Source organism: Lipophrys pholis (genome assembly GCF_963383615.2).
Source record: "Lipophrys pholis genome assembly, chromosome: 20".
Taxonomy (NCBI): Eukaryota; Metazoa; Chordata; class Actinopteri; order Blenniiformes; family Blenniidae; genus Lipophrys; species Lipophrys pholis.
In genome coordinates, this window is record NC_137648.1 from 6,210,986 (window position 1) to 6,273,921 (window position 62,936).

At 40.9% G+C, this 62,936-nt stretch overlaps 1 protein-coding gene across 1 annotated transcript; it reads left to right on the forward strand.

Moving 5' to 3' along the window:
• Nucleotides 1-7,600: 7,600 nt before the first annotated feature.
• On the forward strand, nucleotides 7,601-60,641 carry dok6 (docking protein 6; the record flags this gene model as incomplete). The annotated part of the gene is made up of 9 exons (XM_080489940.1): nucleotides 7,601-7,880; nucleotides 36,462-36,569; nucleotides 41,540-41,654; nucleotides 47,221-47,340; nucleotides 50,539-50,728; nucleotides 51,137-51,275; nucleotides 52,423-52,622; nucleotides 54,324-54,463; nucleotides 60,484-60,641. Exons 1-9 carry the CDS (start codon nucleotides 7,815-7,817, stop codon nucleotides 60,639-60,641), a joined length of 1,236 nt encoding a protein of 411 aa, XP_080346066.1. The 5' UTR covers nucleotides 7,601-7,814.
• Nucleotides 60,642-62,936: the final 2,295 nt, after the last annotated feature.

Below are 62,936 nucleotides of genomic sequence, written 5' to 3' on the forward strand. Positions count from 1 at the left end.
AACTACGGAGATAAGCAGATGTAATTTAATTCTCAGAGGAGAAAGTCTTTTTCATCAAGAGTGTCTTAGAAGAAAAGATGATTAAAATGAATGAGGTATGCATGAAGCACCTAGTCAGTGATCCAAGACCATACTCTCCTTTAACTGAGAAAAAAGGGTGATGAACTCAGCCTCTGGTCTCCAAATTAGCTGTGCAGCACCAACCACAAAAGAAGGCAAAACAGACACGTCATCACTCTTGTGGGAGTGAATCGAGGCACCTATTTTTCTCCTCTTGCCTGTATAAGGAGCTGAGTATGATGAACTGGGGATTCAGCCTCCCCCGGTCGTTTCCTCGGAGAAACGCCGCCGCAGCAGCAGCAGCAGAATGACTGAGGCTCCAGAGATTCGGCTGGAGGTTCAGCTTCATTGTGACACAGGATGCTCTGCAATTTAGGACACAAAGAATGAGTCAAACCAGCAGGAGGTGTCTCTCTTTCCTGAAAGTGATCCATTCCTTTTCTATTTACGTGCACTTGCCTCACATCCCCCTATTTTTTATTTTTTTTTATTCTCTCTTTGGCTTCATCCACATCAGCTTGGATCCTTTGCCTCGCCACCATCTTTTTCTTAGTATTTTCATTCATCCTCAGCTTCCAACATAGTTATAATTATAAGAGCTCATCTTCAAAGTTCATTGTTTGACTAATCAACCCTTTCACAAATGCAAGTGCAATATAACATTTTTATGTGATAATTAGATTAATATATAAATGAAGATCTGTTATTTTCTAACCTTGGCCTCGATGAGCACACACAAGGCAACTAGTAAATAACCTTCCTGCTCAAGTTTATTGCTACACATGCATCTAATCCATGAAGCTCATGATGTATGGCTCATCACCTGGGTTAGATTTTTTTTTAAGTTATATCAAATTGGTTCAAATATTTATGGGATAATAGGTCATTTCAGTTCTGACATTCAAAGGGTTTTGAAGGTATTGGTCAACCATTTTAGAGCCTTAACATTAACAAACTACCAGTATGACAGCATTCAGAAATTGTGATTATCTGGTGTGAAGTTTTTTTAAATTATTGTTATTTCAGTGTTCATTTATAAATTAACTATACGTTTGAGTGGTTGTGTTATTCTCTCTCTCTCTCTCTCTCTCTCTGTCCCCCTTTACACCTTGAACAGACCACCGGTTCATTAGTCTGCCTTTTTCCCATCGTAACCTGGGATCAGCTCCCGCCCAACAAATGCAGCAAATCAAATCAAAGGATTTCGAAGCCCTCAAGGCTTTTGTTGCCGTTCAACCGTAAAAGAGAAACTGATTCCCTTTACTAAACAAGACTTTACCTGAGCACAAAACTATTCAAAACCAGTTTGCTGAATGTGGCGTTAAGGTGTTTGATTGCTTCGACAATTCCCCTAACCTGAACCTGACAGAGACTGTGGAGCAGCCAGAGTCAACAATTCAAATACTTGGAAAGCTGCTAATCAAAGCAACCTGGGCTTCCATAACTTCTCAGCAGTCCACTGGCTTATCGCCTCCATGTCATTGGTGCAATAATTCATGTAACAAGAGGCGTGATCCAAGTATTGAGTGCATAAATTACTCCACTTTTCACAGATTTTCTTGACTAATGAGTACTTTTTTCCATTTTCAGAACTAAATTTGGGGCTTTTTACTGAATTGCTTTATTGTCATTGCATGTAATAACATAAAAAATGTTTGTCCCAAGCATAATTGTTTCGATTAATAATAAAAGTAAAAGCAAAAGTTTCCATCCATCTTCTAAAAAGCTTCATTTAATGTTGCATCGCAGATAGACAAAGGCCTTTAACAGTCTGTTTCAGCAAAAATAGAGCCACACGCACGCACATTCCTTTGAGCAAATTCTACCTACCAATACACATAAAAGGGCCGGGGAGGACTTGCAAAACACAAAGTCTCCAAGCTTGAACTCGCACTGGCGATAATCCTGCTGTAAGGAAAGCGTGCTAGCCTCTACACCTCCATGTGGCCAAATGAGAAAGTCTCCATTATATTCATTAGTTGAAATAAAGGAAGAGGAACTTTAATCATTGGCCAAATTCAGACCAAGACGATCCACTACAAGGATATGTGAGACTGTTGCCAGTTAATTCAATATAAAGGACTAACTATAGCTCTCTAATGCTAATCGACATGCACGCATTTGATGTTTCACTTTAAAACAAACTAAATAATACAGCCTTGTTCAAACTAGTCATTTAATCTTTTTTTCAAAATTGGACAATGTACTGCAAAGTATCTGGCCATTGAGCTGTATTTGGTCTGCAGCCTGGCTGTTGTAAATGTCTGGTTTAGTTGACCTGTACTGCATGGAGAAATCACTGTGAACTGACATCTGAAAGACAGGAGACAGACTCCTCTTGAATGGCTAAGGGACTTATCGCATGGGTGTAAATACCATCGGCAGCGTGTCCCCAGTTTGATTCCTGGCCAATTAGACCTTCACTGAATGTCATTCCAGTTCTTATTTCTCTTTGATTTTCAGCCCCCCCCCCCCCCCCCCCCAATCCCATAATAATTGTACATATTTTGGCATTCAGCCTTTATTATTATGTGTGTATGTTAATATCCCGTTTTCTCAGAAGTAGATAGACATGCATTTGTAATCTTATCTTGAGCCCTTGTAATACACATTTTGCTTAATTTTGGACTCGGGCTTATTCACCCTTCTCATACTCTCATGTGTGACAGAAGCAAAAGACCCTCTTGACTTGCCCACACACCTGATTCACCTTCTCCAGAAGGACAGACGAGCCCTCCAACCACTTTTACCTCTAACCGTTAGAGAGTAAATCACAAACATGTCATGACCTGGTCCTCTGGGACTACACACAACCTTTTGCTGTCCTATACTGGTATGACTAACCAACGTCCTCCTTGCATGGCCAAGGACCCACTGAGCTAAGAACAACCCACATCTCTTATGCTGAGAAATTGGCTCTTTTTCCTTCTCTCCACCTCTCTTTCCACAGAAGCTTTTCTCCTCCAGGCATTGACATTTAATCAAACCTAAATCCCATTGTGCCTATTAACATATCAGGCTGATACGAGTTGCTGTAAAAAGCTTGAGTACAGGAACCCAGAGCAGAACATTACCATAATTCTGCCTGTGTGATCTCTATTTTCTCTCCTCCGCCTACACGTAAAAATGCTTACCTGGCAAACAACTGAGCACGAAGGAGCTTTTCTCTCTCTCTCTCCTCTTCTCCAACTCATTCACCCCTGCTTATCTTTTTAGAACATGTTAATTATTTAGCTGTTTGTGCTTGTGAATGTTTGCCAAATAGCACAGAGACAAACTAAGCATTTAAGCATTTAATGCATTGGCTGTTTTAATATTTCACCAGACCATCAAGCCCATCAGGGCTTCGTTTTTTTTTTGCCTCGGCAATGACTGTATAAACAATTCAGAGCAGTTTTTAGGATACTTAGTGCTTTAATGGATGCTGCAAGCAGTTCGGTCTTCCTTGTATTAATCATCAGGCGTGAAGGGACTTGGATGCATGATGCAACAAAGTGCATGAAAAATGGTGATGATTATTAGGTCGATACCTGATAAATTGCCACGTTGGACAAAGAGTTGTTTTCTCCAGCTCAGCAGATATTGGCTGCTTTCTTCGTGACCTTGATGAAAGTCTCTCTCGCTCTCTCTTCTCTTGAATGGGTCTCAACACATCTGACCCTGCTGGCAGCCGTTCATGTATGTCGGGGCCATATGTTGATTTGTGTGGCTACCTGAAACCAACACGAGGCCATGCTGGTTGTTGGTCTTGTATCGCGACATGCAATTACTTTTCCCCTCAAAACTGGGACAGTTCCTGCTGATGACAGCCACCACAGCACAATATTTAGGACCATGGAAAGAAAATGTGGCTGTCAGCATTGTTTTCTTAGAGAGAGGATGACAAGGCGGCGGAAATGGAATGGGGCCATGTTGTACAAAGAGGATTATGAAGACAAAACAACTTTGACAAGTCTGAAATTTGAGGACACATCCAGGGAGATATGAAGACTATCAAAGTCAAGCTGTTGTCGGAGGGGTGGCAGCTTGCTGTTGTGTGTGCTCTTGTGAATGGTGACGAACACAACGGGAAATACAGACATTGAGCCTTAGCTCTGGACTCAGGCGCTGACACTTGACAGAACAACACTTCTCAAAGTGGCAGTCATCAATGGCATGTCTGAACAAAGCTTTCCCTTGGTGGAGGATGTAAAAAAATAAAAAATATATATATACTGTATATTAAAAAGTTATATATATATATATATATATAGGATATATAGAATCGTTGGTGTTGAGCTACAAAAGACTGGCTGATTTGGAACATTTGTATCCTCATTTATGACATAAGATCGGTCCCATCTGTCTTCTCATTGTTAGACATGAAACAGACAATAGACACAATTAAATCTGACAAGATATATTCATCAATTCTTTCTTGACTGCTGGATTTCCTGCTGCTTTTCACAATGTAAAATATAATTGTTAACAGACATTGTATATATATATATATATATATATATATATATATATATATATATATATATATATATATATGCCTTGCAACCTTCACAACTGTTAGATGTAAATTATCTCCATTATATTTACAATATATTAAGATCTAAGACAACTGTTATCCTTCTGAAGGTCTCAGGCAGCCCAGGAGACTCACAGCTCATTTTCAAAATCACTAATACATAAAGTTTATGTAACCCTATTATATAAACCACTTATTTCATTTTCATATTTTAATCAAAACAAGTAATGGCAGCCCCCCCCCCCATGTCAATGTATTTGCCATCTGCAGTCTAATACCAAGGATTTCATTTTCTGTGGTTGCACAACCCGAACTACTCCTCCCACTACATCCTGATCAGGATTACAGGTTTGGCAGGGATCAAAATTTGCCTCTGCGATTTTTATTTTTGCTGCTTTTTGATTAACAATCTGCTGCTTTGTCTCCACTATGCACAAGCTGCGGGGAGTGGCTGTATGCTGAGTAGAATCTGGTTTGCTCACAATTCATTTGATCCTTCAATAGGACACTGGACCATCTAGTTTTATTATTCAGCAAATCAAACAACATCCATTCAGAGGCACCTAATAACGACAAAACACTGTGCTCGCGCACTGGCAATCTCCAAACAGTGTTTCCTTATTAGTGGACTGTCTGGTGGAAAAATATGGAAATGATATTCACGCTCAGACAGGTAATAACCAAAAGGCAAAGTACAAAGTGTATTGCAAATTAGTCACAACACTGGGCCAAAGCTCTGTTCTATATTTGCATATTTTCTTTGAACATATTGTGGAGGGGCGGAAAAGTGGAGGGCTGAATTTGAATAGGTGTTTCAGTTTTCTGAAGTTACCTCGAAATTCACTAAACGAGCAGCCTGATTAAGGACAATGAGTGTTAGCAAAGATCAAGGGGAGCGCCTTGATCTTGAACCAGAGCACCAGCTTATGTACAAATTTAGTTATCAAAAGGATGAATGAAGAAGGCATAAACTGGGCTAAACTAAAGAGTCTGGGTCCCTGAAGGCTGCAACCAAACAAGAAAATGTACTTTTCTGGTTCACATCAGGGACATTCGCCCGACAACACGATGTAACGTAAGGTGATTGTTGGTTCAGTCTTGAGATGTGACTACATCAATAAAGCTCAACTAAATAACTCGAGAAAAAAAATCAGGTTTGAAGGATACTTTCGATTTTCTCCAGAAAATGATATATTATGTTTATTCTTCAAAGATTCAGAAGTCAAAGTCAAAGAAAGAATTATTATGTTATTAGTAATATACAAGACAAATGGTAAGCAGCAAGTCCTAACATCGAGGAAGCTACAAAAACATATTTAAATAGATTAAAAGATTAACTCTTTCTTAATCTGAATTATAAAACGACATATATATACTAAGGGAAATATAATGATATAGTCTTTCTTCATCTTAAATCCTTTTGGTGTTGAAGCCAAAGTGAATCCAGATATTAGGGGTGAAAAACATAACAAAAGGAACATTTACATTAAAACCCATTTCTCAGAAGAGTAAAGAACAAAAAAAGCTAAATAAAATGTTTCTTTCTTTACATTATGTTCATTTCATTTGCTGGTTTACTCAGTAGTGACCAAATGATATAGGTGCATCTGAAATAATTACAATATAATAGAAAAGTGACATTTTCCAATGATTCTATTCAGTAAATAAACATAAAAATACCTATATACCTGTTATCTAGGACACTGAAATATATCAAGAATATTTCCTTCTCATGTCTGCACGTCCTTCCTCACTACATCCATGAAACTCCTCACTGATCGTCCTCGTCTGTATCGTCAGCACTGTTTTTCCTCCAGAACTATCATCTGTGCCACATAACCAAACCAAACCAGGTGTTCTTATGTACTCTCTCTTATTCTTGGATTACTCTCTCCAGTTCAAGCGAGTGCCAGTGTTTGCTGACCATACAACAGAGCTTCTCTTATTACTATCCTGTTGACCTTCCCCTTCAAAATAGCTTGGACGCTTTCATCAGAGATCAGTCGAGACACTAATTTTAGTTTATAACTTCTCAATATAAAGAATAGAGCATGTCGATATTCATCCAACTTCTATCGTACTTTAGAGTTTTAGAGCCCCAGAAATGCCCTCGACTTGAATCAGTCTGGAAATTTCTGGCTGTGAGATGAAAGTTTTAACCTCTGCACCACCATGCATATCTCAATGTATTAGCATATTTCATTACAACAAGTGCTTTTCATATTTTTCTCATTAAAGGCCATTATTATCACACATCATGCTTAAAATGTCTGATATTGTTCGATATGAATGTTGAAATAACTGACAGAAAACTGACCTTTTTAAATGCACATTCATCCAGCTTTAGCCACACACACACACGCACGCACACGCACACGCGCGCGCGCGCACACACACACACACACACACACACACACACACACACACACACACACACACACACACACACACACACACACACACACACACACACACACACCTTGAAATGAGTAAAATTACATTCTTTAAATAAATAAAAAAATAAAAAAATAAATACTCAGGAAAGTACAAGCATCCAAAAAATACCTGTGTTTGTGATGCATGTGATTACAGCAACACAAACACAATAGGTTATAATTACAGCGCTCGGTCAGAATACGAGTGACTAATAGAGTTAAAAATATCAGTTTCCAAAATGACTAATGCTATAATCCATCTCTCTACCTCTAGTTACAGTTTGCATTCAATCAATACAAATTGCTCTCATCACCAGCAGCATGATGTATAATAGTAATAGTAATTATAAAAGGGGGAAAGTGAGTGGGTTTTGGATTGAATCTGTAGATGAAAAAGAATAAATGAATGATGAATGAATGAATGAATGAATGAATGAATGAAAGCTTCCTTGCTCCCCCACCCCACCCCCCTCTGTTGAGGGGATGGTGTGGTCCAGGAAGCGCCGCTGCTCTCCGGTGAATCAGCTGATGAATGGTATCTCCCTCCTCTCCCTGAGCTCGCGGATGGATCGCGCCGCTGAAGCCGGCCAGCCTGAGCGCGAGCCCACACCGGAGCAGGTCGCTCGCTCTCCTCCTCGTCGGATGCGTAACGGACCCTCAGAGGGGCTTTTCTCCGCTCCAGACTTCTGCCACTTTTGCTTTTTAATATTTTCCACACTCTTCCTCGCTCTTTAGGACAGGGAGCTCGCGCGCTCCCCCTCCTCCACCTCCTCCTCCTCCTCCTCCTCCTCTTCCTCCTCACCATGGCTTCTAACTTCAACGACATAGTGAAGCAGGGATACGTGAGGATACGGAGTAAGAAACTGGGGGTGAGTACTGTTGCACTTGCTGTCGGGTGAGGAGGTGGAGGAGGAGGAGGAACGGGGGGGTCCAGTTGTTTTCAGTCAAGGGCAGCTGGATTAGGAAAGAGGCTTTAATTGCTCCATAGGCGGCCGTCCTGCTGCGAGCTCGTCAAGAGGAAAAACAGATTAGAGCAGCACGAGTTGCAGCCAAGTTTGTGCACGAATACTTGAGCACAAACATGCAGATTTACCAACATCTCAGACTGACAGCTGCTGTCAGCAATCGGACCCCCCCCCCCCTTGTTGTTCTTTCACTTTCTCTAGGTTGTAAAATTCTTCTCTTCATACAATGAAACTACCTTCATGACTGTTTAGTTAACAAAAATAATATAAACGTTGCTATTTCGGCACTTCTGACAGTGCATGTGCCTCTTCACTTTTGATTGACATGTCTGGCTGCTAATGGTTAGATAAATATTTATCTTCTCTCTTACAACAATCAAATGAGAAAATAAAAATAGATGTATATGTATTTACAAATAGAAATCAACGTTAAGCTCACTAATCATACTTCAGTTTCTATCTAATTTAGGAGCTGATTATTGGAAATGACTGGGCATTTCACCAGTCCATCACAGTGACATAGTCACATTTATATCTGCTCATTATTTAGAGTCAACATTTAACTGCATATTCATGTGTAATGGATATAAGGAGAAAACTGAACTATGTATTGGAAAATGGAAGAAAACAAATGACTGAATAATGAAATAAAACTTGAATGAATTAACCAAGTGTATTTTGTACACTAATAAAGCCAACATATACAATTAGAAACACAAATTAAGGTACACAAAGAATTGGGCACTATACTAGTGAGAAAAATAAAGAAGCGCTGGAGACCAAGCGCCAACATAATGTAATCTTACATTTATAATATGCAAATTACACAGACTGTAACACGGACTACACGATGGAAGTACTGTGAATGTCATTTATGCCATTAGGAGGATAATCAGTCAGCACAGTCTTACTGTACTGTGCTTCAGCCTCGATGACTGAATCCTGGAAATGAAAAATCTCATTCAAGTCCAGCTGATTCAGTGTGGTGGCAGCTCCTCAATGCCCTGGTAATGGATTTCCATTGAGGTACAGCAAGGAGGAAAAAAAAAAAAGGCTTGGCTGCTTAAAGTGAAAGTAATGATATATATTCAATTATGACCGCCTTATTGTCTGACTCATACAGCCATCTGCTTTTGTTCATACTTCCAGCTCATTACGCTAACAGAGCGGGCACACGCCCTCTCCTCTGATGAAGTGTGATGATGGGGGCTAATGATATCTGCCTCCTCACATCATCACCTGGCTTCATCAACACTATTCTGCTATTGTTTGCTGCTGTTGAAGATATCAGTCGTCCACTGAAAAGGGGGATGAACTTTTCAAATCTGTTTCAAGCGGACAAAACCTCAAAATCTGTCTCGTTGTTCACATGCAAAATGCAAAATTGGCTTTCTGGTACACAACTGACTACGAGTTGATTTATTCCTTGCATATGTTGTCGGCTTGACGCGTCCAGAAAAAAGTGGCCGGGCCCCTGACTTTGCAAAGCAAGTGAGGGCGCACGCTGTGCTGGCTGTGCTTGAGGTATGGATGCTATGTCGCTGCCAGCTCTGCATCTCATCCTGCTGTTTATGGAGGAAAAAAAATAAAAAAGGCAGTTTGTGTCCTGATCGCCCACTCCCTCAGCCTTCCACAGCTTGCTGCTGTTTCATCATTGAAAAGTCATGCTGCGATAGCCTCAGAGAACCCCAGTGTGGGTAGACAAATAGCATTTATCTGTCCATGCTAGGGTTAGTTATTCCAGGACAGAATCAAATAGAGTGGAGGAAAAAAACCCCAACAACAACCAATCAACAGGCGCTATTACAGATCTGTGATTATTAATCTATTTTGGGTAGAGGAATCATCATCATCAGTGCTACACGGGATGATTTCAAGTGTTTTCTTTCATGTAGTTTTTTGGAGATGAAAATCCAAAAGTGTGACAGGTGTGGGCTGACTGGAGAGATACACGTCTGGGTGGAGGGGAATGATTCATAGCTGGATAAAAGATAGAAAAATCAAAATAAGACTTGCTTTTTCAAGCCAATTGCAACATGACCCCAAACATCCCATTCATTATATTTTATTGCTATTCGAATGTTTTTATGTAATTATTTTTTTGATATAGGAATCAGTTGCTTGTTTGGGCTGTGGATTGTGAACTACGTACAGGAGTCTTCGTTCTGAAAATATGTTCAACAATTAGGACCATACGGCGAACAGAATACTATTAGCTTCTGTAACGTGGACAAAAGAGATGCACTTGATCTTTGTTCCTTTTAAGATCCTTCCTTTATAGAAATTCAGAGATGAATGTATAATGGATGTCTGTGCAGTGGTCCATTCTACCACTGGTTCGTTATTTCTATCTGATGCAACCTTGCTGAAGCAATACTTTTCTTCCCATTTTAGTTGGAAAAATGTACATTTCTCTTTCAAATTCTTACTTGTAAAATTCTACTTCAAAATCCAAATGAGAAAAAAACCTTTAAATTCCCCAGTGCGGCTTTACAGGGTAAGGCCCTATTTACAACTTTTTCCAGGGAAAACAGAAAACTTTCATTGCTTTTGGGAGGTTAGATTAAAAAGGGAAATGTACATCGTTTACAAGACGCTGCCGTGTCTAGGTTTAAGCTTATACAAGGAATCAAATACTCAATAATATACAGCTTACTGTCAGTTAAGAGCAAAGCAAATTGGTATTTTCCTCATGTCAGACAGTTGGGATCCAAGAGTTTGATCATAACTATGTGATGAAATATAAACGAGATCAGATCATAAAACGTGACAGACGTGTGATCCCAGGGTAAGATCGTGTTTGATGCTCCTTTCTTTCACACTTCTTGAGGTTTGATGTCCAGCTCAGCCTGTTGCAGCAGCTCATTTCTGTGTCAACTGTCTCTGCCCAGCAGGACGTTCAGGCCAGAAAGGTCCTTGGTGTTTTCCTTCTCATGTGATGGATATTTAATGTTTGTTTTGTTTTTTTCCCAGAGCTTTAAAGGTCCCTCAAATATCACATACCAAGAGTTTGCATCGCAGGGTGACCTTCTAATGCTCTCATATCACCCTCTATTGTAATGTTGTGCCATTTAAAATGTATTCTACATTATTTTTTATTGGAAAGTAGTACAGTCGAATGGTTCGCCTTATGTGATATGTATTAAATTGGCCACGGCAACACCGGCAGCTTTGGCTGAACTCATCAGCATCACTCACTATGATTGGCTCATTTCCAAACCCCGTCATGTGTGAAGGTTGAGGCCATGAGGTCAGGTCTGTTTTCTGCAGAGTGATCAAAATTACCAACTGAGGCACTTTTTCACCCTTTTTTTTTTTTTTTCGCCACTTTTTCTTCATTTTGACACGAACGTCAACAATTTTCTACATTAGCCAACTTCTTTGTATCTTTGTCAGCTGAAGAGACAACGGCGCCATGTCCCTGAATGCACAAGTAGTCGGTTTTCCCTCTCCTTTCTCACATTTCCCCTCCTTTCCCTCACCTCAAAACCCTTCTGTCACCTCTCATCCCCCTGCATCTCACCTGTACTCCCCACACGTATCAGTGTGGCTCTCACTTCTTTCTCTCTTTATCTCTCTTCTTCCCCTTTATCAGGCTATCTCCCTCATCCCCCTTTCTCCCTCACCTTTCTCTCCTTCACTGGTTAGTAGACAGCCGTGTGGGACAGAGCACAAAAGCATCCTATTCATCACCCCACGCAGCACCCTCCATAACCCCAATAGGCTATTCCCCCTGACACAATGCAACAACACACACACACACACACACACACACACACACACACACACACACACACACACACACACACACACACACACACACACACACACACACACACACACACACACACACACACACACACACACACACACACACACACACACACACACACACACACACACACACACACACACACACACACACACACACAGGCATGCTTCAACACTAAAGAATTGGCACACATGCAATCGACAAATAAGTAAACAATCTGCTGCCAGAGAACAGTGTGTGGATTCTCAATTAATTTTAATCCCGTGGCTTTGTACCATTTTTTTCCATCTTTTTTATTTTATTTTTTTTACTACATGAAGACAAACTGACTTGTTTTTGGCTCTTGTGAGCATTTAAATACCTCTGTGCAAAGAGGAGGTGATCCTGGCTCTGCCCAACAAACCGCCGCAGTGATATTGCCGTCATCTGTGCCGATTCTTTGTTAGCGTTCAGCAAAAACAACCGATGCTATCAGAGCGATGGACTCCATTTGAAAGGCTGAATAACATGACCTTTTGAGTAATTCGTGTGTCAGTCTCGGCCCAGGTACATGTTTCGAAGGCTTAGGATCACGGCGGTAAACAGAAAAGGTCAGCTGTTGAATATTTTCTCCCAATCCAACTTTTCTCTGAGCCTTAACAAAAATGGTCAATTTAAGATTGCTGCGGGAGAGTTTGTCTGCTATTCTCTCCATTCACAAACATGTTTTGACACTTCAAAGGAGCTGTGGATCAGATACGGGCTCTCAGGTAGGAATGTAATATTCCGAGAGGACAGGTAGCAATCCATATAGACTTTGCACTCCAGATAATGTGCTATTTCTCACAAAAATAAGAGACTATTTCCCAACCCTTGCAGTCACTTGACAAAACCTCCCTTGTTTACCACTGTAAGCTCTATTTATTATCAATAAGTGTCCTTTTCACTAAACGGCAAAGTCGAAAAAATACCAATAAAAAGGTTTATTATTTGAAAAAGACGTTTTGAAAACAGGTGCTTGTTCTGACCAACTTTGTCTCATGTTCAGAGACAAAATTGCAGTGAGAATATCTCCTGTTTGAATCCAGGCTTGTACTGTAGGTCTTTGTGAGTTGATGCTCTCTCTGTGAACGCATGAGTTCTCGACACATACTCAGATTTCCGCCCAAAGTCCATAAACATGTGTTTGAGGTTAATCTGTTGACTTTAATGTTGCCCGTAGGTGTGAAAGAGAGTTTATGTGGTTGTATCTTTGTGCCTGTGACAGGCTGGCAATCTGTCCTGGTGTTCCTTGTTGTCCGTCGTAGCCAGCAGAGATTAGATAACCCTGGGTTGGATCATGGCTACAGAAGTTGGATGAATGTATGGACGAAGGATAAAAGAAAGACGAGCAACTGAAAGATGGTCAGCAGGTTTTTATACGCTGCTCAGCCAACCTTCAACCACGGCTCAACTGAGCCATTTAATTGGACTATTGTCTTTGTCCCAGCATAGATGCACTGGAGTGTAATCAATTTATTGTTGACATCGTGTTGCCACCATAACAATAGGTGGTGATGTGGAACTCTTTCAGCTCGTCTACATTAAGCCTTTTCCTGTTGACCAACAACGTCACAGACCGCAAGCACAGTCAATAGTGAGCTGGTGAATTAGCATCCTGCATCTGTCAAAAAAAGGAATTTCAGACTTCCTGTTTTACATTTTGCAAGCTGTTGCTGATGCAGTAATTTAATTTTTTTCCTTTTATGTCAATATAATGACTATGGAGGAGAAAAGGGCGGAAAGTCATAATGCTATGGCAGAGGTGTGCACTCCTGGAGGTTGCAGCCTTTGCATGTTCTCAAATTTTCACTGCTCCAACACATCTAAAACTAATGAGTGTGTCATGAAGATTTGCAGAAAGGCTGTTAATGAACTAGTCATTACAGTAAGGTGTGATGAAATGTGCAGGACTGTGACCCCCCAAGAGAAAAAAATATATTTTGTACATTTAACATCGTGCCTAATTTACTAAGCTAATGTATAAGGCATGCTAAATTGGACAAAATCAGATTGAACTTTCAGTTTGCATGCTGATTGTGGGTGCTCAACTACAATGATAACATCACAACCAAATAGAAGCATTTAAATGAGGGTTTCCTATGCATTAGGCCATTTGCTATGGAGTGATTGGAGGATACGCAGAGTCCCCACAAGCACAACTTCAATTGAGACAACAGAGTTGGACGTGTTGGTGGAAGAAATGATCAGACGTATTGAACCAAATTATTCTGAACTGAGCAAAATAACCAGTAAAAAATGCGATATGGGAGACGATCTGTCAGAAAGTCAAAACGGTTAGGAAACGAGAAGCAACAGATCCAACATTGGAAACACATTAAAAACAGAGGCAATTACAAACAAAGTAAACATTTTTAGAAATCTTATATAGAAATGCACATTCTACATTAATCTATCAGGAGAAACTCTTCAATATACCCCATGCGCATTGAACCCATAAACATTGAAACCCATGAGCATTAGCTCATGAAACCATGAGTGACACACAGAAGTTTAAATACTTGAGCTCTCCACCATATAACTATATGACTATATTGTTAGTTAGACTAGCCAGCTTAGTCCAAGGTTCAACATGAACTGATGAAGCCAAGAGATATAGTATGACCAAGTCCAGTTGACCTGATTAGCTTTGTTTTATTAGATGCCTCCTCCCTGGATGAATGGGACAATGCATGGACTTGCCCAATAATCCATATTCACAAAAGGTAAACACACATAATTAATTCTATGTGTTATTTGACTTATTTAGATGTGCACCATGGTAGTAGACCGGCTTCCACATGTGTGTGGAAGCAATATCAAGATTGTGCCCATTTTCCCATTCTCCATTGGGAAGGTGACCATATTTAAAAAGGCCCTCATTTCTTCCAAAATCAAGTGACATTCAATATACACCCTGAGATAATATTGTTAGAGATCCACGTATTTAAATGACATGGGGTTAAACTGTCGTATCCAAAATAATGATATTTGCTTTAGGATAACAATCACAAACATATTTTGTAACGTCCTCCTCCACTGCCCCTGGTTTCCTCTTGTGCCAAATACAGGAACAAATCCCCAAATACCTATTCGATGCCACGGTTTAGTTTTTGTCAAGTGTGTTGATTTTGCAAAACATCAGTGCACCGGAATAAATTCCTGAGATTGAGAGGCGCTGTTGGTGCTAAAACAATATATCTTCTTGATTTTGCTAAAAACTTGTCCAATGTTCTTTTTGTAATGGAGGGACAAATAAAATAAACTCCAAAAAACAAAGTTAGGTCGGAAAAGTGTGAAAATAAGTGAGGTATAACACTCTGCTGTGGAGGTGTTCATCATAATAGCAAAAATGAAACTGGAAAGGAATTTTCTACTGTCGTCTGACTGCATTTTTGCAAATGGCTTGGTCAAACACTAACATTAAATGTCAAAGCAGAAAACACATTAAAAGTGCATTATGCTGGGTCTGGAATGAGGAGCAGTGAAAATACAATCAGCCCCTAACTCCGGATGTAAACAAATAATCTGTAAAACCAATAATCGGAGCTGCAGATGGGGCGTTTAAGTGATTTATCATTGTAAAGCCAACATATCATTTGTAAAAAGATGAGTACAGTCCTGTTTAAAGATGTGCAGAAGTTATTTGGGGTCTTAAAATTACTTCTTTTTTTTTTTCCTAGTGAGAACCATTTCACAGTCCTCTTATTTGTTTTGTTGCAAATAGACCTTTACAATTTAAGGACTTTTAAAATAACTACTGAAGTTCTCAGTGTTTTATGTTCAGCTGCTTTACTCATGCTGGGAAACATTAAGGCTATTTAACAGAAAAATATACCAGATTTCCATGTGGAGCTTTGGGAGGAATAAATACAAAAGGAATAATTTGTTATTTGAAAAGATCTCATCATGTGGAATCACGCTTTGCATGGTTTTTACTCAATGGTTAGACACTAATCTCTTAGTAAGTGCAAGACATTTCTGTTGTCGCCTTACTGAGGAAGAAATGCGGGTTGTAAAAGCAAATACTGCTGAAGAACAATGTCTTCCAGAGATGAAACAATTAGTTAGTTAATTGATTCGTCAGCCAACCAAAAATAACAATGTGACTCATTCCCTCGGTGACATGATAAATTGTCATGGTTTCAGCTTCTTACATGTAAAATATTGGCAGTTTTTTTTTGTGTTTTTCTTATTTGATTAAATAGAAAATCATTTTTTGTGGGGGAGCCGTGATCAGATAAAACCAAACAATCTGAAGACATATTGTAAATAGTTTTACAAATAAATGTATTATTTGAGCAACAATAAGATGAATTAATAACTCTCGGTCTGCAGTCAATTTTCTTCTTTTTTTTTTTTTTTTGGTGAAAAGGTAATTTGAAGTCTTCTCCATTTATTGATTTTACTACAATCTACACAAAAGCCATTGCACAATAAGTTAAACAATTATCCGGCATAAACTCTAACGCGCGAAAGTTCCAAAGAAAAGAAAAGACACAATTTCCTCCACAATGATTCCAAACATTGGATTTTTAGAAAAATGTGAATAACCACTAAAAAATGCTAAACTACACAGAACTTCCATACCTCACTGTAATACTTTGCTTGCAGCACTCCACTAAGTGATGGAAACATTAACGCCTCAAATAAAGCAGATTTTTGTCCTTTCCCTCATTAAGCATAGAGAGACAAAGTCAAGAGTTATTACTCCTTAAGTACTTTTCTGGATCAAGTGCGGCTCTCTCTCTCTCCCTCTCTCCCATCTGTGTACAGAAACACTCCCCATTAGCGACTATCCACAGTTTTAACCCTCTTTTGTCTCTCTCAGCTGTTTTGTACTCACAAGTGGGTATTTGTGTCCAGCAGCCAGTGGCCTTTATGTGGACAGCATGCATTGTGATGGTGTGTGGGTATGTTCCCAGGCACCCACCAAAGCAGAGGCAAAAGGAGTGCAGAACAATGTGTCTATTGTCCAAGATGGCACAGCCATTTAAGATGGGATCTTGCCACTTCCATGCACTCACTATTAACAATGACAGGCTGTCCAGAATGGTGGATGTCAGGAGATTTTTCATCCCAGGGACTGTACATGTCAGTAGAGCGTGGAAAATACACACTCGGCTGTGCTGGACTTTTAGCAGCGGAGACTTCCAAACAACATGGGTGAATGCAACGGAGGCTGTGGAAGGAAATCAGACTAAATCAATTAGTGAAATCATATAGTGTTTTTAATTCAAGTTAGCTGCATTCTGCACTCCATCACTGTGATTCACAAATAGAAAGTGAAAGCGAAGCGGGATATAGCTTTGTTTGTGATTTTATTGGCGCACCCAGCCTACTTTTAGCTCCTCCCTTTGTGATGAATGTTTTTGCGCATTAATTCACACACACACATGCAGAGCCATACATTGTGGTCATTTCCTCTGGTTTTTCATCAGCTTCCTCCATCAGACCTGAAGACAAATCGCCCGCTCTTATTGGCCCTGATGAATTGCGTCTCGAGCGGGATATGGGAACAACAGCCCAACAGTCGTTATTCATTGTGAAAAATGTCCCTCTATTATATAGTCACTTTCATAAATAAATCTCTGCCTGGATCTCACTTGTACATTTTGCGTCATTGATTCCTGCTGTACCTAATTATCAAAAAGCTTTTTGTCGTCAACAGCGACAGATGTTGGTATTAGATGTTAATAGTATAAAACCCAGCTGATTAAGTAATACACCTTTAAAAAGGTTTGTGGGAATTACAGTCACGTAGTATCAACACACTGTGGCTCTTGTGGATGGAGGAGAGTTTGATGGACAAACTGTTCGTCCTTTTGGTCCAGACTGAAATATGTATTTAGTTAGCACTATCGCTATATAAATTTCCATGAATATTTGTACCTTTGACATTCATAGACCACAAAGGATGGATTTAGAATTTGTGGTGAGCCTCTGTTTATCATTTAGTGCCACCATGAGATTCATATTTGTGGCTTTGGGTGAAATATTACATCAATCTCATTTTTTTCTTTTTAGAATTGGGCAATAAATCTGTATTATGGCATGGGCGTTGAGTTTATCGATGGTGATATGGGGTAAATGTTACGCTTTCCTAGTTTTAAATGCTACATCTCAAGCCTGTTATAACCGTTTATTTATTTTTTTATTTTTTTGCTTCTGCTCATTTTAGTCATTGCATTTTTTTTTTTTTATCAGTGATTATTCATTAAAACTGGGTGTGAAATTATTTTAAAGGCACAACATTTACAAAAAGAAATGCTAAAAATGCTACAGCACTGATTTGAACTCATTTAACATAAGTAGTTCTATCTCCTCCTCTCAGATCACGTGTTGTGGCAAAAATATGTTAAATGCAGATGGAACACTGTTTCATTCAAACCTGTGACTCTTTAAGCAAAAGACAATTTGTCTTTGAGACTATTTTAATATAATACCACCATCCCACATCACTGAGATTTCCTCCGCTGGCCTCCAGTCATGAACAAATTGGATGTTCCTGCAGAATCACTCTGTGTGCTGTCACTGTTATCATAAAGTCAGGTAGCCAAGGGTATAGTTCTCTGTACTGTTTTAAAAGAAAATCTAGTTTTGAATGTTTGAAAAAAGAAGTCTGAAATGAATTCTGGTATGTTGATTCTATGTTTTGCACTGTATTGAGGTCACTCACCAGTAAATTAATTGACTCAGAATGTTTGTTGTGTGATGAGAGGTGAGAGTCTTACTTTGCTTCATAGCTTCTCTGATGCCCATATTTCACCTTCGTTGCCTCGCCGAGGGTTTACAGTTCTCTGTAGTATTGTATTGCTATATAGATGCACTGGAGGCTCACCTATAAAACAACAGGCCTAGAGGAATCTATCATAGCTCCATTAACACTTGTGCTTCGTCCTCCTCTCCTTGCCTTCTTCCCCTCATTAATCAACAGACCAGCCCTCCGGGGCTCTGCTGTGCAGTTTGTGTGCCCATATGCGTGTGCTTATAGGTTAACGTGTTTTTTTTTTTGTTTTACATTTGTATGTGCATACATTCAGATGGGATTTCATCCATCTTAGTGTGGGTGAGTAGTAGCTGTTACAAGAACCTAGTTTCATACCGTGTGAATTACTTTCTTTTGTCAGAGGAAACTTTTGACAGAATATGACTAATGATGTCTTTTTGAATTCCTGAATATGAATAATGATTATATATATATGTATATAGTGAACCTCATAGATGAAGTACAACTCAAATTTCTTTTGAATATCAAGAAAAAGCACAACTGATTTCTTGTTAAACTAAATAAATGAAACAACAAATGAGTTTTATAGTTAACAATAAATCACAATGAATAGAAACCAAGATTGAAAGAGGATAATATAAAACCAGCATAGGGTAAGACTGAAGTAAATACAAATAAATACATAAGTGGTCTCTTAAAACTATTCAAGGAAACGGACAGTTGGTTCCAAGCCATGGGAACGTATCAACAAATGTTGCTTCATCATACTTTAAATATTTCACCTTTAGTGTGCACTTGCGCATCAGGCCATATCTGCTTACTGTCCCGTACTTGACGAGCATGTGTTGTGTTAGCTTGCCTGGCGTGTATTTGTTGTTTGTCATAGGAATACATCTTTTTTTATTTCCCGTTTGGTTTTTAGTGAATTTATGACTTAAGACAGGTAATATGAAGTGTCTCGTCCTGTTCGACGTTGTATTTCATAGAAAGCTGTAGCTCAGTTTAAAGCCATCACACTTACTTCCCAACTCATGTGAATCCTACATTTCATCTTCATCTGTTGAGCAGACCAGCTGTGTAGGACAGAAAGAGGATGAGCTGGACCATAATCAGACATAAAGTCAGACAATATGAGGGTGTAAGACCATGTAGTGCTTCAAAAAAACAATAAAAAGCTACAAGCTGCCACTGAAGAGATACTAAAACTTGGGGACTGTCATCCCAGTGATGGTGCTTTCAGATTTGAGTGTGTGACAAGAAATGTCGTTGGTTCTAAATCTGGAAAGATAGAGAGAAAAAATGGAAGCCACTGCTTTTCCACACCTTTAGCACAACCAACGTGGACCCACTGAGCGAGCCTCCGAACCTAAACAAAACACTCAAATTCAGAGAAATGATTTACCTTATGGCATCGATAAAAGTATCTTAAAACTTTATTGGGCAAGTAATGATATTTATTACACCCACATTTGTTTCTTCCAAACTCACAGTGTTTCAAACACAGTCACAGGATCCATGAAGGAATTGGAGAGTTAAATACTGAGGACTGGTGTTTGAAAGCGTTTTAGAATGTGTCAGAGTTAGACCCTGTCCACACGAGCCAAAACAATCTTTTTTTCTCCTCGTCATGCTTAGAAAGCTTCCCGTCCACACGGCACCATGAAAATGATTCAAAAAGATGGAGTACACATGCCAGGCTTATAGGTGGTGCTGTAACTCTGCTACAGAAATACACCAAAAATGACACACAGCATGCAAAAATCCTCATTATGAAACCAACTAGCATCAGTAGCTTCTGCAGCACACGATCTGGAGCGTGCAGTCAGAGCCGAGGTGGCGTTTTCAAATTTCTCCACTCTGGAATGTGTTTTTAAACAACTCCATTCTCAGGCTCCCAAAACACCATGCCTTGTGGACGATCGGCCAAAAACGATGGGGTTACATGAATCGACGTTGTCGTGTGTCAATTGGTCATAAAATGGGTTGATATTGAAACATTTTCTTTTTATGTTTTAAAGTTGTATAATGTGTCAAATTTCGAGAAATGAAATACCACAAACTACACTTTAGACGAGACTCATTTAAATACTTGGAAAACATTTCCAACCTAGAGGCTTCAACTATCTCTCATTTTCAGTCAGTCCGTACTCTCAGTTTGTGTCAATTGCAGCCTATGGGCCTGGTCTACTATGTATGAAAATGGGTGCAAATGTGACAAATTTGTCAAAGCTGATCTACTAAAGGGACCCACTGAGGATTTCGTCTGATAGAATCACAAAGTAGAAAACACTTGGACCAAATGCTCAATAACCCATGTTCATGAAGGCAAATGCGTTCCAACACTGGGAGAAGTTGCTTCGTGTTTATCTTGTGTTGTAAATAAATGTCCAGACCAGGTTGTAGTTTAACTTTAACTAAGAGGGAATCTGAAATAATCTCATCCTTCTGCAGAAATGCTGCTGTTGTGGCGAGAGGCACTTCCCCAGCTGACTCCCCACGACTTTTGTATCTAACTTTATCGTGAGATATTTTCTGTGATGTACCTCAAACTTTGACTTTGTGACTGATCATTTCCCATATTTTTATTTATTTATTTATTTTTCCAGGAGTCAAATTTGTATGCTGTCATGCTCCGATATGTTCAATGACATCCTCTACAAACACGTGTAACTGCATGGTATCACATTTCATTTCATGCCTGTTAACGCAAGCAAACAAACAAACATGAAAGCAATACTCATTTGAATGCTCCTGTTTATGTGTGATGCGACTCACGGTGTTCTTAGTTAATCACCCGCAAAAGGCACGCAAACTGAATGTGCAATCTAGTTGGATGAGTGTGTAAATTAGCACACCTTATGCAGGCTCTTCATGAACCGGGCCGAAAGAGTTCACTTTTGTTGGCAAGGCCAACAAAAGCAAAATACAATAGTTAAGAAAACAATCCCCTCTCGTATTATGGTATCAGTCAGTCATCTGCATCAAAGTATTCCCAAATCCATTTATTTGCTATGTGATAATGAAAAATGATATCAACTCAAATCTTCTGAGATGAGCTGTCACACCTAAAAGTTATATTTATTAGATGAGTTTCAAAAGGAAGCCAGATGAAGTTATTTTTGGAGAAAAAAAAAGTCCCTCCTACCTTTTATATTTGAATTGTGATCTATAATGAGTTCTTCTCCTGCGGTTACCTTTCATCAGCCTACTTGCCAAGCACATTCAGTTCAACGTGCAGCCAAAGATAGCCTTGGCTGCGCGCGCGTGTGTGTGTGTGTGTGTGTGTGTGTGTGTGTGTGTTAAGGGGCTTGTATTTGTGTCTGTGTTTTTAATTTAACCAACGTGGTGCATAGGTAAACATTATTATGATCTTCCTCAACAATTAATTAGTACACACAGCCTGCTTTAGATGCAGGCAAATAGCCTTGCTGAATAATGTAAATTTGCCCAGCTGTCGACCGAACAGACCTTATTTTTGTGTGACACTAATTGTTTGGTGCTCTATTATTAATGCGTTGTTAAAAAAAATCTTGACCTGAGAGCTTTTTTTTGTGGAAAAAGGGGTAAAGAAGTTTGTGTCAGCCGTCAGCGTGAGCGCTCTGTTTGTTTCTGTTTGTTTGAGGTTGAGCTTGTACACTCGACTCTCCACTTCCCTCCCTCGTTCCCTCTCAGGGGAGTTCTTTTAATAGTAAGGAGGTGACAGTTTACCTCTTGCTGAGCACTGGCGTGACAGTTTGGTACCTGCCCAGCTCAAAAAAAAAACCCACTACAACTGACTCGGTCATGTTCCCCACAAGAGCTGACTGCTTTTTAAGCCCTGCTCTCCATTCTAATGAGCCAAAAGGACCTCATGTGCAGGCCAAGGCAATCTGATCCTCTTTCTGTTAAACAGCTTTTAATATTTCCTGAAGAATTATTGTTCAGGGAATGAATTCCTGATGGGGTCTGCCAAGGGAAATGGAGCACAATTGTAGTAGCCTTGGCAGGTGAAACCTTGAGTAGATCATTTAAAGGTCATAATAGAGAAAATAATGGCTCTTAAATGTCGTAAAACAATTGAAAACATGAGGTTATGGACAAAGTTTGAGAGTGACATATATAATGAGAGTAAAATAAGGTAATTTGGGAAACCTTTGACCCAGAGTACTATATTTGAAGTATGCCAGCAGATTAAGGCCTAGCTAATTTGACAAAAAGCAGTTTGAAGTTTAAAGCAGGCAGCCGTGTCAGCTCTTAGTGGCATTACCTCCCATTCCCACTCACACACATACGTAGTTCTCCTCTCCTTCATTCCCCTCCTATGTTCCAAACTGTTCGCTGTCATTTCAGAGAAATGTCTGTTGGGCGAAGTGATAATTGCATTCCTCAAAGATTTCATGCTGGGACATAGAGTGACGCTGCATCACAGCCCACTCATTCAAAGGTAGTGTGTTCCTTGGGAGGAAATGAGACAAAAAAACAATCTGACAAACTCCATTGGACTCTGTTCTTTGACATTAAAAAAAAAAAAAAAGTGCACTTCCACATTTTCCCTCCCTCTCACATACACATACGTGTTTATTCCCCCAGCGTCCTCTTTGATTTACAGACTGGATGTGGCTGAGTCAAGTTAGTTCCAGCGAGCACAAATCTCTGCTCTCTGCTTGTGAGGGAATGGTTGTTGCAGACACAGAGCTCGCTGCTTTCCCAGCTAACCCTATCAGAGAAACAGCCCGAACATCAGCGAGCGAGTACCTCTTTAGAATTAATCCCCAGGGGGAAAGACTGCACCAATGCATGAGGATTACTGCTTTTAGGGCTTCTGATGAAATTCAAATAACAAACGCTTGCACAAAGTGTCCTGGAAAACACTCAGTGTTTTGTAATATGCCGCTGAACATGCAAACATTTTCTGGAACACTGCACAGTGGTCTGTGCCTCATTCGATTTCACAGTCCGTATTGATATGATAATCAAGTGGTCAGCTAATGGTAATTAAGCCAGTCAATTGATGGAGTTGCATCATAGTTGTGGGTAAAAGCTCCTTTCATCCTCTTCCTTTATATTCTTTTCCCACAGCGGCTTGTCGGTCACTTCTGAAGCTCGATTTAGTTTCCATGCATCAACCCCTCACCTGTTGGCCCCGATTCAAATTTTTGTAGTCTGCAGCCTGACGGCCATGCCAGCACCAACATACTAAAGTGGAAAATCAAGCTTTTGCCTACATTACAGCAAGACCTAAGGAGGGTTTTGTGTATTCACACTATGCTTTCCTTCATTTATGGACTCAGTTCAGTTTAACATTCAGCCTGGCGAGAGGATGATGTGGTGAACAAGTCATTCCGGTCTTACACAAGAAAATAACACTGCACCGTATTGTTGCCCTCTCTGTCTGTGGTGGTCTCAGTGTGCCTGTTGGGGAGGGCATTCTGCCATAATCAAATTCTTCTTTGTCTGTGTGTTATTGTCTGTGAAAGCCCCAGCCTTGTACATAGATTAAATGGAAATTGCTCTGTGTGTGTAGATATGTGTGTGTGTGTATGTGTGTGAGGAGGATTGCTGACTAAAGCTGTAATACATAAAGGGGTTTGGATGAGGAATGGTTTAAAGAGCAGGCAATTGTTATAATGATGACTTAAAGCAAAACTGCCCCAGAGTGAAAAAGAAAAAGGTTGTACACAATCAAGTGCAACGGCATCTCATAGCCAACCATGCCTGCCAACCTCATTGTCAAAAGAATCAATTGTGGTTAAACTATCTGATACAAATAACCACAGTGAAGTTCACAACAATATAAAACTGTATTGGTAGATTATTGGATTATGATTATATTGTAATCCTTTGTCCTCTTTTTCCAAGTAAAATAACGCTCTCCTCTTGGTCATATCCAGAGCACCAGAGTAAAAACCATACTGTAAAACGGTTTCACACCATAGAAAAAAATCCTTCCAATACCAGAGAGAGTAACTTCAATATTGACCCACATCTCCTTCAGAATAATTTGGCTGCTATTTTTGTGCTGTTCTTAAAAAAATGCCCAGCTACCGTTGCTGTGATGGCTAGATCCACACAGTGTGTGACATTTTAACTAATGTTATTCTGCTGAAGGCTGTGCTACCCAGCATGGGTCAAACATCTCCCTTGTCTCCCCGCAGTAATAAGAAACAACAGTAGAAATACTTTCCATGCGCCAAACAATGCTATTTGCATGAGGATTGGAAGGTTTTGTAAGGTTGCTTTCCAGGATTTAAAAAGAAAAGAGTGTAATTTGTGCAAACTTTGGAGATTCTTTTGGAGCAAAGAGCAAGTGGTAATCAGCACAATCTGTCATCAGAGCTTTGACCACAGGTTCTCCGTAAGAGCATGATTTATCATGAAGCCTAATGAATGCCTGCAGGAAGTTGCCTCTGAGGCTCTGGTCTGTTCAGCTGCTGCTCTCGCCACCTCATCATCATTTACACCTCAGCAAAACTTCCTGGAAACAAACTTTCTTTTAGCTTTCCTTTGGACCCATTATTGTTTCTGTTCTTTTTTCTTGTTTTGTTAGCCTTCCCTTTCCTTTGCCCTCTCATAATACTGTCTATTACATGGTCTTTTAATACCGCCTGCCCTTGCTTTTTCTCGCCATATTGGCAAGAGGGACCCTTTGCTCTTGGCGAGGAATCAGCTGGAGCCTGTTGTCCATCATATTTCATGCCACATTGTGACTGTAAACCGGGTTTTCTGCAATGAATACTCTCCCATAAACGTTGTGTACGATGCCACACAGCCACAGCCAAGGCCTTAACAAATGAAATAAGGGTTGCTAATACTATGGTATTACATTTGAGGGGGGCATTTTGGCTCATGAATGTTTGATGAGAATGTCCAATCAAGCACAGACAGAAGAAAGAAATGAGGAATGGGAGAGGAGAAATTTATAAGACTGAGAGGGCAGAAGGCAAATCACGCTCAGAGAAGAGGGGGGGGGGGGGGGGGGGGGGGGGGGGGGTCAGTATTTGGTACGGGGGGGGGGGGGGTGATTACTTGCTGCTGAGGTAGCACTGCATTACACATGAGGATTTGGAATGGCCCAGATAAAGTAATCTATGATTAACTGGGGCGCGGCTGGCTTGCCACCCTGCCAACAGCTGTAGTCAGGGGCGAATTACAAAATTATGGGATGTCCAAAGACTTTAGATGCAGCGAGAAATTTATTTTCACACGGGAGGGGCGTGCTGGGGGAGTTTGGTTCGAAGTATAAAGGTGAGAGCCGGCGGCAAGCGATGAGAGTGACAGAGGGAGCAGTGCTGAAATTAAAACAAACTTTTTTTGTTTTTGTTTTTTTGTAGCCCTAGCATTTGACGGGAGGATTGTTGAAATGGTGGAATAGTCTTAGGAGGTTTTTGGGAACGGGAGCCGCAGGCTGGGGTCGCGGTTGGAGTAGTGATCATTGCAATGATTGCTGTAACAACTGTCCAGCGGGATAAAAAATCAAATTAGAAAGATGGACACCCCAGCACAGACCCTGCTGCTGTCTGAAATTGATTGCTAGCACCAGGAGCTGATATTGCAGGGTCTGCTCTGTCATAGTCCATCAAGCGTCATTATCACCAGGGGAACACTAAACCTTATGCAGAGCTGAACGAAGAGGAAGGCGCCATCCGCTCTATTGCAAGGAACTGTAAAGAACACAACAATCCTCCTTTTTCTGTACAACTTTTTTGTGTCATTTAAATGTTGAGATGTTATGTCTTTATACCAAACAATATTGAAAACTGCTCCATATTAAATTCTAGCTAAATCTGGTCGGTTTCCATCACGCTTGAGTATTGCAAGACTACCTTGATTGAAGTGCTCTCATGTCTTGTATTTCCTGTAAGTACAACAGCAATCATCTTTAAATCGCGGCTTGTAGGATGGGAATCATCGAGAGGTTACAGAGCCGTCCCACATTTGTCCCTCCTTTCATCAAACAGCCTATCTGAGGAATAAGAAATGTATTTGCGCCTCAGAGGTATTACGATTGTCTTTCAATATTCACTAGTTCGCCCAATCTAGCAGACAGCTATTTTTATTCTGCCGTGTGATTAGTCATTTAGCTGTAGCGAGCTGTCATTGGAAATCATTTTCATGTCTTTAGACAGTTCCTCGGTTCATCCAAATGACGAGTGATTTTGCCTGTAGGGGGAATAGGGCCCATATTTTATTGAGGGGCGAGACAGTTCCTCGATAATGCCAGAAGTTTGATAATGTTCTGTGAAGTGAATAGACTTTGTGTTTGAGGCCACTTACAGAAAATGACTGTGACTTCAAGGATGTCTCATAATTTCATCCCGCAAAGTGTCTGCACTCTTAAATCTCCCCCGAAACCTCTCAGTCACGGTTTTATCTACGGCTGATTGGCGCATATGTTGAACTTAAAGATATTTATTGTTACATTAAAATGTCACTACAGCATCACTCAAGCATATTTTACTAGTAGACAGATCTATTCTCAGATTCCTTTTGAAGATTTTTCTTTGAAGGGGTCCATTGAGCAGTCAGTTTCCATCTTGTTGATCATATTTTGGCTCCGATCCTTCTTGTGGTCTTCTTGTACATCAGTGGCTGTTGAAGTACTCAAACTGCCGCTGATGCTTGACTCATTGCATCTTGTCAGGTATGTCATGAAATGTTTTTCTTGCCATAGGCAGACCTCCTGAAAAGTGAAGGGATTGTCCTTGAAACTTCCGCTCCAGCTTGATGCTATTATTGCTGTCTGTTTTTCCCCCTGTATGGCTTCGCTGTGCGTAGGGATGCAGTCATTGTTTTTGACAGCAAAGTATTGGAGAACTGAATTCGTGTTTTTTGCATACATGCAGGTTTGTGTTTTCACACTTGTTGTCGAGGTTGAATAGAAATTTTTTTTTTTTTTTGCTGACAGTGTGCACCATATTGACAATTAGACATATGATCACAGTTATTCAGATTGGCTGATTCTTGTTCGCATTTGAAAAACACTTTTGCATTGATTCTGAAACACAGTTAATTTTAGTCATAGCTGAATTTGTTTGTTTCAGTCATTTTTCAGTCAGATCTGCTGATACTGTGAGAGTTTCTTGATTTGATTTCCTGTGTCACCAAATTCTTCTCTGGAAGAAATGTTTAGATTGATTTATTTACTGCCACCTCCTGCATAAAAGAAGATGCCTATCAATTAAAAAAATAAAATAAAAACATATTTGCCTTCGTTTAAAAGGAACAAATCAATTGTAAAAGTAGATTTGCTTCATTTACACGTAAAGGTATGTGTTGATTACAAGATTATAAAATATTGCATTCCTTAATAGTACAGAGTGTATTTTCTCCCACAAATATCAGAAAATATTCTAATTAATAAAGCAATATTCACTAGGTAATTCCACTGACGTCGATGTGTTGTGCTATATATATGTATAGCTATGGATACTGAGGTTATGAAGCTAATCGGATAGCCCCAACATGTAAATCCAGCCTCGACAGCTTGAGATTACAACAATAAATTGCAAAAACTTTGACAGAAATTCAAGCAAACTGCATAAAAAGGCAGACTGGGCACTGCTGTGACTCACTACTGCCACCAAATCCACTTTCAAAGTATTGCAAGAATTCATGATATGCACCGTCATAACTGAGGCCCTGTTTACACGACAGTGCAAATGGAAAACATTCATTACGTTTTGGGTTTCTGTTTACACAACAAGGGTGTTCGGAGCCACTGAAAATGAAACTTTTTGAAAGCAACTTCCAAGGTGGAACTTCTGAAAGAGCTCCAACCTTGTAGACTTTTTTTAACTGCTGCTACTACTTTAACTACTTTATTCACATGAAACCCCAGTTCTGAATAAAAAACATGTTTCAAGCAGTTTCACTATCAAAATTTTTTGTAGAAATGAAGCACCAGTTATGTATATATATCAGCGGTTTGTTTGTAGTTGCAAGGGCACTTTTTAGCATAAGTGTAGAAATGAGTTCATTCTGCATCAAAACTGTAACTGAGTATAATCGCAGCAAATTATAGACCAGCGTTGTTGGTCATTCATCATGACATGTAGATTCTAAACATTCAGATTCAGTTTAAGTAAAGTCTCGATCTTTTTTTCAGTCAGTCCCTCCCTATCCCCTTCCCACTCGTGCACACGTTTGCACCATGCTGTTAAACTGTTTACAGGTGAATCGGCCAAATTGTGAGGCTGTTGAAGAATCATTATTGTGTTCTGAAGCACACTCTCACCAGGAGAGTACATGATATTCTTCTCTGTGTCCTCACAGAGAGAAAAGATACAACTGATGTTACCACCCCTGCTCTTCATGGAAGAGAGCCTGCATGGATTAGGAGCTTAGTTTGTCTTTTTTTTTTTTTTCCCATGTCTTGCATTCTGCTTGTTTATTCAACCTCAAAATTATGCCGCTGCAGCAATCCCTCACATGACTATTTTGGCACTCAAATTGGCCATTTCCGCTCGCTGTTACCCTGTTGTCCTACAGCCAGCTTACACATCTCCAATATGTCCTGGTCATTATCGCTTGGTGTCTTGGAGTGGTGGCACAAAATGATACAAATATTTCATTTGAAACCGTTTGGATTTTAAAGTGATACAGAAACACTCAGTATATTAACAATGCTTTGTAAAATGCTACTGACTAATGGTTCAGTCACCCATATAGTTAAAAATGGATTATCTTCCGCTCATGCAATCTCTAAAACATTGAATGCATACATGCACTATGTTTTAGAATTCTTGAATTCTTAATTTGTTTTTCATTTCCAAGTAGTGTATTAGTAGTGTAATATTTTTGCATAGTATTTGCAATTTGAATACGGTAAGCTGAGCATATTCATGGTTTTGAGAGTTAGTCGATTTGTTGTTTCGACAACAGTTGGTAGTGCATGCACTGACAATTTTTAAAAAAATCCAGATGTACATCCATCCATCCATCCATCTTCTATTCGACTCTACCCTGTTCAGAGCCACGGGGCCCCTGGAGCCTCAGGTAGTAAGCACAACCTGGACAGGTCAACATTCTTTGGAGGCCCAGATTCAAACCCACAAACGTCTCACTATGAGCCGAGTGGATAACCGCTATGCCTGGATACATATCTCACATATATGAATCCAATCCAGCTTATTGGTTTCACTATAGTTTCTGTTTTTGCTGTATGAAGTTATTCAAGGAGAAAACAAGCACATACACATACCCATGTGAAATAGCAGGAAACCAGTTAGAAAAGAAATGATTTGTCTTTAATAAATCATTCCAAGATTGTGTTAATGAAGTGTTAAATTTTAATGACCCAATTTTGTCTAGATTCCAGTGGCCCTGTGGGTTCATCCCACATCCCAGAATTTTAATGAATACACGGTATAATGACTTTAAATCTTCTTGTAAGTCTTTTTTTTTTTTTTTTGACTTTAGAAGCCAGGCTGTATTTTATTGTTCATTGAAAGGACCATTTTGGCCATTGACTCATACAAATAATGAATGAATGTCTTTAATAAGCTTAAATACCATGGTTGTATCTGACCTGCCTGTGGTTGCTATGTGTGGAAGACTGCTCAAACTGACTTTTAATGATGTGCCTCTCACTTATTAACCTGAATTTAAGACCAGGACCTGGTGAAAAGGTACAGATAAGAAATGTTTACTTTTTTATTCTACTTTTCTGACAAATTCAATCAAAACTGTAGATATCATTGGGATACTGGTCGAACCAATGTTTCCTGTGACCATCCATCCATCCAAACAGTTAATATGGGAAAAATTCTACTCCACTTGAGTAACTATAGACAAGGCTCAAGATTGGAAAAATAAATAAACTCCCTTCTAACAAGAAGAAGCCTTTTACAGAACCAGTTGGGGTTACGAGATCGTAGGAGACAAAACAAATGTAAGAAAAGATGGGATTATACAGAGTAAAGAGGGGGGAGTATAGGCTGTATGAGAGACGGTCAGAGAGTACAGAGCATTAAATGGCGTCCTCTCGCAGTCTAAACCTTTGGCAGTTTAACTAAGAAAATGGTTCTGAGAACATGGTTTTGGTTTTAAAACCTCCATTTTAGTTCCATTTCTGGACTTAACTAGAATTTAATAATATGTATCAATCAATGCAGTCCTGTTAGATTGTTGAAGTGGTGAAGTGAGTCCATACTCTTTATAAAATAAAGAACTTTTTTCCCCATTTGCCCATCTTGTTCTGATTTGAACATCAATTATTTGATATATCACAAATAAATAAATGGCTGACATGTTGGAAAGCTGAAGACATGAAGGGAGTGAAACTTATATTCAAAAACAACAAAAATAAATCGCACGACAATATTGGTTGTCAGTGGGTTTCTGAAACAGAATTATTGAAGCTGTGGAAATGAGTTTGGCTGGGCAGCAGGCTGCTGTGATCTCAGTTGAAGTTGGTGTTTCTTTTTTGTGGCCCCAAAAAATATTTTTTATTTTTATTTTTTTTTTAAATCTGTGTGTGATAAAATATTGCTTGCTTTGTGGGAGTAACCACAGCTTACTAGAGACTGATTTGACACAAACATTAATCAGTAAACAACCCTACACAAAAAGCGGTGCCATTTGTTTTCATCAGAAATATATTAGTGTTACCTTTTGTGTTTTTCTGTGGAAGTAGTGATTTGATTTCTAATGCCAAGCAGTGTATTCTTCACGGCAATGGCACAAAAAGGAGTCGCACCAAAGCTTCAGAGTTTCTTATTCACGTGTGTGTAGTAATTACAATCAGTGTAAGAGTGTCTCTGAATAAGACTCACCAGAAGCCCGAAAACACAACTGCCTTGACAAAGCATTGACAACTGTAGAACAGGCGAAATTAAGCCCTCTCCATTCATATCCCCTCGTTCTTATTATGCCGAAGCTATCTCACTGAGCTTGCTTTTGTGCTGGTGTAATTACTTAATCTGAGCACTCCTAGGTTGAATTACTTTGTGTGCAGCAAGCAGACAGCATTGCTTTGACTCAAGCTCCCAAAGCGGAACTGAAGCTTGCTTTAATTTTACTCTTTTATTGCTGCAAATGTAAGATTGGCTGTTGTCAAAATCAATTCACATCTGTATGTGTGTCTGTCAAAACAGCAGTTTTCCTGATTTTATTTCTCTTTAAAAAAAAATAAAAGCTCCATTATGGAAATAAAAGCTGCATGTTCAATTTAGAATAAGATTTTGTCATCTGTTTGTTTCTTCACTTCTTTAAAGCATTTCATTGAGGGTGTAGTGGATGATCCACAGTGCATTAGAGGGTGTGCTGTTCACTGTTTTCTGTTGTTTGCTGTTTATAATGGGCCTGTGCATCACTTAACTAGAATAGAGACCCATCAATGTAGACCGATAAGGACCTAGGGATCCACTCTAGTCAATTACTGCAAAGTGCCAAGTTCAACTCAGTGGGCCTTTTATGAAGTACACCAGCTGAGTAAACAAATTAATCGTACAGCCATGGTTCCCCTACACAACCATGTGGCCCAGGGCAATCATACATCAGACAGAGTGATAGCCACTGTCTCCACCAGGAAATATAGGGGTCCAACTATTAAAGATAGGCAACCACAAAGGACTCATTGGCTCTGAGCCATCACACTTATTCTGCCTCTCATCTGCCGTTTCTCTCAACACTTCTTGACACTGGTTTCATAAATAGGACCTTAGCTTTTGGAATTCTTGCTGTTGATACACTTGTGTTGGAAAAACTCACACAAGTCCACACTTCTTACGGATGCCCGCGCTTCTTTTGTCTTCGCTCTTTCATAATCGAAAGAGCAACTTAAAGCTCAACACGATAACAAACCAGGTAACTTAAGAGGTTTGTTACATCACAGGTGGACATAATGCGTTTCGCCTTGCAGATCACTTGTAGTGTCATAAAGTCCTGTTTTGTGCACCAATTTTCCCCTCACTTTTCCAGCTATTTTACACAAGCTTCTGACTCCAGACCATGACTATAACAGGGCACTGGCAACCAAATAATCAACCGGCCACAAAATTACATAAAATTACCCCCTGTGATTCCTGCATGGTAAAGATACTACAAAATGATCCAGGGCAGAGGATTTTAAAGTGTTGCATTGAATGGTTGAATGCCACTCTCTAAAGCTTTTCACATTGTATTATTGCACCAATCAGCTGAATCGAGTTAAGTCTTCATCCTGAGTGTAGGGGACTTGGGTTTGATTTTCAGTTGCAGCAGAAAGGTTATCCAGTGTAAAAACAAACTAGCCAAGTCAAAGGTGCAATTAGGAGACACCTTGCAGCTGTGATCTCCCTGACGCTCTGTGGCTCCCCCTAAAGGCCAACAGAGTGCTGCCTCATATTTTGGAAACCTCATAATAGAGATCTGGATTGATGAGAATTAACAGCTGGTGTTGCCATGGGAACCATCTGCATCACTTACATGAGCTACTTTAAAGAATTTTGCAAGGATTTGAGGTTGATAAAATAAAAAAGTAGTAATGAGCTGCTCCAAAAAAAACATCTTCCCATAAAAACAGGGTGAAAGAATTCACCCTTTTAAGTAGTCATGCAGGTTACACTTTCAAAAAACACATTTTTCAGACAAAAGCGCGTGTGTATTGCAAGCAACTAAAATGGAAATTCACAAAAAGATTACCTCAAAGTAGTTTGATCTTGTCCAGTAGTTTGCGGGTGAGTGGGCTTTCTGTGGTGTTTGCATGTTCATGGTTAGTGTGAACCCTGCTTTGTACGTAATTTGCTTCAATAGGTTCCGGCCCCATGCAATTGTAGTCTTTGAAAAGTGGATCTAATAAATGGATGAATAAATGAATAGTTTGTTGTCCGGCAACATGATTTTGTATAATCTCCTGCTCATTTGATTGAGCTTGATTGTGTCCCGGTAATCTAAAATGATTCGGATGGGGACTGAAGTATTTATCCAAACCAAATGCAATCATTTGACAATCTTATAAACCCATATCTTACATGCAATAGACCATAGAGAAGTTACAAGACAGTTTGACCATCCATGTAAGAAAAAGGGATTATTTTACATTTGATTGCAGCAAGTAATCTAAAACAAATACCCATTTTCATGTAACAGCACTTTGTTAATCTCTCCAGGGGGCTTATTTAACATACAAATCATTGCATCATTTTTAAAATCGGGGTTATGTGTCTCTGTACATTTGCGAGTGGTTTGTGTGCCTTAGTGCAATTCACTTCCATTTTATTTGTATAGTGCTAAATACAACACAGTCATTTCAATGCAGCATCGTAACTGCATTATTCAACTTTTATACTGAGTTACAAAGTTGTTTTGCTTGTAGAGCAGTCTGTACCTTGTCTAAAGCTCTTAGGGACAGAACTTATCAGTTGATTTGTGATTTCTTTTTTTCCCCAGTTCTTGAACAATATTTGTGCTCATAGCCTGGGAGAATTTATTGCTGTTTTCAAACTGGCAGTTTCAGGTCATGTTTGCCTTAATGGTATTAAATAAATAAACATTGAGCCATGCCACAGAAAAATATTTAGAATTTATAATTAAATTAAGATTAAAGTATGTAGTTCAAATAAACGACATGAGTTTTAGGAACCCGATTCCCTGTCGAGCAAAAAGTTTTGATAAATTGGATATCTACTAAGACCTTCATATTTTTCCCCAGCATGTGCTGTGAGGCAGTTCTGACTGGGAAAGACGTGAAGATCTTAAGATTCAGGACACAAACTGCTCGTAAAGTCTGCCATTTATAAATGCTTTCAGGGATCAAACCAAATTATTACCCAATTATAGGTCCATGTGAAGATGCAAATAAAAGGTGGAGAGAGTCTCCCGCTTTGTTTGAGTTCAGATTAAAGCCTGAAGATTGCTCCATGCTTCATGTCGGCCTACCTGACATGTGAGGAATATATTTGTCCCCCTGTCAATTCGAACAGTTTGAATTGCAACTCCAGCCCACAACCACCATCACTAATGGAAGGTGAATGCTGAAGACTTAATCATCATGGAGCAGTTTAAGCATCAGGGAACCATTTAAAAGGACCTCCAAAACATATTTTCTCAATCCGCTTCTAAAGTTAGAATGGCTTTGCTTATTTCACATGAAAGCTCCCTGCCTGTGCTGTTTTTACACGTGCTCTAATCCCCGCCATGAAGAGGCCTGGGCTGAGCCAGGAAAAGGTTATGTCGCATCTGTGCACCCGTCAGGATTTAGCAACATTTTAATCTGGATCTGATGACAGCTGGGGCGAGGTTGTTGTCTTCCACTGCCAATCAGCAGCCATTAAATCTGATAGAAACCGCACCTTCACCCTGATGGAGCAGGTTAGTTAGGGTTGGAGTTTTGAAGGAAGAGCACCATGATTCACCTATTGACTGATGGAGACGACTGCCATGCAAACTACTTTGCAAACAATTTGGAATTTGGTGTCTTTCCCATACTAGGAAGTTCTCCTTCCGAGCTCTCTTAGTTTAATTCAATGCAAACCATTGAAATGTTCTTCACGTATAAAAAGGTTGTTTTTTTCATAAGAAATCTTAGAATCTTTGAATAAGCACTCAGTCAGTTCTATGTTGGTTTTTTTGCGCTGCTTCTCATCACTCATTCAGTTGTTAAAAAGCATAGAAAAACCAGTTCTTTCTTTAATGTAGCAGGTGTCTGAATGTCTGAATGTCCTCTGAGCAGATAAAACATTTGCATCACAAATCCCACACATCCAATCAGGGGGAGAGTAATTGAAGTTGCCCCTGACCAAAATGAAAGCTGTGGTAATTCTCAATCAGTTGGAACAGGCACATGAGGATATTATCCAAGTGTATGACTAACAGAATCCGAATGCGAACTATTCAATGAAGTATATTTACAGAGGTTCTTTAATTCATGTGGTACCATGGTTGTACTTCCTCTGTTTAATCTGTTAACACTCCAATTATTTTGCAATCCCTAGAAATCACCTTTTCAAGTACTTCATTCGCGTATTAATCAGTTTTATCTTCTTTAAGTTGGGGCTTTTCATGACTCAATTACATGAAGGAGTACTGAGGCTAACCAGTATTTTTACTGATTGAGAAAAAGACACAGCAGGTTCGCACTGCCCCCCTTACAGCAAAGGTCAACCAAAGTTTGTACCTTTTTCCTTTCATGTGGGGCTTTGGTTGAGGTAGTTTGGCTTCCTGACTTTGAATTACCCCTTCATGTGAATGGTAGGGTAGAGATTGTCTCTCCGTCATGGGTCCCCATCTCTCTGGGCTGTGACAACTCAACACGTGTCTAAGAGGCAAACATGCAGTGAAATTCTTGACTGATTTTACTTCGAATCTCACTCTTCCTGTCATTGTGAAGCAGAATTAACTGAACGTTGCATTGGTCATCCACTAATACTGATGCTGTCTGGGTTAGACTGTCTTGAGAAGGATGGTTTTAGCCATCTGATGATCTGTTGTTGCAACAGTAATCATGTTGGAAGAACGTCTTATGAACTCATGAAATTTGGGTCAACATTTGACAGGAGAGATCGCCTGCATGCACAACTCTCGCTTAATATTTGCATGATACTTCCTCGAGACTTGCATGAAATGTGCCAAATATTTTTTTTTGCCAATAAATCTTTGGCTCTTGCAACGGTTGTCCAAAACAATTGAAAACGTTTGACCAAATAAACACGGGACTTGTTTCTCCCCCTGGGATCATTTAGTCTTCAGCCATCAAGCACAGTGGAGCACATAAAGAACTGCAGAATCTGTACCCCAACCTGGCTGACTTGCTGAATGATTGCAAATTTTCTAATACGTTATAGTCTAAAGGTGGTAGCTTGATTTGTTTTAGTGGAGGAGGAGCCGGATTTTCCAGTTGAACTCTTCCGGGTTAGTTTATTGTGTGCTTGCCTCTTTGGACAGTTTATTTATTTATTTATTTATTTTTCTGTTTCCGTAGTTTATAGCTACAGTTACTGTAATCTATTTCTCCACTCCAGAGAAGTTGTCTTTCTGTAATGGGGATGCCATCTTTCTCTGTTGTCAGATCTTCCGGAGGTGTTGGCTGGTGTTCAAGAAGGCCTCCAGTAAAGGGCCCCGGCGGTTAGAGAAGTACCCCGATGAAAAGGCAGCCTACTTCAGGAGCTTCCACAAGGTAAACAAATGACTTGCGTTCATCCCAATTCCACGGTTTTCATTTGATGTTTACTCTATCATCAAACATATTGAAAGCATTACTCATTTATTTCATTTAGCTGGCAGCTGTTATGTTAAAAACAATGACCTGAAAAAATGATCCACCTTGTGGTTGATCATTCTTTAGCTTTTACTTCTGTTTTGTGACTGTGCAGAGCGTCTGTTGGCTATTGAGTGCTGCTGAACACTGAAAGTGAATCCCATAACAGTTCCTGGGGCTTGAGGATGTTGTACAATCAATTTTGAATATTATCTGACACGTTAAAAACAGTATTTTACAGCAAAAGCAGATGAAAGTATTACATCATTAGCAAAATGTCTTTTTATTGATATTCTAGTTGTGCTTTAACAGCCATGCTTTAGCAAGCCAAGTGTTTAAATACATCCTTTATTGGATGCTGTTAGCTTCAAGTCAATCCAATCTTTAATCGGGATTATGCAGCATATGGAGAACAAATTGCCACACAATTAGAAAACATTAAAATTTCTCAAAGGTATGACACTTTATGTTTTAACACCATGTCATGCATGTCTTTGGAGGCGTCGTGCTTCAGCACACCTGACACTAATGACTGTGTTGTCATAACGCTCAGCAGAAGCCTGATAATGACCCATTAACTTGATTAACGTTGGCTGCAAATGGGAGAAATCAGCAAATGGCAGAAGCTTCACACGACTGGCCCTGAAGACTTATCGACGTGCCACTGAAACAGAAGTAGATAATATATACTGTGTGAAAGACGTTGTTGGTATACCTCATTCTTAGAGGACCTCGGCTGGGAAGTTAGTGTGGTGAGACTGAGTCTTCTTGAATACCAAGAGCAGATTAAACCTGGTGACGCTCCTCCGGGAGCAGTCTCTGGCCGAGTCTAAATGCTACCGACATTGACATGCAGAACACAATTGCCAGGCAACCGCCGAGAGTTTTCATTTCGCAATTTGGCCAACTGGTGGAATTAATTAGCTTCAGCTGATAAAACCTGACGCCAGTGGTCGCCCACTAAAAAAAAAAAAAGGAGAAGCCAGGATTTTCATTTTGGCTTCAGATGTCTTCCAGTTTGAAACACAGAAACCTTCCTTTTGGTTCATCTTTTTCAACTTTCTAATAAGATTTCATCACATTGACTTCTTAATGTTTGAGATTCACTTACTAACAGTAGGAACTTTTTTTTTTATATTCTGCACTGAAAAAGAATATTAATCCTAAGGAATAAAAAATATCACTGAGCAACAGTAAGCTGTTTTAAACACAAGATAAGTACTTTGTGTTCATTTCCATATAAACTCCCCGTCCACTGGCCACAGATGATGGAGTTAAGAATCTATTAAGACACATTTTGCAACTTTATCTTGTCCACTGGGGGCTGTTCCTCCGTTGAAAGTAATAATCCAGAGTATAATATCTTACTTCCCACCTCTTAAGCCTTTTGAAAACTGCAATTATGGCTCATTATCACGGTGAGTGGAGAAGATGTTAAAGGAGTTGCACCGTGAACAATGTTTTATCGTAATGAGAGGAGATAACAGCAGATAATCGCACCCTGTGACATCAGGTTCCTTTCACGGATGTTGTTTGAGAGACAATTCAACACTCTTTGTGCCACTATGTGATTATGAGTCAGGTTGGGAAGTTGTCAGTTTTGTTGGGTGGAAATTTCATAGTTTTTTTTTGTAGATCCCCCAATGCTTGTACGCCCAAGCCAGGTAGATGTTTTGATCCACTTTGTTAGCTTCCCCTACAGTATCCGCCATGTATTGTGAATGAAGCGTCTTTCCACATACTACATCATGCTGTCAAACAGGGCGTTCTGTATGGTTGTAGACCCCCTCCTCCTCCCAGAGGCATATCATACACCCAGTGCTGGAGTGAGCGATGAGAGCACACATGCACCAGTGCACCTGGTAATGCATCGCCACAAAGATCAAGAAAGGTCCCGTCTGAGGGCTCCATTCAGTGCTGCAGTGCTTTTGGGGGGGAAATAGGCTGCACTGGTGGCTGATTTACACAATCAACACAAAGGGGATTGGGGTTTTTTTTTCCCTCCCTGTTTTATTCTTCCTCTCTCTATTTCCTCACTCTCTTTCTGCCTGTGCAGCATGTGAGCATCGCTGGTCCACACAGTAACTGCATATTTTTAGCATTCTGAAAAGTTGTTGTTTGTGTGCGCTACACACCTCGAGCTCTCTCCTGAGCTCCTGACAGAAGCAGCTCACGTGGAACACTGGTGATGTATTGAAAGGCCGAAAATGGAAATTGTACTTGTGTGGATATGAAAATGTATTGTTAATGTGATAACATGAGTAAAGTACAACTGAATTGCAATAAGCATCTTTCCATGCACAGTGCATTCATGCTTTGCATGTCGACATACAAAAGCTCTGCAGCCGTTATTTCCTGCACAAACTTTGTATGTAATTGCAGATCATAAAGTTATTTATCTCAATACTCAACAAGATTATCACATATTGCATGTTTGCCTAACATTGTGCACCCCAATAGATTTTTGTTACCATGTTTGCATGTTTTCCCTGTAGTGAACTGTTGTTTATTCTCCCTCTCTATTTCCTCCCTCTCTTTCTGCCTGTGCAGCATGTGAGCGTCGCTGGTCCACACAGTAACACAGTCACTGCATATTTTTAACAATCTGAAAAGTTGTTGTTGACCCGGCTCTACGAGGAGAAGGTGTAGGAACTAACAATCACCTGGTGCATCTGGGGGAAGTGAGGGTTTTATTGGCAGCTCCTAGGTTTCCAATATTCAAAACAGAAACCCAAAGACACATACAACAATAAAACAAAGGATGACCAAACAGGTACGACCCAACAAAAAGGAAAAATAGGGGGGCTTTACCTAATGGATAACTAAACAATGATGTATTGAATATATCAAAAAGGCAGAGTCTCCACTCGAAGGTTGTTAACTAAAGTTTCTACTAACACAAATTCACTAAACAAGAGAGCGGGGAACGTGAAACAAACAAAACACCTAATTAAACACAAAACAAAACAGCTGGTACCTTCACCAAACTGTTGGACAAAGCTTCAAGTTGACTAAAGCTTAAGATTCACACGCTCAAAGATTGAAAGTGGACTGAGGCAGACTGAGCAGACCTTCCACATCAGCCACCATGAGGAGTCTGCTGGAGCTGTTTAAATGGCCTCAGCTGGTGGGCGGAGCTGAGCCAATCAGCCCTTATTCTCCAATCAGAGTGCTCCACATCAGGACAGGAGGAGGAGGAAGCCGGTGGGGGTATCTCCTGTCAATCAGCACACACATAAAGAGGCAGAGGCGAGGCCATACAGCCTCTGGGCTCGAACAACTGTCCATGGTGTATCCTGCCTTCAGCCGAGATCAGAAGTGACCTGCGACCCTAAGTTGGGTCGTGTTGGTTTTAACCACATTTAGATTGGTCGTAGGTTTACTGAAGAACAAAAAACATGATGCACAGTGGATGAGGTCAAGTGAAGGTTAATGCTTCATTGTTTCTCATGTAGATGACGGGGCATACAATTTTACTCAAATTCTGTCTGCTTTTAATGGGGAATTTCAACTCATCTCCATTGTAATGACAATAAATTCTCTTCAGAAAATATGTGTTTTAATCAAACCGATGGTAAATTTACATACATGCACTTCTTTTCACCAGGATTTATTCAAAAGGATGAAGGAAAAAGAACACGCTGGGAAAAGGCAATCCAACTTTTACCCTGCTGCTGAAGCCCTCTGGAGTCCTCCAGGGGATGTTTGCCCCACCCTTTAAAAACCGTTGGCTTAAAATGAACGAGAGGCACAAACACATTTCCAGAGGAGATAAGAAATTTCCTGTCTTCTTCATAAAGACCAAAAACATCCACACTTACATACTAGACACAAGCAGGGAATGATTAAAGAGGAATTCATGGCTCAAAGACTCCCACTGTTGATGCTTTATATTGTGTCACTTATTTTTATGAATTGCCTGCCTGAGGACAAATACGCATCATGGCTCATATTAAATATTTAGATATCATCTTTGAGGGATAAGAAATAACAAATGAAAAACCTCTGCTATCTTCCAATATTTTAGCCTCAGCTCGATTTATTGATTTATTTATTTTAAACGTTATTGAAACACTTGGATGTTGAGCTGGGGATATCTGACAGTGGGTGGGGGGGGGGGGGGGGGGGGGGGGGGGTAGTGCATGTAACGTTATCGAACACAAAAATCTGTAGTCCACATATGCTCTATGTGTTATTAGGTCTGGTCTTTTAACCTTTAACTGACAGGCTTTACTATTCGGGCACCGAGCCCAGCTAATTCATTCCCCACAGTCTGGCAAAGGGCCCGCAGTTAGCACACAATGGACTACAATAATGTAATGGGCCTTATCTACTAGGCCGAGTGAACAGAGAGAGGACTGTTGAACAAAATGGCCTGTAAATGCGGATGATATTCAATTAAACGTAATCTTCTCTCTCTCTCTCTCTTTTTTTTCTTCGTTCACAATCAATCTCATGGTAAAATGATTTAGATGCTTGTGATCGCACTCCTCGACTGGAGGAGTGATAAAACAGATGCACTTGAAGGATGGACGCACCCTGTACACACAGCGTGAGCATCCTATCACATTTATTCATAATGCTGTTGAAAAAAATAACACACTTCTGTGTTACACATTCCTCTGCAGCAGGCAACAACCTGACCTTGTCTGTCTCACTGTGTGAAACGGAAGTTTTTGTAATCATTGTAATAACTCCTGTTATTTATTCATTCTTTAACGTCCCTCCTGTTTCAGCTTCGCTTTTACTTTCACTCTTCATTTGCTCAGCTTGCAACTGCTATTGCACTTTCAGCAAAGCCGTGCGAGCTGGCAATTAAGGCTGGATGCTGCTGCTGGTGGCCGTGTTCACTCAAGGTAATGCGCCGCTGCCACTCTCTCCTTCCTCAGATCACCGAGCTCGATAACATCAAGAACATTACCCGGATACCGCGGGAGACAAAGAAGCACGCCGTGGCCATCATCTTCTGCGATGACACGTCCAAGACATTTGCGTGTGAATCAGGTGAGCAATTTTTTTCCCCCTTTTAAATCGGTCAGTCCCACTAACTAAAGTGGAAACAAGGAGAGGTAACGGGCACTGATTACATGTGTTTGGGTCCTTATTTAAATTCTGAGGACTTGCTCCTATGATTGTCCGTGTTGGATGAACTCGAGAGGATTTGTGGAGGAAGACTAAGGAGTGAGAGACTGAATGAAAAAAAAAACAGATGTGAAAGAATCGGCGAACGATTGGACTTTTGCCAAGTGATGCTCGCTTGCCGTCTGTTCCAAGGCACTTATTTTCACGGTGCGGGTATGAAAACCCATACCGGCAATAATTTGCAGCTTGTTTCAACCTAATTGTGGACTGTAACAATAGAGATTGAATCGAAAACGTGAACAGGAAAACCAAGGAGACACACGATCATCGGCACATACTTACTGGCTTACTAGCTGACTCTGAGTGCAAAACAAGACTTTGACCTGAGAGCAAGACAACGGGGACTCACCTTTATTTACTACTGCTAACAGACAGGGATGAACATCTCAGTCTTAAGTCTGCCGTGGTTTACGGTTGCTTATTGAACATCAATTCTTGAACTTCTTATTTTTACTGTTTCCAACCATCACCTTTCTGTTTTCTCATTCTCCTCACACCACCAGATGTTTTTATAACCCTGTGTCCACCAACCTCCCTCAGTCCTTCATTTCCTAGAATATCCTAACACATAAACAAATAACTCCCCAGCAACTAGTGTACAGTATGTATTTACAGGATGATCTCACATTGCAGTGAAAAAAAAAGGCAGTATTTGATTCAGCTGTGTCTTATTTTACTTTCTTTCAATTCCACAGGACATGTTTTAATAAGCACTCAGTGAATTTGAAGTATGCGGGTGTTTCCCAGTCCACTTCTGCTATTTTATCTTACTTGGCCACTTGTAACCACTGACTCTTATACTTTGCACCCAATAATTTTTTAAAAATCTTAAAATTATTATACTTTTTATTATTAAATCATTTTATTTAACCAATAATGGTAATTTTCCAAGTATTATAACCAGATATCATCAAAATACTCAGAATCGGTGTATTTTCTTGACTTTAATTCAATGTAACAGCAACAAAAACTCGTGCTGATTAAAATCAGACATGCAATTAGTACTTCTCAGCAAATTCTTTGTGGTAGATGTACTCAGTCACAATATGGCCCTCTGGTAGGATGAAATTTTCCTCCCTCACAACGATCAGTTTTCAATCCCTTGGGCATTGTTTAGATGAGTTATTTGAGTCATTTCAGTTTCCTTTAAGAGCCAGGTGCACTGACATTTTAGTATATTGCTTTTCAGAAGCTGAGCAATAAAGAAGAAGGATTTATGCTGAGGAAGTGCATCTACCTGTGCATACAATTAAAGCCACAGCCACTGTGTGACAAATAAACTGTTTCCGTGTGCCATGAGATCCAGATCCATACTGTTCTTGTAAACCTTTCATAAAGTGATAATTAAGTTGTTTCATGTCCATGAATGTGCAGAGTTGTTTCTCTTTGGACACTCATATAGCGATCCAGTTTTCTTGTATGCTGCAGTTAATTGTTGCATTTAGAAGAAACTGAAGCTACAAACACAACGTCAGCTTGTTATAAGATGTTACGACATCTGCTTGGTCGGACATGCAGAGAATATTGTGAGCGTCTACTTTTAATAGACAAGCTTGAAATAATAAGAGACACTGCATCTTTAACTTCAGGTTTCTGCTGGAAATCTGCATACGATCCAAATCAAAAGGGTGAAAAATGCATCCCTTTCTGTTCACGAAAGCAATGTTCAGTAAACATGTATTGCAGAACTGTTGCATGTTTCAGAGCCTCTTCTGTCATGCTACCTCTCTATGACAGCGAAATGAGAATCTGGATTTAAAAGCCAAATCTGGGAACTATGAAGTGAACCAAGGCTTATTTGAATACATTACACACCCATGCCAAAAGAATTAGTGGTTGACAAGTTTCTCTAAAATAAAACACAGTAATTAGACCTCAGGAAACTCACCCTACAGTTTTTATTTTAAAAATAACCTTTGGAGGCCTTCATGCCAAGACATTGAAGAAAGCTGCTCTTACATTTTTGACAGTTTTACATATGGCAGATATGGAGATGAAGAGAGATAAGAGTGTGACCTGAAGATCAGTTAATGACGTGAATACCATCGAATGTGCCAAACGCTCCAGTTTCAGAGATGAATCAGGCCTGAGAAAATATAAATACATCAGCATATACACATTTTTTTGGGCTGAAACAGAAGAAACAAAGTAAGCGGCCTGTCTCCTGACTCGATTTTCACTCCAGTGTCATCTTGTGTTTTTTTTCCTCCCGTCACACACTCTTCGCTGACACAAAATGCTGCTCCAACCATTTTTTTCCTGCGCACGCCTCCACCTCCGCGCGGCTCCTCTGACATATCTTGACATGCGCAGCACAGAGAGTAACTCGGCTGCCTCTGTGTTGATGCACTGTTTGTTTAGGCGATTTTCCACTCGGTGGCCTGAATAAATTTTTTTTTAAAAAAGTGTGGGAGTTTAGAGGCACTTTAAGGCCGTAGTAACTCTGAATGAGAGAAAAAGCTGAATCTGGGGAGGTTTTGGGAAAGGGCTAAGGCGCAGAGCTGATGCTGCCTGTAAATGTGTGTGCATTTCTGAATCCTCTTGTGTGTGAATGAAGCGCTTCAGGCAGCGGCAGACCTTTCCTTCACCCTGCAAAGTAGTGTAGATCTGCCCCATCTACTGTGTTTGTCAGAGCTCATCTGACAAACAGCTTTCCCCTACTACGCCGGCGATTACACGAGATAGTCCACAGTGAATGAAGTGAGAATACCTCTTTACACACATATTACACAAGCTGATGGTTTTTGATTAACAGAAACACGGCCGCTTTCCCACCCTTCCACATGTGTCAGCTTGCACACGAGTGGCCGTAGTTACATATTCCCACATTTCCCCGGAGCTGGGAAGCTTCGCAAAGATAAATAACTCTGTCGTTTGCCTCATTTCGCACTTCGGTGACTTTCACCAAAAGCTCAGATAAGACAATTGGAAAAAACACATATTTTTTTTTCCCCCCACGACTTAACAGGGAGGAAAATTGGCATTCACCAAAAACAGAGAGTCCTACACGCTCCCAAAATTTGATTCATGAAATCGTTTGCCTCCACTTAGCTTCCTATTAAAAGAATCCGTCGTACAATGAGCGCCCTCTTTTCTTTAAGTGCATCACAGACATAACTTACCACACTTCTATGAGGAGACAGTAATTGTCTTGATTTTTGTCGGATTTCCTTAAGATTATTCTTTCACTGATTCACTTTCTCAGCTAATAAGGAGACTCTCACATCTTTTCAAGAAAATGCTGCTCCCAGTTTGGAGAAATCTCTCTCTCACTTTGGTTTGTGCTTGAATTCAGCTGGCAAGATATCGAATGTCGGTGTTACGGCGACAGAAATCGAAGGCTGCAGGAAGCAAATACGTTTTTCAGATTTGTGTGGGCAGTTTTTTGAACGGTCGCACTCAGTCATGTACATCTAATCAAATCCTTCAAATGAAAGGTGAAAGTTACAGATTATATTGCTGCCATACATTTTAAAAAGAGATCAGTTTGACACTGTTCAGCTTTGACTGTAAAGTGGTGAAATGTAATGATAATGTGGTTAATAATATATTTTCTTGACATCCAGTTCACTCTTGGGATTACAGCGTGAAGGATTTTCATGTAATGCAGATGGTTTTACATCAAAGCAATGCACATTTGCAATGATATCATAGCTGTTTCCTACCATACAGTAAATAAATACAGTAAATACCATGAATAATACAGGTACAATAAATGTGCTCACTGACTCGTTATGGCCGTTATGTTTCAATGTCAACAAACAAACTGAATTGATGCCAGTATAATGATGGTATTATATCCCATAAATGATGAGAACAGCAAAAGTTTTCCTTTGATTAAACGCCAACAGGTATGAGTAGCTACAATGAAAAAGTATACGACTGATTAAATGTCAAAACTTCCACCAATAAAGAAGAAATCAGATGCAATTGCAGCATTAAACCGCTTTAAACTGTGCCTCCTGACGCAAAATACAATAATCCTTCATTTTTGGATTTTTTCTTTACTTCTGGAACCTCACATAATCCAAAAATAAAATATATGGCTCTCTTCAGACTAATGTTTCCCACTTCTCACGGATCTCTGCAGCCATTTGCATGTATGTTTTCACAAGTCCACTTTCATAGTCTGGCTTAGCTGCTATAACTACTTGGTGAGCAATAAGGGAGTGAACGTATATCGCTGCATTACTGATCTTTCAGCTCAGGTCTTGGGCTACAGCATTGTGATGTCCTTCACTCCTGTTATATCAATACATTTCCCACCAACGAAAAGAAAGAAACTGCTGTTACTTTTATTGAGAAATCATTTAATGCATGCTTTGTTTGTTTTAACACTTCTGTAATTGACCCTCACATGGCTTTTGATTGAAAACGATCTCTGCTGCTCTACTTGTTTGGATTTGGCCAAATGTGGCCGCTGCCTTCCATAAAAACTGCCCCCATATGAGCAGGGTGAGTAGTGTCCCATCTTACTAGAAGAATACATCTAAACCAACCAAACACATAATGTTGAGGTTGTTGGTTATTTTTCTTTCATTAAACCTCCTTTCATTAAGCAAAGAGATTTTCCTGTTACTGTTCTGTTATTATTCCATTATATTGGGCATGAATTATATACATTTTCCAAAAGTTGTAAGGAATCTGTCATTATAGACTGTAAATAAGTCATGAGAGCATCCAGCATCCCATTTGTTTACATGAGTCAGCGTCACAAGCATCAAAGTGAGCATGAATCTTAGTGGTCTAAACTGATCTTTCTTTAAGCCACAGAACTACACCAAATGTTGACACTATGCTCTTTTTTGATAAATTGCTAAAATTATTTTTACTTTACTTTAATTTGATATGTTGTTTATATTTTATTAACCTTGCAAACCTTTTCTTAACAGTTGAAGAGAGAGAAAAAGAATGAATAGATGGTCCCTAGTTTCAAACGTGACTTTAGCCCTATTGTTCGAGCAGATCTACTTATACTGCGTGGCCTTTGAACTCAGTATTGGCAGAAGAAGGGGAGAAACCTAGCTCTCTGCTGCCGCCGGCTGTTCCCTGAACCCTCTGCCTCTTTTAATCTGCACCAAATCGATCAGATTGATTTCTCTCGCTGCTGGTTACTGTTAGCCGCACTCGGGTCCTGTGCATGCAACGTTTTATTCCGAAATACCGTGGGCAATTTATGTGTTTGTGTGTAAACACCTTAACATCCGTGCAGTATAAACTGGACATTGTGTTTTATTATGTATGCAGTTGTGATGAAGGAGGAGGAGGAGGATGAGCAGGGTGTTGCACATGCCATAACACTGTTCTGCTCTTTGTGTGTGTGTGTGTGTGTGTGTGTGTGTGTGTGTGTGTGTGTGTGTGTGTGTGTGTGTGTGTGTGTGTGTGTGTGTGTGTGTGTGTGTGTGTGTGTGTGTGTGTGTGTGTGTAGAGCTGGATGCCGAGGAATGGTGTAAGCTGCTGTGCGTGGAGTGCCTGGGCACCCGGCTCAACGACATCAGCCTGGGAGAGCCCGACCTGTTAGCAGCGGGTGTGCAGCGGGAGCAGAACGGTGAGTGCCCAATTAGTCCCTGTTAACACGGACAGCCATTCAGGGTCAATCTCTCTCGCTCAGCCCGCCACCAGGCAGTTAGCCACTGCAGTCCGGGTCTGTATGTGTGAAAGCAACTGAAACCTCGGAGGGTTAGGGGAGTGGAACAACCACTGTCCAATTAGGCCTGGCTAATAAGAGCCATTTTTTTTTGTCAATATCGGAGTCTGAGTCCCCTGTTACAGTCTTTTGCTACATTAACTCAGGATGATTCAAGCTCAGACTTCTGAGGTATGTTTGGATGTGTGTGTTGAAGGAAACCTATGTGTGAGCACAGGTCACAGACTGTGGCTGGGGCTCTGTTCCAGGCCTAATGAGCAGCGCTGTGCATCACTGGCTTCCCTCATAATGAAGCTTGTCATAGAGATGGATGAGATTATGGCTCCTAAAGCCATGTGAAATAAATGTGCCTCCACATATTCCACTCACAGGAAATGGAAATGGAAACGGAGAGGAGACAACGGGGCTCTGCTATCACACCGAAGCTCATTCTCTGTGTAATTTGTAAGCTGGCGCAGGAAATCGAAAAGGCAACAGGCAAAGGACCAGTTTAAAGTTGTAAAAGGGCGAGTAATTGAAAAGAATCTGCCATCATTTCAACCCATTTCATTTCACTGCAGCCGTAGAGCGAAATCGTACTCCTCAACATAACTCAGCTTCATTTCTATTAGACATCAATGCACACGCTTTTTGATTTTGACTGTGCTGGAGCGAACCAATTGAACTGTAACAGTCCAATTGCTCTCTCTCCCTTCTGTGTTTTGAAATCTAGCTGTTTGTTGTTTGTGTACAAAGGTTTGGATACAGACTGAACTCATACCTGGCTGCCGCCTCTGTGAGTGGATAAAACCAAAGGCTTCAGCGTGCAATTTCAATTAGGAGCCCTCCCCAAACAGCACAGTCTAATAATTAGATCAGAGTTCATTTTCACTGTCCCTAAAAATACACCACGCCATGACATTGCCATTTTCTATCCACTGCAGACACGAGGCTTATTTTGAATCATTAAGCGTAATTAGTGAGAACTCATTTAGATTGTAGAGAATTCCCTCTATTCCCCTCTCTGTCTCTCTCTCTGTCTCTCTGATTCCCTACAAAGAAAAGCTGGTTGTATCTCTACTGTGTCTGTATTGAACAGAAAACGACTTGGGGTCATTTTAACAACTCGACATATCATCATTTCTAATATAACCACATAAATGTATATTTGGATCATTACTGTGTGACAGCTAGTGGACACGTTGTGTTACTAATGTGAACTGTATAAGCAAATGCAAAAATCTGCTTTATGAATCACCGGTGGCAGCAACACTTTCTGTTAGGAGTGTGCATGTTCTCCATGTGAGTTGATTGGGTTTCTCCTGATGCTAGTTTATTTAAACAGCAGCACATTTAGCAGAGCAGCAGCTGCTTAAGCTTTTATGGGGCAACAACCCGCAAATATGGCCACTTTCAACTCTTTCTTTTCATTCTAAGTGATTAAAAATAACACAACATGTCCCTTTTCTGATAAAATTCCTAATTTGTAGGACATTATGGTGAGAGAGCAGTATTGTAAAAGCTTTTTCAAGACACCCAGTGAGAATTTCAGTGTATTGAGATTTTTTTTCAACAACAGATTTGGTTGTTTTGTTCAGTGCTACACTTTCCAACACATTTTTATTTGATAAATTTATTTTTTAATGAATTTGTGGGGTTTTTCAGGGCGTTTAAATCCTTGTAGATGAGTGCCTTCTAAAAGGTTATTTTGTCTAAACAAGGCATTCTGTAAAAGTTCAACATCCCTAACACTTAATGATTTAGAAAAAAAGAGGAGAAAGCCTTTCAGTTGAAATTCTTCCTTATTTCTTTCAAACCTCAAACGTTTTTTTCTTAATAGCTACGTTTAATCAGGATCCAAACAATTAGGATTCAGGAAAGACTCCGCTTTTAACCACAAAATGCTCTTGAATCTTAAAACACTGCAATTCAAAAGACTGGAATGGAAAACAAAGAATTTAACAAAAGCTTTTGAGGAGAAAATAAAATATTTTATTGGACCAAATCTTGGAGGACTGCTGTCACTTAATCCCTTGAAATACTGTTTCTTTGGAGCACTTTGCCTCTACAATTAATCTCCACGGCTTGAAAACTCATCTATTTAAGCTTGCACATCCCCGTCACTGTGTTCTTAAAGTCCACTTTTATGTTATTTTTGGGTCTGATGTTATCTTTTGTCTTTGCTCAAAGCTATTTGTTGTTTATGTGCTGCATTAATCCCTGCTGATTTTTTCTTGAAATAACTATTCTCTGTTGATTGGAGGGAATTTGTTCTGTGAAAGGGAATCTTACCTATTCCTAGTAAGAGTGTGAATGTCAAAAATCACTGTTTGCTATACAGAAAACATGAACTACTGACCTTTATTCCAATACTTTCTCATACTGTGAGCCCGTTTCCCGAAATGAATGATCATTGTTAAGGACGGTGGTTGTTTTAAGCACATTTGGACCAGGTATTACTGATTGATTGTTTATATGAAGGTAAAAAATATGAAATATATACCTGTGGATTAAAATCAGAGATGCGCAATTATTCCTTTTCATTATGTAAGCTGCCCATAGTTCTCATGAATCCTTGTGTAAAGTTGAGCCTCTCTGCTGTACAGGATACATACAATATTAACTGATGAGACAAGTTCAGTGTCTTTGGTTTGTGAATTGTATTTTGTATGTAATATAATGGTTTCATAACCTCGCAAAGTAAGTAAAGTTCAACTTTTCCATCCCAAACTGTCGATATTGTGGACTCACAGAACAGAGCGTTAAAAAAAATATTGACTTTTTGAGAAGTCATGTGGGCGTGCAGTAACTTCTTATGTTTAATATGCAACTTCACCCTCAACTATTCACTTTATGTGGCTTACTTTTTATCAACCTTTTTACTGATGTTGAAATATGACTGAAGGCACAATTTACAGCTCTCCGATGAATGATACCCCGAGATGAAACTGGAGTTCCAGTGAAATGGAATAACTTGCCATCAATTTCAGTTGAAACTTTCAAAACTTTATCTGCATGGTTTAATACCTCTAAGGTCACTGAGGATTTGTTCTTTATAAATTAATGGAACTGTCCAGAGAGCTGGGTTGTGAATTCCCACTTTGAATCCCCCCCTCCCAGAGCGCTTCAACGTGTACTTGATGCCCACGCCGAACCTGGACATCTACGGGGAGTGCACCATGCAGATCACCCATGAAAACATCTACCTGTGGGACATTCACAACGCCCGCCTCAAACTCGTCATGTGGCCCCTCAGCTCCCTGCGCAGATACGGCCGAGACTCCACCTGGTTCACCTTTGAATCCGGAAGGTGTGTGTGCGAACGTGGCCACCTGCTATGTGTGTGTTTATATGATTGAAATGTTAGCTGTGGGGGGGGTGGGGGGGAGTAGAGAGAGAAAGTTAGTTATGGAAAACTTTACCAAAGCAGTTTTGGATTTTCAAAAACATCCCAGGATATCAGCATTTGCCGCAGAGCCCTTCAGGCGATGATGTGACAGGTGTCTCTGTGAGTGTGTGTTGTTGCGCGGCGCATCTACACACGCATGTGTGTGCTTGACTTCAGTGGGCTATTATAGCAACGTGCCTTTTTCTTTTCAATCTTTCTTTCTTTTTCTTTTTTTTCATCGCTGCACATTCAACCGTTCATATTTGTAAATCAGCTATCCGAGAGTGAGCGCGATCAAAGTGTGTCTCTGTGTGTGTGTTCCTGGCGCAGGATGTGTGACACAGGAGAGGGTTTGTTCACGTTCCAGACGCGGGAGGGGGAGATGATCTACCAGCGGGTCCACTCGGCCACGCTGGCCATTGCCCAGCAGCATGAGAGGATGATGGAGGAGATGGAGAAGAGCTCCCAGGTACATTTGTACATTTTTTTTTCCTGGAAGGTTTATCTCATATCCACAGCTGCACGTGATAAGGCCAACAACGGTATTCTCGTACTGCCGGCATAACACCGAATAATGAGTGCAAGTGTCAACGCGGCGTTGTCTCACGGATAATTATTCAATACTTTCTTACTGCGCGCCATTTGCATACACCCTAAAAATACCCTGTTGCCACTAATGCCAGAAGATTGTAGAGGGGGAAAAAAAAGAGGCATCTTTAAAGACACGCATAAGCACATGTTTAATTTTTGTCTTGTTTTTCTCATATTTCAGTGGTTTCTTCACCGCCTGTTTGATTTAGGTTGATCAAACAAGCATTTCATTGAGGCTGTTCACTGAATTATTTTTAGAAAGCCGGGGAAGCAAAGCCAATAAATCATCATTCACACACAAACACACAGACAACGAAATTCTCTCTTGGTATAGCCGCCTGGTCTCGTCCTTTAATGGGCTGTTTTGGCCGAGGAGCCCTCTCACACCCCCTCCTATGGTCTTGGCCTCCGTTCCCTCCTTCCATCACAACAGCTATCCATCCCTTCCTTCCTTCCTTCCTCTCCTCCTCCCCGCTATCATCTGTATTCCTTATTTATGTAGGCCTGCCTTGTGTTTGATGAGCCTTGACCATATGGCCGTGCTCCTGGACCCCACCATTTGGGAACATATCCAAATCCAGCTCAGCTCTATAAATCGTACGGGTAGCTAAACAAAATTGACCGCTCATCTCGCAGAATGGGCGGAATAGCTTGTTTACTACTACCTGAGAGAGCTTTTTTTTTTTTTCTTTTTTTTTTTTTTTAAGTCGATTAATGCATTTTGTATATTTCAAGCTGTTTCCCCGGCCCTCACGCTGAGCTTTTAGTTTGCAAGTTAAAAAAAAAATATATATATATATATATATCTGAAACACATCATCCAGTGGCAAAACAACATCCCGAGTGACTCCTCATCTCACCCATCAAACAGCCATTCAGAGTGGAGCGACGCCGTTCAACCCGCCGTACAGCGAGCGCCTCGCGCTCTTTGTTTACTGACATACGCTGAGCAATTTCCCCTGTTGTAAGCGAGCGGGAGTGACAGAAAAGTGAAAGACGCGACACGCTTCCTCTGCCTGTTTCAGATCCACTCCAGAGAGACGCTAACCAAGTCCATCTCCCTGCCGCGCAGCGCCTACTGGCAGCACATCACGCGTCAGACCAGCGTGGGGGATCTCTACAGCTACCAAGGTACAAACCAGAACCTGCTAATTGTCATATGTTCAGTGTCACTTTTTCTTTCTGCCTGTGAAGATAAAAAAAAAAAAAAAAAAGGAGTGAACAAGTTGGAAAACAAAAGTTGTGGAAAGAATATTATACACTGCTGATAAGTAATTTATTACGCCACTTGCAAAAGTTGCTAATATATTCATAGCTTCTATTTATGATTAGACAGGGGCGATTTAGAGGAAGTTGCTGGTTCTCTTTCTTGGTCTACATTCTGGTGGGTAGCACTCTCACATCACATCAACAATACCCCAGGTTCAAGTGCAGTTGGAGGATTTCACTTTTTGTGTGACGTTTGCATTTTCTCTCTGTGCGTTGGTTTCCTCCAGCAGTCCAAACCATGTATTTCAGGGTAATCAGTAACTTCAAGTCAATCTTGTGTGTGTTTAGCTTTAAAGTCTAGACTCCTCCAACAACTGAAAGCAGATTCGTATTTGGTTTAATCTGATTGTGGCAACAAGAAATAAGTGAATCTATTGAGATGATCTAATGAATGCTCAAATGAAATATGGCCAGGTCTTAATCCTCTAACAATTACAAGCGAACGCAATCTATTTTTCATCTAACACACTAATCATCGCATTGTTCATAGTACATTATTGGGACAATTGCTGTGTAACCCGCCCAGGCTTAACAACATCAGCAAAAGCTAATTTGAGTCAGGAGTCTGTGAATCTGGAGTTCAATCAGTGGAGTTTGATTGGCAGCATGGATTAGAGTCATTAGAGACTTATGATTGAGAATAGTTGATTTGCATGAGGGTGGGGCATGCTGCAAAGTTATTTCCAAAGAGTCTAGATAATCGTCAGTCCGCAAACAAATCCTGTATAAATGGGAACTATTTTGTTCTCTGGTTTCTCCCACTGGAAATAAACTCCAAGCTGGTTGTCTCCAAAGTCACACCGCAGAATGCTCAGTGAGGTAACAAAGAACCCCGGTGTAACAGATAAAAGATTAGAGCTGGTAACGTCAAGAGTAGGAATATACTATTGGAGATTTATGGATCGTGCAAACAGTCTGTCTGTCTGAACCAGCATGAAGCTCTGCAGCTTACTTTGTCTGTATGAACCACCGGAGAGCCTTTAACGCTCCACATTTATCAATGAATGTTGATTGTCCCTGTCCCTGTCCCTGGTTGAACACTTTTCCATCCTTGGACCACTATTAATAGACACCGAGCACAGTTTTTGAGATGTTCTGACACACTTGTTTTAAGCTTGCCAAGTTTTCCTGTTTGAAATGCATCAACATTGAACAGAAATTGTTTACCTGCTGTCTAATTTACCACTAACAGATGCTAAAGAGATGATTAGTTTTAATCATCTAATTCTGAAGGAGCTAATTGAAGTCTGAAGCGCTGCAAACACAATACCAATTAACCAGTGAAGCATGGTGGAGGGAGCATCACAATGTGAAGCTGCTTTACTGTATGTTTCCCGGAACAGCTCATGGTCATTGTTTTCAAAGGGAGTATTGATTCTCAAATGTTTTTTACAGGACTGGTCAGAGCATTAGATTAGTTTCCACATTTATTATCATTTTGCATAAAAAAAAAAACCTGAAACCTGATCATCAGGCTGGTAAGTTTTGGGGTCTCCTTGTCCACTTTAAACCTACTTTTCTTTATTGGATACGGTTAATCAGCACACTAACAAACACACACTCAGAGGCAGAGGCGAGGCCATACAGCCTGTGGGCTGTAACATGTCTTAGAGAGGTAACATACTGGATGCTCAACTCCATCTCGCTCCTGGATCAGGACCCCATCCAGCTCCTGTAGCACTGGCGTCTACCTCAAGTTTGAAAGGGAGAGAAAAATCTGTTGCTGCTCGGACAGGAGCATGGCAAAGGAGGGACTTAAGTTCCAGGAAAGCACTGTCGCATTCAGGGGTCCACAAGGTGAGCCAGCTGGGGCTTAAAACTGGTTGATGAAGCAGGACCACAAACATCAGAGTGAATCCACTAAATGATGGTGAACGGAGATAATCCGCCTTATGTACAGCCCGGCAAGAGTCACGGCAGAATGGTCTTCTTTTAAAATGACCTCACGAGTATCGAGTTCTGGGAAGAATACACATCTTTTTTTATTAGGCATCGAATAAAAGGGACGTAATGAAACCCAAACAAACCCTCAATCAAAATGATATTTTAAAACAAAAAAATGCTTTTGTGTGTGAGCCTGCAAAGAAATGTGGTCTGTTTGTCCTCTGTGTACTTAATGGACACGTATACTTAAGGTATACTTAAAATCGAGTAAGCTGTGTGTGTGCGTGTGCGTGAATATGTGTGTGTATGTGTGTGTGTCTGTCTAGATGCGGACTAGAGGCAGAAAGGTGATTAGTGAGTTGATGCGATTATGCCCTGTCCATGGTATTAGTTGATTAGTAGACTTATCTGAGGATTACGGGCCTTTTGGCTTTCACTGATAGAGCGAAACAGAAAAGCCCAGCAGAGATGAAAGTCGCTCTGACGTCATCATTTTCTTTTGAGACTCTAAGGCGTTTTTTTCTTTTTCTTTGGCCCATTATCATTTAATTGTGGGCTGATAAACTTAAAAGCAAAATGCATATCTTCTTTTCCAAATACAAATATGTTTGTTTGTTGTTGTTTTTTTTTACTCATATACATAAAACGGAGAAGCTTCCACTTGCGGGGTCATCATTCATAAGCCCACCCTCTGTAAAGTCTCCTTTTAAAACTCTTTCTCTCTAAACTCTGGTGAGCAGGGGAGCTTCTCTCTCATCCATCACCTTGGCATCTCCACTGGTCCTCCCACGCTTTTTTTCCGTGCGTCTGTCCGTTTGGGAACAGCCCTCCACCTTCTTCCTGCTCATGCACATTCGGCGCTGCCATTATCTCCCCTCCTTTCCCATGAATAAATTGAATGCATCAGTGTGTTGGGGGATGCGGCGATGGGTCTCGTCAGACAAGGAGGAGGACAAGGTGATTCTGGGGAGTGACGGGAGTTTAAGTCTTGTTGTGACACGGGATGTTTGGACTGTGAAAGGCATGTCGGAGGAGCTGAGCGCACACCGGGGACCGCTGCCGCCGCTTTTAACATGCCTGCAAGCCATTTTTAGATGGACTCAGCCATACGGCATTGATTCTTCCCCGGGAGACGCTCTCCACCTTGTTGGAGGTCGTTTGCATCTTATGTGGGCCCCTTTCTTCTGGGGTCCATCCTCAAAATCTGCTAAACTTGTATGATTAAAGTAACTGTGAGTTAATGACAGATTCTTTCCCAGTTTTAAAGAGCAAACAAATCATGTGGCGAACATCCTGTTTTTTTGTTGTTGTTCTGCCACCCTCACCACCTGCTGCAGGTCCTTCCTGTTCTCCACTGTACAGCTGGAGAAGCACACCGTGCAGCATAAGGCCAGGAAGCGCTCGATGTCCGACGTATAGAAATGAGTCAGCAGGAGACGAGGAAAAAATGTAAAGCTCTCCACCGTCTGTACCTCCTCCATGTAGCACACAAACCCAAAATGGCAGGGATTTGCAACTGGTGGCCCGAGGACCAGCAGTGGCCGTCATCCTCATCCTTTTGAATACATTATTCTCCCAGCAGGTCATGGTATAAGGGGAGTCATTGCGACCACATTTGAATCTCATTTCAATTATAAATGCTCTGTCATTACTTTAAGAATGTCTACTTGTCACGAAACAAGAGGCTATAATTCATTGGGATACATCCTGGTGGTAGACGGGCTCTGCTAAAATGTGGAGATTACATTTTTTTGTGGCACTCACAGTGATGTGTACGATCTCATTCTGCCGAGCCCTACGACACTCTCCTTCCTGCAGATGCAAAACAAGATAATTATGCATAACTGCTATTGAAATATCTTAATAATGATTACTAATGCTAACACCACAGAATGAATGTAAATGTAAGTCTCTGCTGGCATAAATTCTGTAAAATGCCAGATGTATAACTACTCTTTATTTGGAGAGTGAAGCTTTAAACTCAATGATTGGTCAGTTTGAGCAAACATGCATTAAAACTAATGAACCCTTCTAATCATTCATTTTAACCATTTATTTCAAAGATGCGTCCACCTTTTAATCCAACACACGATTAGCTGATATTTCAGCAGTTAATTTGCTTCTAAAACCTTCTTTATGTCCTTTTGCTATCATTAGTAGCCGGGACAATATTGTGACGGTGTTGAATAGAGGTGAGAAAGCAGGTTTTCGGTCTCTGCCGGCTGGCTGTGTTTGCTCCCTGGCTGTATCACTGTGTGCATGATGAATATCCAATCAGCACAGTCAATTTGCTGAGTCATGCTCGGGTTGCTTTCAAATACCCTGTGGGTCCGGGGGAATAATTAAGGAACATAGTTTCCTCCCCCCGCTGAGGTTTGCTCACCTATTTGTTTATTTCGCCTCAGTTAACGGGGGACCTGGCCGGGAAGTTAAGTAACTTGGTTCTAAATTTCTCCGAAAAACACCTCCCAGAAGTCGTGTTCGCTTTAATTGAAAATACTAATTGTCAATATGGTTTGTTTATGATAAAGTGGGGGGGGGGGGGGTGTTGGTGTTTTATCAGTGTGGAATCCAGCATCTCTTCAAGGTTTGGAGAAGTTTACTGTAAGAAGCAAAAAATCTTCCCCTGCGAAGATTTAACCTTCTTCAAGAACAGACAGAAAATCCAAGATAGTCGTTTTAATCTCCAGGAAATGTCGTCTATATTAAAACAATGGATCTTCCACCGCTGCTCTTCTAATGTTATTCAGCCGTTTGCATTTCGTCGGAGCTGCTGTGTTCTCTGGGTTTGCTGATGCGCTGAAATAAAGTGCACTTTAAAGTTTCGCAGTTGAGAAAGCAAGGCCTGTCGGAAATGCTTCAATTACCAGCTCTAATATTGAACCGGGGGGGGGGGGGGGACGGGGACGAGGAGGCTTGCCTTTTTTCTTTCTTTCCTGTACTCGTCTTTGTGTGATTTTTTCTTCTTCTCCGCTCTCTCTTCACCCTCGCTCACTCTGTGTTCTATTGTGCTGCGCAGTTTAGTGTCGTAGCATTAGCAATTCTAATGAGATGGAGCGCTCTTCTTTAGTTTGATCGGCCCGGGAGTGAGACGAGGAGTGTTTTTTTTTAAAACCGAGAGGTGGCTCGTATCAAAGGCTTGGAGACAAGATGACAGAAGAACAGGGTGATAACGCTATCTTATCGGCAACGGGCAACATGAAGCATTGTAAGATGCAAAAAAAAAAAACAGTTCCATGAAAAATGTATTTCAGCCGGGTAAAACTGTAAAGTTTTTAAAAGTCGTCGTTATTTGACTGTAGAATCTTTGTGAAACGCAGGGAGAGTTTCGAGTGTTTGTGGGAGATTCAGCCTGTTTCTCTGGTTACAGCTGTTTCACATGTCCTCTGTGTGGAGGAGAGAAGGTGCAGACAGGTGTGTGCGCGTGTGTGTGTGTGTGTGTGTGTGTGTGTGTGTGTGTGTGTGTGTGTGTGTGTGTGTGTGTGTGTGTGTGTGTGTGTGTGTGTGTGTGTGTGTGTGTGTGTGTGTGTGTGTGTGTGTGTGTGTGTGTGTGTGTGTGAATAGCTGCTTGTGTATCCTGGTCCTCTTGTCTCTGGGCGTGTGAGCGCCCCGGCCGGCCGTCCAGTCTGCTCCGGCCCAGCAGCTGCCACCCCGGGCCAGATAGGATGACATGACCTTCCCTGGTAATGAAAAGGCACCGACAAATCAGTCTGCTTCACACAGGGACGGCGGAGAAGGAGGGCTCATGACTCTCTCTCTCTCTCTCTCTCTTTATTATTTTAGAGAATGTATGTTTGCGTGGCTCTCGTCACGGGTTCTGGCCGCCGCCAGCTTCCCTGCCTGCTTCTGCTCTTCTTTTTTTTTTTGTTCTTGCCTAAATTGTCCTTGGTTGAGGAGAAGGGTTGTCTTGGCAAAGATGTAAAAACGATATGGCTGCGTGTGCACCAGTCATTTTAGTAATCTACTAGGTACAATGTGAAGGGAAGAGAAAGTTTCCTCCTTCTTGTTTTTCAGCTCCGGTGCTTCTTCTTTCCCTCTCAGAACATGAACTGAGCTGCAGTTGAAACCTTTTCCTTTTTTTTCTGGATAGTGGTGAGAGGGAAGTCTTGCAGACAGAGGTGTGTGTGTGTGTGCGCACGCGTGTGTGTGTGTGTGTGTGTGTGTGTGTGTGTGTGTGTGTGTGTGTGTGTATGACTCACCTGTTATGGCTGACTCTGAATTTGGTCTCATCCTCACACACACACACACACACACACACACACACACACACACACACACCTCAGTGTTTCCTCCTGCAAGCTGCTCCCTTACCTCTTCCTTTACTAGTGTATCGTCTTTTCTCGTCACTTTTTATTTATTATTTTTTTTCAAACAAAAACTAGAATCTCTTTCCGCGGCTGTGACGTGACACGCTCTCACACAGACACTTGACACTGATTGCCAGGCCCGGCTGGGTCACGCTTTATACCCGAACATCGAATCCCTCCGGTGGCGTCATGACCGGAGCCGCCGGCTGCACGCAGCTGAGTGTGTGTAAGATCATTGCTCAATATCTTACGATTGAACTGCTTACTATCCTATTTAGGGAGAAGCATTTCAGCACAAACGACAGTATTAAAGATGATCTCTTTGCCAATTTTGCAAGCGCGGCTCTGGAAGAGAACAATCACATTTTTATTTGTTAATCAAATTTCAATTAACCTCTGCGGCGGAATCGATCGCAAACGCCTGAATTATATCGATGCGCAGCAACTTCTAGCGGCTTCCACGTGGGCTATAGTTGATTACAGTCTTGTGTTTGTTTGTTTTTTTGGGGGGGGTTTTTTCCACTTCCTGAAATATTGACCAGTGGCCACTTCCTCCATGTTTGGTGCCTGATCAGCAGCCCGCCAGCCACTTTATCCTCGCCCCGCCTCTGCGTGCACGTCTCCAAACAGCAACCTGATGTATTATTAATGGCCTCCGAGTTGCTCAAGAACGGCCCTCCACCCACAAGTATCCATTACTCCCTCTCAGTGCGTTTAACCAACATGAACCGCACAACAAATTGCTTCCAATTAATTTAAATCACGCTGGAGAGAGTCCGGGAGGGAGACGTGACAGCAGACGGTCTCAGACGGCGAGACAATGAAATGAAGCCGTTTACCTGAGACGAGACGCACGTTCAATATCGCTTTTGTTGCGTCCGTACCGTCCGCGGTGATTACATTTATGCCATCTGAGAAACCGCCTACAGCAGAGAGCGGTGAACGATTATTTTACCTAATTGAAAAGTGCCAGAGTTATTTTTACACAGAGACAGTAGCTAAGCAACAGTTGAACAACCAGTATTTTATCAACAGCTTTGTCATCTTGTCTCAATGTGATCAATGTTTTAGTTGATTCATTTCAGTTGCATGTCCACGGTGTCAGGTATCAGAGCGCCACAGAGAAAAACCAAAGGAGACATAGGAAAGGAAAATAAATAATAAAACCCCAACTCTCTTTTAACAGGCAGAAACCTGCAGCACCAGACTCACAGGTGGAGAGAAAGATAAAATAGAGACAGAGAACTTTAGCCTGACAAGCCTCTGATTTTCCTCCCACTGCTTTCTTTGTGTATTTTGCAGACAGGATGTTCACTTTCAACGCGCCCATGTATTCGCATTACTTTAAACTTTTGAGTTGTAATCCCCCCCCCCCCCCCCCCAAAAAAAACCTTACATTTTTAAATAAACGATACACTTGGCATTCATGTAAACGCTTAAACTTAGTGGTTTTGTTACATAAATGCATTCAATTCTGTGTGAAATTAGCAATAATTGTCATTATATTGAGGACAAAACCATCTGTTTCCTGCTAAGCGTCATTCAGACATCGTCATGACGATGATCCAGTGAACTTCACACACATGAGGTGAATGAGCCGGACCCTCGTTCTGCTTCTCTCTGCAGGAGGTGGCCTGACCATGAACTTCATCCCCAGAGCACAGACGTTCCCCAGCTTCCTGTCTGATGAGACCGAGCACGAGGGCAGCAGCCAGCGCCAGGAAGAAGCACCGTCGCCCTCTAGTGGCCGCGACTCGAGTTGCAGCCGGAGACCCCTTCAATGACAGAGGACGGCTTGAGGACCACTCGGACACTTTCCCCACCTCTGTAGAGAGGATGTAGAAATAATGTATAGTGACATGTGTAATATATGATTTCCTGAATAGTGTCAACTGTAGAGCGAGTGCTATGTTTTTATTTCCCTCGTATGGAGTGTGTCAGCAGAGGTAGCTTCAAAGATTGCACCAAAAAATCCCTTGAGTGTAGTTTTTAAGTGTTTTATGTTGTCATTATCCTCTTAAAGTCAGCATGACATAACCCCCTCCCCCCCTCTTCTTTCAAACTGCGGCACTACGCCGTAGAAAAGGCACTCGCACACCGAGTTCCTCCCTAAAACAATGTTTAAAGAAGATTGTGATGAAATCACATCAGGTTCCCACAATGTGCAGCCTCAGCAGCCCATTCAAGAGAAACTTCCCCCGGTTTTGACACATAATCTTCCCACACCTCCTGCTCTCTCTCTCTCAAGAATGTGAAATTGATCGATCCCATCACACAGAAGCGGCGCGACGCGTACGGCAGCGGTGAATCAGCAGAAGGCCCGCGGTCGGCCACAAAAACCCCCCCCCCGAGACATTCAGGAATGTGCTCGGGAGGATATCGGAGTGGACGTCATGTCAGAGACGATCGAACGCAAACCTCGCCGCAGCCTCTGCTTTAAACGGCCAGCCTTCCTTTTCGCTGGAGCGATTTGGTTTTAATAGCTTCCTCGAGCCTCTGCAGCCTCACGTACAGCTCCCATCTGATAACTGCTTCATGAGCCAGAGGTGCCCGGAGAGTCGCCCGATGGAGCCAGATCCGCAAAACACAGGCAGATTTGGCACCGGGGCAAGAAAGTATCAGGCCGTTTTGTTTTTATTGGTTGGTTGTTTTGTTTTTTTTCCAAAATTCAATTTTTGGGAATCTATTAAAAGAGAAACAGGAAAAAGTCATTAGGAGACCAGCTTGACATTTTAAGAAATATACTCATTTGCAATCTTGCTGCGAGCCGGACGACAAACTTGGATCAGCGTCTGTAAAGCCACAGCATGTTGTGGCTTTACAGTTTTTGGACTTCAGTCGAAGACGTGAGATGGATATAGGGACACCATTTTTGGACTGGTGATGATCGTCTCACTCTTAACATGACAAAATGGAGTGTTTGGCAAAACTATTAAAAAAAAGACACTCAATCGAGGGACCCTGTTGTCTGAGAACCTAAAAAGAAACAGATTTAAATCGAATCCCGTCGTGGTTTTCAACGTGAGGTTGGATGATTTCTGATTAGATGTAAGACTCAGTTTGTCTTTATATATAGTCTGCAGTTGTTAGACCCGTGTGATTTTGCAACAAAAGCCTATTTGATCTTCTTTTTTTTTTTATTTGTTTCAATATGAATCAAAATAATGAAAGAATTAAAATCATTGCAGAGCTGATATGGAGGTTTGAGATCAGCATTAATCTGCTGTCCCGCTTCATCTGATTCACACTTTGGGATCAACAATCAACTTATTAAGAGACAGAGACACTGGAAAAAACCTCATGCGCGCACTGGGAGAACATGCAAACTCCACACCGAGGAGGAGGAGACAGTATGCGTATGATAATGGTTGTATTTGTACAGTTTGGTCCTAATATTCCCCCAGTTTAGTGACTGCTGGTTGTAATCTGAGTCTGTGGAGGGTTTTGGTCCCTGAGGCCAGATTCTTGTTTCGTCTCAGAATAACCAGATTAATTGTTCGAATCGGGAGAAAACTTTAGTGAAATACAAAAGCCGATGCGATCAAAAAGCCCGTTGGACACTATGAAACCCACTATAGTGATGGTTATGAATGATGTATAGGAATCCCCCGGTGACAAATAATCGTACATTTCCCCACTTGGATATGCCGGGTAGAGAAGTCAGTGACCCGCGGCCCCCGAATCAGACGTTCAAAAACATGCATGAAAAGGAGAAACTAATCCTGGGAAAAGTCCTTCCTTCCTTCCTTCCATTCCGTGAACGAGTGAAATGTGTGTGCACACGTGATCGCTGTGATTACCCCCCCCCCCCCCTCCTCCCAGTAAGAAGTGCCTTCCGACACAGACCGCCAGAGAGTGACCTCCCGCCAAAGCCTCCACTTTGTTTACTCAACTCTTCACTTTCCAAACAGCTCAGACGAGCCTCTCCCGTTCAAACGTCACTCCGAATACCCAACGCAGCACGTGTGACCGTCACCGGACGCCCACACGTGCGGCGAAGGCGGTTCGACGCATCGAATTGTCGAAACGGTATCATTTTCAAACGGAGACGCGGCGGCGGCCAAAACGAAAAGGTTTCT